Source organism: Gossypium arboreum, chromosome 3 (assembly GCF_025698485.1).
Source record: "Gossypium arboreum isolate Shixiya-1 chromosome 3, ASM2569848v2, whole genome shotgun sequence".
In the NCBI taxonomy this organism is placed as follows: domain Eukaryota; kingdom Viridiplantae; phylum Streptophyta; class Magnoliopsida; order Malvales; family Malvaceae; genus Gossypium; species Gossypium arboreum.
In genome coordinates, this window is record NC_069072.1 from 288359 (window position 1) to 343322 (window position 54964).

Sequence of the window (54964 nt, forward strand, 5' to 3'; positions counted from 1 at the left end):
AAAATTAAACTACGATTCTTTTTCGATATTATTATATTCAAATTACTATTTTTATATTAATAATGTTTTATTTTAATATTTAATATTTTAAATTTCTTTAAAAGTTATAACTACTTTTTATCAAAACTTACAACAATAGCTGACTTTCTCTCCAACCTTATTTTAAATATTTTAAAGATTCAAAGTATATAGGTTGAAACTGACGGGTTGCCTTATATCGAGTGCAAGATATAATGGAACCTCCCTAGGTGTAACAACGCCACGTATGATGAATCTTAAAAATTCAAAAGACTTGAAAAAGTTCTATCGAGCTCATTTACTATTGAATATTTATATAACCTTAATTTATTTCCAATTTACTTATAAAAATTAAACTACGATTCTTTTTGATATTATTATATTCAAATTACTATTTTTTATATTAATAATGTTTTATTTTAATATTTAATATTTTTAAATTTCTTTAAAAGTTATAACTACTTTTTATCAAAACTTACAACAATAGTGACTTTCTCTCCAACCTTATTTTAAATATTTTAAAGATTCAAAGTATATAGGTTGGAAACTCGACGGGTTGCCTTATATCGAAATGCAAGATATAATGGAACCTCCTAGGTGTAACAACGCCACGTATGATGAATCTTAAAAATTCAAAAGACTTGAAAAAGTTCTATCGAGCTCATTTACTATTGAATATTTATATAACCTTAATTTATTTCTAATTTACTTATAAAAATTAAACTACGATTCTTTTCTCGATATTATTATAGTCAAATTACTATTTTTATATTAATAATGTTTTATTTTAATATTTAATATTTTTAAATTTCTTTAAAAGTTATAACTACTTTTTATCAAAACTTACAACAATAGCTGACCTTCTCTCTAACTTTATTTTAAATATTTTAAAGATTCAAAGTATATAGGCTGGAAACCTGACGGGTTGCCTTATATCGAGCTGCAAGATATAATGGATCCTCCCTAGGTGTAACAACGCCACGTATGATGAATCTTAAAAAATTCAAATGTTTCAATTTAATATGTCCCATCTAATATACAAATATTTAATAAAATATTTTATATAGTTTTTAACTTAAATTTAAATTATTATTGAAATATTCTCGTCCGTTTTATCACAAATATTATTCTCCGTTTTATTACAAATATTATCGTCCGTTTTACCATTTAAGTTAAACTTTTTATTCAAACTAAATTATAGCTTTTAAGCTAAGTACGGATGTCCACACAATGCTTTAATATGTACTTAAGAAAAGATGACTTGTAAAACATAAATTAAATTAAGTGTGGACTATTTTAACTGCACATGTGATTTGTCAAATAAAAACGAACGACATGTATATTATTTAATTAAAATAATTTTTATAAATATTATTTAATTAAATATTATTTAATCCCGCTACTTACCTGTAGATACTTGATATTTGATATGTATTATCCATGTGATTTTCCACATCGTGAAATAAAAAACTTACATAATACATAAATATATTTGATATCATAATTTACATAACTTATATAACATATATAACTTACATAACTTATATAACATACATAACTTATATAACTTATATAACTTAGATAAATATATAACTTACATAACTTACATAATACTTAAATATATTTTATATCATAATTTACATAACTTACATAACTTATATAACTTAGATAAATATATAATTTACATAAATATATATCATATCATAAATTACATAACTTACATAATACTTAAATATATATCATATCATACATAACTAGTTTACAAAATTCACTTAACTTACATAATACATAAATCTATAGTCGAAAATTCTGCAACTTGCCTAAATTAGTTTATACCCATTAGAGACTTGATATGTAGTATAATGATATGATTTAAATCAATTGAGAACATTTAAGTAACTGTAATATGTTGTCAACTTTAGATTTCAAGAACTACAAAATGGATAGGAGTTGGATGAAATTGTCAAGGGTAAGCAATGCCTATCAAAATGGAGTACAAACTTTTCTAAATTTTGCATTTCAAAATGCAAGCCAAGAGAATATGATTCTTTGCCCGTGTAAGAAGTGTGGCAACATCTCGGCATTTTCGTGAAGTTGTCACGAACATCTAATTGTTGATGGCTTTATTCGGGGTATAAAAATGGATTTTCCATGGAGAGTGTACATCTAGTGGAACTTCTTCAACGATTAATCCGACTTATCCCGATCATCGATTACCATCAATATGTTAGACAAGATGACATGGAAGATATGTTGCGGGATGCATTTAATATGCGTAGTCATGGTGAGCAATCGTTTCCACCTGTCTTTATTATATCTGAGGATTGTAATATTGGTGGAAATGTTTTTTGTGAAACGGGAACAAGTGCACCTAATGAGGAGCCAAATGAAGAAGCGGCTAAGTTCTACAATTTACTTAATGAAATGAATGAAGAACTTTACGAGGATCAAAATATTCAAATTGTCCTTCGCATTCGTCTATTTCATTTAAAATGTTTGGGAGGGTGGACCGAAACTCTTTTACAATCTTGCTAGAGTTTCTAAGAGAGATGTTTCGTTTGCAAAAATTCCCATCTTGTCAAGACATGAAGAGACTAATAAAAGATTTGGGCCTTGGGTGCGATAAAATTCATAGTTGCCCAAATGATCGCATGTTGTCTTGGGGTGATCAAAAACCAACAATCTTGTCATGTTTGCGGTAAGTCTCGTTGGATGAATAGTAATACGAAGATGTGAATACGGATGAAGGTGGGGCACGATTAAGAAAGAAGCCGGTCAAGGTCTTGCGATATTTTCCCCGATACCAAGACTTCAAAGGCTTTTCATGTCCTCAAAGACACCGAATCTATGACGTGGCATAATGATCAACGGACCGATGATGGATTATTAAGACATCCTGGATTCTTTAGCTTGGAAATCATTTGACAAGAATTTCCAAGCTTTGCAAGCGATCCTCGAATGTGAGGCTTAGGCTAGCGGTGATGGCTTTAATCCATTTAAAATCATGAGTACTTCAGACAAGATTACTTGGCTCGTAGTGCTTGTTCCTTACAATTTGCCTCCATGGATTTGCATGAAGCAATCTTCATTTATTTTATCAATGATTATCCACGAGAGAAAGGTCTCGAAATGATATTGACATCTATTTGCAGCCACTTATTGAAGAGTTAAAACAATTATGGTCGGGTGTTGAGACATATGATGTATTGAGAAAGGAGAACTTTAATTTACGTGCAGCTTTATTGTGGACAATTAATGATTTCCCGGCTTATGCTAATTTATCGGGTTGGAATACTAAAGGACATTATGCCTGTCCTTGTTGTGCTGCGTAAACTTGTTCGAAGTGGTTGTATAATGGGAAAAAGTTCTCTTACATGGGCCATCGTCGGTGGTTAGATGAAAATCATAAATTTAGATTTCAGAGGACTCTATTTGACAGTACTGAAGAGTACAGAGGAGCTCCTGAGCAGACCGTTGGATCTAAAATCTTATTTATGTTAAAAGATATTAACTTTAGTTACGGGAAGATGAATCAACCACCTATCACGCAAACAAGGAGAAGATCGAGGGATGAATCTGATGATGAATCTGACGAAGAGGATGATCCTAATGAGGCGGAGTTGTGGAAGAAAATGAGTATTTTTTTTGAGTTGCCTTATTGGGAGCACAACATTTTACGCCACAATCTTGATGTCATGCATATTGAGAAGAATGTCTGCGAGAACATAATTGGAACAATTTTAAATGTCGATGGAAAATCAAAAGACAATCTTCAGAGCCGACTTGATTTAGTTGATATGAGAATCCGGCGTGATCTTCATCCTCAAGTACTTCCGAATGGGAAATATCGGTTGCCGCCTTCTATTTTTTCAATGTCAAAGAAAGAGAAAGAAGTTTTCTGCATGGTGTTGAAGGATATAAAGGTCCCAGATGCGTATGCGTCAAATATATCTCGATGTGTGAGTTTCAAAGATAGAAGATTATATTCATTAAAATCACATGATTACCACATCTTGATGCAAGATTTACTCCCAATTGCTTTACTTGGTTGTATGTCAAAAATGTAACGTCTGTATAATTGAACTATCCAATATAATGAAAGCTATCTGTGGCAAAGTTTTGAATGTCGAAGAACTTGAGAAAGTATAGGATCGGCGGCTTTGACTTTATGCAATTTAGAAGATCTTTCCACCTTCCTTCTTCACTATTATGGTGCACTTGGTAATCCATCTCCTCACGAAGCAATCCTTGGTGGACCGGTTTTTTATCGATGGATGTATCCTATAGAAAGGTGCTAATTTATTTCTCAAGTATTCATTCATTCACCTCTATACATTTAGTTACAGCTTTTGATAAATATTGTATATCGTGTTTAGGTTCCTAAGCAAATTGAAGTCATATTGTCGCAATAAGCGTTATCCAGAAGGATCAATTGCTGAAGGCTACTTGGCAGAAGAGTGCATGACCTTCTGTTCTAGATATTTAAAAGATGCTGAAACACGATTGAATAGACCAAGTAGAAATGATGGGCTCAATGATAATGACTTGGCTGAAACTTATTTATTTCAAAGTTATGGAGAACCAATCGGCAAAGTTGAAATTGTAGAATTAGATGATATATCGTGGATACAGGCACATCGATATGTACTTTTTAACCACGATTCAATTGAACCGTTGCGCAAGTAAGTTATAAAATTGTCTTACATATTCGTCGTTTTGATTTGTTTATCTTCTAACCAATTAAACTTGTTTTTAATATAGCGAATACAAACAAATTTTGAGATCTCGCACGCCTCAAGATTACAACATCGAGAGATTAATAAGTTATTCACAGAATCTTTTCATGAATGGTTAAGTCAAACGGTATGTAACTAAAGTTAATAAGTTACATATAATCACGAAATTTAGTTAATCAAATAAGAATGTTTTTACATAATACATTTTTAATTATTTAATTTACTTTCGATTCAATAGGTTTGAGTGGGAAGGACGTCAATGACGGTTAAATAGCTTTCCCAAGGTCCAACAGAGTAATAAAAGATATAGTGCCTTCCTCATCAATGGATACTGATTTCATACAAAGTATCGCGAGAGAATGAGGAGAAGTCAAAATTGTGGAGTTGTTGTTAATTCTTCAATTACAAGTTATGCTAGTGCTAGGGATAGTAATCCGGTTGAGGTAATGTGGAGTATTACGGACTTCTTACCGACATTATTGAGTTGGATTACTATGGCGGATGGAAAGTTATCTTATTTCGTGTGATTGGGCGATGTTAATACTACTCAAGAATTAAAAAGATCAATTTGGGTTTACAATCGTGAATTTCTCTCGCTTGATTCACACTGGACAACAATTGATGGACGAGCCATATGTATTTTCCTCTCAAGTGAAACAAGTTTTTTATTCGAAAGATCCAACTGATGAGGGTTGGTATGTTGTACTCCAGAACACCCCTAGAGACTTGTTTGACATGGGTAATGGAAGTAGAGATGACATCGTCGAAAGATCAGAAACATTACCTTTTCCAGAACAAAACTTAGATGAAAATATCCCTAGTACTAATACACAACATCAATGGGTTCGACATGATGTGGATGAAGATATTTACTGAATAATGATGTAGTAAGATTTTACAATTTTTAATTATATGTAATATTATAATTTTAATCTTTGTCATGTTATATAATTTAACTATTTTATATGTACTACTATTGTTGTAATTTGTTACTAAAACTTTAATTATTTTATGTGTATTGCAGGAAAAATGCGTAGAAGAAGAGTACGAGATTTAAGTATTGTCCAGAATACTCCAAATTCGGAAGAAAGAAATAGTGAACAACAGACAGTTGTTGGATCTTCGAATGTGCCGGAGACACTTGATGAGCCTGAAGAATTTCAAAGTAATATTATGTTCATTTTACATGTGTTCACTTTTATTATTGAATTATTTGTCAATTTTACTATAATAATAGTATATCATTTTTTAGCTGAAAGTGGTAGGACGCGCAGAGTTCGAGGATGTACGCTACTTAGAGATTTATACGACTTAGATCCTGTTGAGCGTGTTAAAGTAAGTAAAAATACTCATGGTCAGCCTGTTGGATCTGAAGCTCGACTTTTAGCAGGCTATTTGGGCATTTTAACACGAAATGCAAATATGTTGCCCATCAACTACGAATCATGGCATCACATGCCTGATAGCAACAAAAATCAGCTCTCGCTAATATTAAGGTAACAAAATGTGAATGCAATTTATAATACTTTGGTTTAAGTTTCATTTATATTTACATTCTAAACTTATGTTTTTTAGGAGAGATTTGCTTTAGAAGTCTCCGATGATTATATCAAGAAGGCATTAGGTAAAAGATGGAGAGACAATAAAAGCACTTTAAAGAAACAATATTTTAAGAAAGACATAAGCCTCGAGGAAAAATCGAGAAATGTTCCGCCAGAATCTTTGAGGTGTCAATGGGAAGATGCGGTTAGATTTTGGAATTCAAAGAAAGGAGAGGTATTGCGATTTCCAAACTCTTATATATAGTGTTTACTATATACGTAATAATAATTTTATTATGTAGGACCGTGAGCGAGTTGGAACAAGCGTGAGCAAAAATAAAATTCACGCATTACGCAGGGTCGAGAAGTTTTGCTTCAGAATGAGGCCGAGGTATTATGAATTTATTAATTCTTTCAAATATTAATAACTTTCTATTATTAAATAATATTCTTACCACTATATTGTAGGAAGTCAAATCCGGACAAAAGTTGGACGCCTTGACTTTTTGAGATTACGATAGGAAGAAAGATGGATCTCCTATGACATCCAAGTGGAGAAATTATGGTATATTCACTTAATAATATTTGATTTATTCTAAATATTTATAATCTTTAATTATAATTGTTTAATTCAATTCATCATTAGTAGTTTTAAAAATGTTAAGTTATGTTGCATTTCTTTTATTATATATTTCGTTTCTAACTCCTTAATTGATTTTTAGGAGAAACTAAAGGAGAAGAAGGCGGAATATGAAGCAATTGCTTCGAGTGATAGTTCATTAATCTTGAGAACATTGATAATGTAATTATCACTGAAGTTTTGGGTCTGAAAGGTACTGGTCGGGTTCGATTTCAAGGATCCGTGTTACCCCGACCCAATATTTTGGATCCGCTCCCAAAGAATACATGCCTTCCTAAGTCAAGCTCAAGTCAAGTTCAGACGTTAAGAGACCAGATAGTTCGGATGCAAGCGAACACGATTGAACAAATTGCCGAGGTTCAACGAAAATATGAAGAACTCCAAGAACAACTTAGAGCAGAGGCAGAGAGAGGGAGGCAATGGCTGCAGCGAGAGAGGCAGAGGCACGAGCGATGGTAGCGAACAGAGCAAAAGTACGATGACCTCCACTACTGACAAAGCAGATGATGCATATGTTTCAACAATCGCAAAGCCGCCATCTTAGACATTAGTTTTCATATTGTAAGAATGTTTTAAGTTTTGTCACGTTTAACATTATTGTAAAAATATTTTAAATTATACTTTATTATTAATTATATCATATATCTTTAGTTAAATTTGAAGTATCATTTAGAATTAATATTTGTGGTTGTATTTTTATGTTAAATTTTTGTTTTTGGTGCATTTTATATTATATTTGTTGTATTTGGTTGGATTTTAATACAGGAAGGGCTGGATATTGGTGAAAAAAATATTACAAATATGCCAAATTTAGCGGCGTTTGTAAAAAAAGCGCCGCTAAAAGCCTTGACCTTTAGCGGCGCTTTTACTATAAACGCCGCTAAAAGCCTTTACCTTTAGCGGCGCTTTTACTACAAACGCCGCTAAACGCCTTGACTTTTAGCGGCATTTTTTTTTCCAATAAATGCCATAAATTGTTGTGGCGTTACATATGGCAGCATTTTTTACGGCGTTTTAAAAAGCGCCGCTAAAAGTTTTAGTGGCGCCTAAAAGCGCCGCTAAAGGCTAAAAAAAGCGCCGCTAAAAGTCTGTTTTCCTGTAGTGCAGAAAATATGGGTTTCCCACATTGTGGGACCCACACCTAACAAATCTCCCCCTCCAACTATGTGGGGAATGCCTCCATGCCAGAGGTCAAACAACATGCTTCAAACTTTCCTCTTGGTAAGGCCTTCGTCAACATATCAGCACCATTATCATTAGGGTGTATCTTTTCAAACTCTAATAGCTTAGCTTCAAGAACATCTCGTATCCAATGGTACCTCACATCAATATGCTTAGATATAGCATGAAAAGTTGAGTTCTTACCAAGATGAATAACACTCTGGCTATCACAGTACAGGACATACTTCTCCTGAGTAAAACCAAGCTCATGCACAAACTTCTTCATCCAAATGCTGCAATGAACTCTAATTCGGTGGTGGACAATGCAACACACTTTTGCAGTCTCGATTGCCATGCCACAGCTCCCCCTACATAAGTGATTAAGTAACCTGAAGTAGATCTCCTCGAGTCAATGTCTCCGGCCATGTCTGAATCTGTATACCCAACAAGAACAGGTTTCTCATTGCTGAAACAAAGTTTCATGTTGGAAGTGCCACGAAGATATCTCATAATCCACTTCACTGCATTCCAATGCTCTCTGCCTAGATTAGAAAGAAACCGACTAACTGTACCAACGGCATAATCCAAGTTTGGTCTCGTGCAAACCATTGCGTACATCAAACTACCCACGGCTGAAGAGTAGGAATTTTCTGCATCTCTTCCTTCTCCTTTTCTGTGGAAGGACTATGCTTAACACTCAATCTAAAGTGCATAGCAAAGGGAGTATTCACCGCTTTAGCTTTGTCCATACTAATCCTTTGAAGTACTTTCTCAATGTACCTCTCTTGTGATAACCATAATTTCTTGGCCTTTCTATCACGTGTCAATCTTATGCCAATAATTTGCTTTGCTGGCCCCAAATCCTTCATTGCAAAGGATTTACTCAACTTTTGTTTCAACTTCTCAATTCTAGAAGCATTCTGACCAACAATAAGCATATCATCAACATAGAGCAAAAGAATAATAAAATCATCACCAGAGAATCTCTTAACAAACACACAATGATCAGAAGTAGTCTTCTTGTAGCCTTGCTCCCCCATAACAGACTCAAACTTTTTGTACCATTGCCTTGGAGCCTGCTTCAAACCATACAAGCTCTTCTTCAATCAGCATACATAGTCCTCTTTCCTTTGTGCAACAAAACCCTCTAGCTGCTCCATGTAAAGCTCTTCTTCCAAGTCACCATGAAGAAAAGCAGTTTTCACATCCATTTGTTCAACCTCTAAGTCATAACAAGCTGCCAAACTCAGTATAGTTCTGATAGAGGACATCTTCACAACCGGAGAAAATATTTCTTCAAAATCAACCCCCTTTTTCTGAGTATAACCCTTAACGACCAATCTAGCTTTGTATCGTGGAGATGAAGACTTCTCTTCTTGCTTCAACCTGTAAACCCACCGATTCTTCAAAGCTCTTTTGCCCTTAGGCAGTTTCACCAATTCAAAAGTATGGTTCTCATGCAAGGATTGAAGTTCGTCTTTCATCGCTTCAACCCACTGATCTTTGCATTCACTCTCCATAGCCTCTTCATAACATTTGATTCTCCCGCCGCTTAAAAGAACATATTCATCAGGAGAATACCTAACAGAAGATCGTCGATCTCTGGAAGACCTTCGAAGTGGAACTTCTGGTGGAGCTATAGGTGCTTGTTGTTGATCATTCACAACATCATCCATGGGAGTATCAAAGTCACTTATAGTCTGATGGTCACCACTAACATCACCATGCACATCATCCTAGATAGAATCTGGTGAAGAGTCTAGAGGAACCGGATTCACATCGATCAAGTCACCACTACCTTGTGAATCCACTTTCTCCGTCTTATCAATGTCATCAATGGTCTGATCCTCAATGAAGGCAACATCTCTGCTTCTCACGAGTTTCTTCTGAATTGGATCATAGAGTCTATAACCAAACTCACCATCTAGACCATAACCAATAAAAATGTATTGTCGAGCCTTGGCATCCAACTTGGATCTTTCATCCTTTGGAACATGAACAAATGCTTTACAACCGAACACACGTAGGTGATCATATGACACGTCTTTACCAAACCAAACTCTATCTGGCACATCACCTTTCAAAGGAACAATAGGAGACAGATTTATCACATGTGTCACTGTATTCAAAGCTTCAGCCCAAAACAATCTTGGCAACTTTGCATCTGACAACAAACATCTGACTCTCTCAATCAATGTTCGGTTCATTCTTTCAGCTAACCCATTTAACTATGGAGTCTTTGGTGGTGTTCTCTAATGTCTGATTCCCTGTCGTAGACAATACTCATGAAACGACCCTGTGTACTCGCCACCATTATCAGTACGAATACACTTCAACTTCTTCCCAGTTTCCCTTTCAACTGATGCTTGAAACTGTTTAAACACCTCAAAGACTTGATTTTTAGACTTCAAAGTGTAAACCCATAGCTTTCTTGAACAATCATCAATGAAAGTTACAAAATAAAGTGCACCACCATGTGATCTTACTTTTATCGGACCACAAATATCTGAATGGACCAACTCTAGCAATTCTGATTTTCTATGAGGAGGATGGCTTCTAAATGAAACTCTTCTCTGTTTTCCTGCTAGATAATGAGCACAATTCTTCAGTGTAGCATTCTTCAAACCCGAAAGTTGATTCTTCTTCGCTAAATAGTTAAGCCCCTTCTCACTCATGTGACTGAGTCGTTTATGCCACAACTCAATTGAGCTGTCATTCACTGTCAAATTCACCGTTTTTCGAGAAGTCAAAGCTTGCATCAAGTACAAATTTGAGCTCTTCTTTCCTCGAGCCACAACCAATGAGCCTTTAGTCAGCTTCCACTGCCCCTCACTGAAGGTGTTACAGAATCCCTCATCATCAAGCTTTCCTGCAGAAATCAAATTCAAACGGATATCCGGTGCATGTCTGACATCCTTGAGAGTTAACTTTGTTCCATTGTTACTTAACAAGCTAACATCTCCCATACCAATAACCGAAACCAAACTGTCATTACCCATCTTCAATACCCCAAAATCACCAGGAGTATAAGATGTGAAGAATTCCTTCCTCGACGTGACATGAAGTGATGCACCAGTATCAATCACCCAACTAGTCTCGTCGCATACTAGGTTGACCAAATTCTTATCACAAATGACTAACAGATCTTCACGAGCAACAGTAGCAACACGCTCGAATTTTTCATCGTCATTCCGATCGTGTTTATCACCACCACATTTGTTCTCTTTCTTTCACTTGAAGCAATATTTCTTGATATGACCTTTCTTACCACAATGATGACCCTCAAGATTCTTGTATCTCGATCTTGACTTGCTTCAGCTTTTATATCTACCCTTTCCATCTTTGTCTCTGCTTTCTCCCTGTTCTCGATAACCAACACCTCGGACCGTGATGTAGAACCACGAGATCTTCTTCTAACCTCTTCATTCAACACACCACTCTTAGCCAAATCCAAAGTAATAATACCCTGTGGGGCAGAATTAATGAGCGAGACCCGAAAGGTCTCCCAAGAGTCTGGTAGAATAGCAAGCAACCAAAGTCCTAAAATCCCGTCATCAAATTTGACACCCATACCAAACAACTGATTCATCACACTCTGAAATTCACTAACATGGTCAGCTATAGACATTCCTTCTTTATATTTCAGTAGCCATCATTTTCTTCAGCAAAAACAACTTGTTATTGCCCGACCTCGAAGCATACAAGCTTTCAAGCTTCTCCCACAATGTTCGAGCATGTGTCTCCTGATCAATGTGGTTGTAAACATTTTCTTCAACAAATTGCCGAATAGAGCCACACACTTGTTGATGCTCAAATTCCCATTCTTCATCACTTTTCGAATCGGGTTTTTGAGTAGTAAAGACCGGAAGATGCAAAGCCTTCACAAACAACAAATCCTTCATTTTATTCCGCCAAAGTTGATAATTTGTGCCATTCAACATAATCATCTTGCTCAGATTAATTTCCATAATTATCGACACAATAACCAAGCTCGTACCGGTTTGTTGGGAAGAAAACGAACAATCGAAACAAAGCGAAAGCACAACCGGTGTTCTTTCTCTCCCTATAACTCCTGTAAAAAATTATGGCAAGCACAATAGCACAAAATATGTTCTCTAGGAACCTTAATCAACCACAAATCAACTAATGCAACCACAACAAAAATAAATAGAAACACCGATATTTTTACGTGGAAAACCCCTCTAAATCAAGGGTAAAAACCACGAGACTTTAGAGCCCGATAAAGAGCTCCACTATCATCAAATGTTCGACTACAAGATCACAATATCAAGCCTACAACAAGCATTCAACTCCGACAAAGCTAACAATATGTAATCTTTAGCAAAAGAGAGAAAAATTGAGAGAACATCACCAAAAATGTAGCTGCTGAAAAACGGGTATTTCCGACGCTACAAGACTCGGATGAAAAATCCGACCGTACAAAGTCAAGAACACCTTATCGCCTAGCTGCTGTCTAAAAATCAGCTCAATCGATCCACGGATGGACCTTCGATCGAAGAGTTGATCACTGCTGCACCAAGCTTGAAAAATTGATTTTTCTATTCTCTCTTTTTCTCCAACGAGCTTCAATCTCACTTTCTGTTTTTCTCTTCTTTTAAATTGAAAATTTGACACTCAATAATAATAGAAAGGCTCTCACACTTTCTGCCCACATCACCCGTAAAAGCCAAAATATGTGGCAGAAAATATGGGTTTCCCACATAGTGGGACCCACACCTAACAGATAGCCATGCCCATCATTCCTCTCAATCGATACCGTGTCACCAACTTGAACACGATTGTGTCCATTGAAGTCCTGCCAACGGGGACCAGACAAGACCCTTCCTCTTTTAGTAACCCTGTAATCGAACGTCCAAGGGCGACGCCTTTCATCTATGACCGTCAGAATACGGGCATTAGGGAATGATTCGGTATCATATGCTTCTGTAACTGTGAGTTCCTGTAAATCACGTTGCTGTACTGTCTTCTGTAAAAGATCCATTATTGTGGCTTTGATTTGGTGCTGATACAAGGCTGTAGCTTGAGAGAGAATCTAAAATATTTCTTTTTTGAAAGCAAAATGAAGATGATGAAATAACAGCAAGTTCCCCAGCTATATATAGAGTCTCGGAGTCCATAAGCTTTGCTCTAAGTGAAAAAGAAATAAATTAAACATTTGTCTATTCCCGAGACAGACAATATCTGGTTAGTTCGCAAGATGTGGTGCTACCACTCTGCAGCTATCGCTTCTTGTAATAAAACATACACAGATGCGCGACTTATCCTTTGGAGATATAATACTATAGTTTATATATATATTGGACACTACAGCCTTTTATCATCATTTAGGTTAAAACACCGCGAGGTAAGTTGTTTTTCTATTAGGTTGGAAAATTATTAGTTGTGGTCTACAACTGCTGCTAAAGCAACTTCATTATATATATTATATTATATTATATTATGAATATTGAGCATCTAAGATTTATTTATTTTTGTTTAGGTAGACACTAATAAATTTATTATTCTAAAAATATATTTATACATTTTTATTTCTACATATTTTTGTTAAAAGAGGAAAATATTTTGATTAATAGAAAAGAAAACAACAAAAGCACACTTTTTAATTTTATTACAAGCAAAATTGAGTGCGCGAGGGGAAAAAGGATGTGACATTTGGCTTAGTCAACGTAATGTTTCGAGTGTCGTGTCATAGATTCTGTCGTAACCTAAATCGTACTAAAAGTAAAAATGACTATTTTTAATTTGTCCAAAACTAGAAAATTGCGGCTTTAAATAAATAAATTCTAATAAGTATATATTATCCATATTTAAGAAAAAAAATCTTTTATATTTATTAATCAAAATAAAATAATCATATATTTTTTAAATTTTATTATTTTGTTTTTTATTCTTTGATTAAAAAAAAATCATAACATAGCGTAATAAAATTCACTCTTATTGGACAAAAGAGGCATTGTTGTGGCGTTTAATTTGGTACTGATTTAAGGATGTAGTAGCTTGAGAGAGAACTTGAAGCAAAATGAAGATGACGAAACAAGAGCAAGTAAATATATATAGGGCTTAGTTCGCAAGGTATGGTGCTACCACTCTGCCATTATCGCTTCTTGTAATAAACCATGCACTGATGCTCGATGCTATATTTGGAAAATTAATTAATTAATTAATTAATTAATATATTGGACTGACATTCATTTCACATGATTTAGGTTAAAATTACGCGAGGTTTATAATATTGGAAAATGGTTGGTGCCTTAGTGGATATGCTAAAAGAAAATAAGTGAAGAAGATGATTATTTTTATATTTTATTGATGAACTGGACAAAAAACAAGAAAACACTTTCTATTGACTTTTATTACAAGGATCCGCAAAATTGGCGGCGTGAGGGAAAATATATTTAACGTGCGCATGTTGTTCGCGACACTTGGCTTAATCAACCGTGAGTGTCTTTTCATAGATTTTGTCGTAATCTAAATCCTACTAAAAGTGGAAACGACTTTAATTTTTCTTTTCAAAATTAGAAAATTGCGTGCGGTGTGTAAAAGAACCGATTATCCATATCCGACTTAATTTTTAATATTTATTAATTAAATTAATAATCATATACTTTATTTTTAATTTAGTTCGTTAATTTGTTTTTTATTTATTGATTACAAATATAAGGTCGTATAAAATCACATTTATTTGTAATTCGATAAATTTTATTGATTTAAAAAGAAAAACCATGAATAGGGATATAAAAATTACCAATATTAGAGAAGGTAACCTCAAAAATAAGAATTTGATTTCATCATTTTTAAAAAATAGAAATTAATTCAGCTGGTAAACATGTTAATTTAAATGTTGGTTTTGAAGTTTAAGAAATTTTCACAATACAATCTGATTGGAGCCAAATTCTTGATATTTATAAAATATAAATCTCATAAATTAAAGTAAAATAATTAAATAAAGAAAATTAATGTGCCCTTTATATATAAAGCCATAGAGGTTATAATTTTAGAACCCTTAAATTCAACTTTTCTATTTATATATAAACTTCAAATTTCTCGACATTAAAATAACTTACAAGACACAGGTTACAACATAATTTTTTTTATAAAAACTAATCTATTCACTCTTAAACAAAGCACAAACTAGAATATGACATATAGGAACCTTGTAATAACTTACCACAGATATCCTGACATAATACGCCTGCATTAATAAATGTAGATAGCATAATATATATATATATATATATATATATATATATTGCAATTCATCTATCATGCTCTGATCACTTCAAATGTCTCGCACTGATTGTTAGCAATGCCCTCAATGGAGATCGTATCACCGCCTCTAATTCTATATCTTTGTTGGTATTTCAACCAATCCGCACCAGAGAAGGTCATTCTGTTTCCTCTTTGGGCACACCTAAAAGCCAATGGCCCAAGACCGGCATCTCTGAACATCAGCTCACGAGCACGAAGGAATGGCTCAGTGAATGTAACTTTGAGTTCCCTTTCATTTGCTTCAACAACTAACAAACGAACCATTGTTGTGGCTTTGATATGGATACTAAGTTAGGTTGTAGCTTAAGAGAGAATTTGAAATTTTTTTCTTTTTTTTTAATGCAAAATGAAGATCCCTTGATAGCTATATATAGAGTCAGAATCGATAAACTTTGCCCTAAAAGAAAAATAATCAATAAAACAATTGTTTATTTCTCAGGCAGAAAATATGAGCTCAGTTCGCACGATGTCGTGCTACTACTCTGCTAACAAAATATTTATACATTCAATGTCTTGTTAAATGATAAAATAGTTTTTTAAGAACAAAAAAAACACACTTTATTGAATTTTATTACGAGGGTTGCGACACTTGGTGTGCGTCAGCCTGATATTTTAGAGCTTCACGCCATAGATTTTGTCCTACTAAAAATGTCGACAACTAGAAACAGATGATGCATGGCGGTACGTAAAAGAATGATAGGCAGGCGATCCCCCAGTCCCAGCATCTTTGGGACTTGATTGAATCTTTTCAAAATTGCTTTGCTCCTCTACATCAATTCAATAACTTATTTATATTTTTTAATTAGCATAGAATATTTCTTAATTTATATTAATTAATTAATTTGAAATTTTTATTCATTGATTACGAACATATCAACGTGACCTCTACATCAATTTTTAATTAAGTGACTGTTCGTTTGAACATATATAAAATTGATAAACTAAGTCAAATACATGTGACCTCATCTATTATCTTGAAGATTGCACTACTATTTTTAAGTTTTGTGAACTTGGATTCTGTTCTTGAAAAAAAAAAGGATGATAGGGGAATAACACACGAAATAAATGGGTGTTGGATTGTTGCCCCTCCAATAAATGATTCAAAGTTGAATGATGATAGTATTTCGATCTCTAATTGGATGGAACCGATTAAAATAATTTGCTGATAAATATTTATTTTTTTAAATTTCGATTATTTAAAATTTTATGATACTTTATCATACTAAGCAAAATATGTAATCAAACTATTACTTAGAAAATATATGTACAAAAATAGTGCCAAAACACCACGTCCAAAGCTGAAGGGTTCCGTAAACACTAAGGGTTCATTTCAGGTCACCCTAATGGTGTACTCGTCCTTGCCTTAATGGGGTTGTGACCATAGTATAGATAGAGCTTAGTTCGCAAGATATGGTGCTACCACTCTGCTGTTATCGCTTCTTGTAATAAACCATACACTGATGCGCGATGTTATTTTCGGAAATTTAATTAATTAATATATTAGACCGACCGCCATTTATCATCATTTAGGTTAAAATTGCGCCAGGTAAGTAGTTGTTTTTTTATAATGTTGGAAAATGGTTAGTGCCTTAGTGGATAAGCTAAAAGAAAATCGTTTCAAGTTATGTTAATGTATTGTTTTTTATTAATTTAGTAAGCTAAAAGGATTTCCTTGCAATAATGATACCATGATGTTACTTGTTCGCACTCTAACCTTCTACCTTTTGACCTCCAAATGGGCAGCCGACACCAACCCCAACATCTCATTCACTTTGACTCTTGAAACTAAACATTTCTTAGTATTTTGCTTTCTCTCACTTTCATGCCCTGGATTCTCGATTTTTGGTGCAATTAGTAGTAATTTAATTCATACGAGAATAATTTTACTAATAATAAAATATATTTATGGGTAAAATTACAACACACTAATATTTGAAACAGTAAACAACAAAACTAAAGATACATATCAAATAGTTTCAAATTTCAGCAGCACACCATAACCAGCATAACTACAGATTAACAAACTGAAATACACGAGGTTCATTTCACCTCAATTTCTAACCCTAATGGTGTAGACCTGCTCATCTTCTTCCCAATAAAGAGTGACCATAGCATTAACCTTAGACTTGGCAAAACTCCTCCACTCAGGACCACTGACGGAGAAGAAATTGCCTCCTTCACTCTTGCAGTTGAATTTCCATGATCTTCCATTTTCATCTCTCACAGGCAGATCATTCGAACCCCTAGGGAGTGCGCCGCCATTATGATGAAACCTCAACTTTTCTTTCTTTATTTTGTCAAGTACCACTTTGAATATCTCTGTCATTTCAGCTCTCTGATTGTTAGCCTTTAGGAGATCGTAATTTGGTTGCACTTTATCAAGCTCTCTGCTTGTGAAGTGAGTCCTTCCGGGGCTTAATAAGTTTATATAGAGTTAAGAAATTAGGTTTTCTTGCTCGATCAAACGAAGAAAAAAAAACAATAAATATGATATATGTGGAGAGAGAAGGATTAAATTATTGGAAGAGTCGAATGTTCTTACATAACACATCGCGCCTATATGTTTTCTTAAATCGTCTATCTTAGCTATAGCAACATAACTTGAAGTGCAATCTCAAAGACTTCACGTCATGCATGCATATGATAAAATATATGGTAGAAGATTGCGCTACTACTACTTTTATTTTGTAGTTAAAAAAACATGAGATTTTTTAAACTTGTTCCACAAGAATGAATTCATAATATTTGCACTGTGCTGTTTAGTACATATTATATAATATAAGAGCAACATGTCGTTTTCTTCCCAAAAATCAGTAAATCTAAGCAATTAATTGTGACTTCATGTTTGTACGCGAGATGCCCGTCGGTCCAACTAAAATTTACGAATATTTTGTGCTTAAGCGTTGCTTCTAGCTATACTGAGAGATTCGAATTAGAACTAAGACCACGGTTTAGAACGAAAATCGCCTCCCTGCCCCATCCTTCAAATTTTTACACATCAATTGTTTTTTTAGACATTAATTCGTTTATTATAAACTTAAATATACTCTTTTGTAGGGGCGAAGCCAGAAAATAATTTTTGGGGGGCGAAGGAAATTTAATTTTTTACAGTCTATATATTTATAATTTTTAAAGGATTAAATTAAATTTTTATAATTTTAGGGGGGCCAAAGTGTAATTTTACTTTTACTAATTTAAAATTTTAAAAAAATCTAAAGGACCTAAATGAAAATTTCCCATTTTAGGGGGGGCCGGGGCCCATGCCTGCCCCCCTGGTTTCGCCCCTGCTCTTTTGAAATTTAAAATTTAGTCCCTATATTTTAATTTCGAGACATCTGATCTATATACTTTTTTTATTTAAAAATCTTGATCATCCGTCTAATTTTTCCGTTAAAATTAACCGTGTCAAAAGCAAAATAATTTTTTATCCTTCAATATTTGTAGTGTTTTTTATCAATTTGATTCTTACCCTTTAAAGTACATAAACATTTTAAATTTTTATATTTTAAATAAAATAAAAAATTATAATTTTTTAAAAATAAAATATTAAAAACTCTTTAAAATTTAAAAATATTTAAAAAATATAAACCAAAATAGTTTAGAGAGCGAGACGTGAATTGATCACAGCTACCAACTTTTCTTGCTTCACTTTTTTGTAGGTTAAGCCAACTCATCAGTTATGACATGGATTATCTTATAGTGCATTCCGTTTACATGTAAAGTTTTGAATACCAATTAATGAAGTACAAAAATTAAAAAGATTAATTTATTAATTAATTTTATATATGTCTTAAATAAAGAAGATTAATGCTACGTATAATGGCTTAAAAGATTAAGATTTTAGAACTCTTAAATTGAACCCTCCTAAAAATGATTGCATATAAAGTTCAAATTTCTTGAAAATAATTTTGTAGTGCAATCAATTTTTGGTTAATTATAGCTTAATGCTCGATTCATTTAAAGCATTCGTTCATGCAGAATATAATATAATATAATCTCTCGTTAGTTCGCAAGATGTCGTGCTACCACTCTGCCGCTATGGTTTCTTGTAATAAAACATACACAGATGCGTGACTTATCCTTTGGAAATATAATAGTATATTTTATAAATATATTGGACACGACAGCCTTTTTATCATCATTTAGGTTAAAACACCCTCGAGGTAAGTTGCTTTTTTTATTAGGTTTGGAAAATTATGGTCATAAGAAAAAGAAAATAACACAAGGAAAATTGAGTGCGCGAGGGAGAAAAAGTTGTAACATTTGGCTTAGTCAACATAATGTTTTGAGTGTGGTGTGATAGAGTATGCGGTAACCTAAATCGTACTAAAAGTAAAAGTCACTATTTTTAATTTGTCCGGCTTTAAATAAATAAATATTTTAAATTATTAATCAAAATCAGATAATCATATGTGCTTTTTTTAAATTTGTTTTTATTCTTTGATTATTTTTATAAGTGAAGAAAGTTACGTTTAAGATGATTATTTTTATATTTTATTAATGAAGTGGACAAAAAACAAGAAAATACTTTTTATTGAATTTTATTACAAGGATTTGCAAAATTGGCGGCGTGAGGGAAAATATATCTAACGTGCGCATTTTGTTCGCGACACTTGGCTTAGTCAACATGATGTTTTTTGAGTGTCGTTTTATAGATTTTGTCGTAATCTATTTTTCTTTTCAAAAGTAGAAATTTGCATGCGGTATGTAAAATAACAGACTATCCATATCCAAGTCAATTTTATTTTATATTTAGTAATTAAATTAATAATCATATACTTTTTTAATTTAATTCGTTAATTTGTTTTTACTCATTTATTACAAATATATGATGTTTTTACTCATTTAGTAAAATCACATTTATTCTTAATTCGATAAATTTTATTGAACAAAAATATATTTTATTGATTTGAAAAAGAAAAACCATGAATAGGGATATAAAAAGATTGCCAATATATAAAGAAGTAACCTCAAAAATCAGAATTTGATTTCAATATTTTAGAAAAAAATGAGAAATTAATTCAGATGGTAAATATATTAATTTAAATGTTGATTTTCGAGTTTAAGATAAAATTTTAAGAATATAATTTGATTGAGTGAAATTCTCAATATTTATAAAATATAAATATTAAATTTTGATAAATTAAAGTAAAATAATTAAATAAAAATTAATCTACCCTTTATATATAAAGCCATAAAGGTTATATATAATTTTAGAACCCTTAAATTTAATATTTTTATTTTTATATAAACTTCAAATTTGTCAATATTAAAATGACTTACAAGACACAAATTACAACATAATTTTTTTATAAAGAAAAATCTATTCACTCTTAAACACAGCACAAACTAAAATATGACATATAGAAATCATGTAATAACTTACCACAGAATATGCGTGCATTAATAGATGTAGATAATATATATATATATATATATATATATATCTTGTAATTCATCTATCATGCTCTGATCACTTCAAATGTCTCGCACTGATTGTCAACGATGCCCTCAATGGAGATTGTGTCACCACTTCTAATTTCATATCTTTATTGGTATTTCAACCAATCTGCACCTGAGAAGGTCATTCTGTTTCCTCTCTGGGCACACCTAAAAGTCAATGGTCCAAGACCGGCATCTCTGAACATCAGCTCACAAGCATGAAGGAATGGCTCTGTGAATGTAACTTTGAGTTGCCTTTCATCTGCTTCATCAACTGACAAAAGAACCATTGTTGTTGCTTTGATTTGGATACTAAGTTAAGGTTGTAGCTTGAGAGAGAAATTGATTTTTTTTTTTTTGAGTGCAAAATGAAGATGATGAAACGAAATGAAGAACCCTTGCTATATATAATCAATAAATTGAATATCTTGTTAAATGATAAAATATTTTTATCAAGATATTTAATTTAACAAATATTTTATCATTTAACAAAATATAATCAATAAATTGAATATCTTGTTAAATCAAGATATTGATTAATATTTTATCATTTAACAAGATATTCAATTTATAAACGATGTGGTGCTACTATTGAATATCTTGATAAACGATATTTATCTTGTTAAATGATAAAATATCTTGATAAAAGATATTCAATTGATTAATATTTTGTTTAACCCTTGCTCACGAAATGATGAAACGATGTGGTGCTACTACTCTGCTAAACAAATATTTATAAATTGAATATCTTGTTAAATGATAAAATATTTTTTATGAACAAGAAAAACACACTTTATTGAATTTTATTACGAGGGTTGCGTGATATTTTAGAGCCTCACGTCATAGGTTTTGTCCTACTAAAAATGTCGACAACTAGAAACAGATGATGCATGGCGGTACGTAAAAGAATGATAGGCAGGCGATCCCCCAATCCCAGCATCTTTGGGACTTGATTGAATCTTTTCAAAATTGCTTTGCGCCTCTATATCAATTCTAATAATTATGTATCGCCCATATCCAACCCCAACTTAATTTATTTATAAATTTTAATTAAACCAGATTAGCATAGAATTCTTAATTTATATTAATTAATTAATTAATTTGACTTTTTTTATTCATTGATTACAAACATACCAACGTAGTCATAAAATATTGAAATGAAGCGCGAGCAGCCTACCATTCTGCTGCAACGTTGCTTATCATTTAAGAATTAAGACAGTAAGTGTTGAAAATTGAAAATTGTTATGAGAGTTGTGGTTAAAGACAACTGAAAATTGAAAATATAGATCCAAATACCTTTCTTCTTGTAATCTTGCTGTAAAATACCGTACATCGCGAGCAGAGTTTTGAATCTTTCCATAGTCTTTGTGACCATTGCATTAACCTTAATGGGGTTCATTTAAGTGTGACCATAGTATAGATAGAGCTTAGTTTGCAAGATATGGTGCTGCCACTCTGCTGTTATCGCTTATTGTAATAAATCATACACTGATGCATGATGTTATATTCGAAAATAAATATATTGGACCGACACAAGTTATGTTTAGAATGGATAAGTATCATACTTAATTATCTATTAATTCGGTCTCAATATCAATTTAATTCACAAACATTGAGGCCCGACACAAGTTTAGATCGCAAGATATCGTGCTACCACTTCCTTTCATATTGGTGACGTACCCTTCGAAAATTGTATTAATTGGAGCGACTGCCACTTATCATCATTTTGGTTTAACTTTAAATATGTGGGTGGTTAATTGCAGTATAGTGGTTAATTCCAAACATGCTTGGAATTATGAATGTATGTACGTGGGTTATGGCCGTTAACTAGTTTTTAATCAATTTGATTTATTATTTATTATTAATCTATTTGTTAAGTGACAAAAAAGCCACTTTATCGAATTTTATGAGAGGATCAGCAAAGGGGTATAAGGGAAAATGTCGGCATGATGTTAGCTGTCTCACGTAATAGGTTTTGTCGTGACCCAATGATTGGCTGACTTTATGTAAAACACTTTAAAAGTGCTTTTGCGTCTATGCATGTGAAATTAAGCGTGGATTTAAAATTAATATATTACAAAAGGGATGAATTTCAAAGTTATCTATCAACTTTAATTTAGTAAGTAAATTTTGACTTTTTTAATTTGACTTTGTTTTTTCATTGATTACAAACATATGAAGATAAGGTAATAACAGTAAGAAATTTTGAGTCATATAAATTATTGTGATGAAGCGTGAGCAGCTTGCTATTCTGTTGGGTTGAGTTGGTAAATCGGTTGTTAGGTTAGAAAATCAGAGCGTTCCTTTACTTCTGTAATCTTGCGATAAAGAAAAAAAACCTATAAAATATGATAAATCGCGAGCAGGGGCTTAAATCTTTACACAATCTTGAAAGGTGAATACATTTACATAAGTTTTCGGGCAAATATATTATCTTGATCGTCTTTGTTAGTTATCGCACGCAAGATGAATTGAAGTACAACCTCAAAGTTGTCATGCATGCATGATAATTGATAAACTAGGTCAAATGCTTGTGACGTCATCTGATATTATTCAAGATAGAACTACTATTACTAAGTTTTTTTAACATCAATTTTGTTGTTCAAAAAGAAAATGGTTGATAGGGCAAAGAACAACACCAGATATAAGTGGGTGTTGGATTCTAGTAAACATGTTTCAAATGTTGATATTCGAGTCCAAATTTTAACAATACAATATTGGAGTGAAATTCTCAATATCCTTTATATATAAAGTCATAAAAATTATGATTTTATAACTCTTAAATTCAACATTCCTAAAAAATTTCAAATTTCTCGTCTTTAATATGACTTACAAGACACAAATTACAATATAGCTCTTTTATATATATATAAAAAAATCTATTCATTCGTAAACAAAGCACAAATTTCAAACATGAAATTAGAATATGACATATAGGAACCACGTAATAACTTACTTGTAATTATAATTCACACATAGCCTGACATAATATGCATGCATTAACAGATGTAGATAGCTTGCAATTCATCTATCATGGTTTCCGCACTTCAACTATCTTGTACTCATCGTTAGTGATGCGCTCAATGGTGATTCTGTAACCGTCTCCCATGGCATTGGTTGAACGGAGTTTCCACCAATGCTCGCCTGATAAGATCATTTTGTTTCCGGTCTTGATACGCTTGAACTTCAATGGCACAGGACCCGCATCTCTGACCTTCAACTCCGCAGGGGCCTTAGATGATTCTGTGAATATAACTATGAGTTGCTTCTCATCTGCTTGATCAACTAACAAAAGAACCATTGTTGTGGCTTTGATTTGGATACTAACTTAAGGTTGTAGCTTGAGAGAGAATTTGATTTTTTTTTTTTGTGTGTAAAATGAAGATGATGAAACGAAATGAAGAAGAACCCTTGCTATATATAGAGTCTAAACCGATAAACTTTGCCCTAAATGAGAAATAATCAATAAAACACCTGTTTATATCTGAGGCAGACAATATCAGCTTAGTTCGCACGATGTCGTGCTACTACTCTGCTAAAAAAATATTTATACATTCAATGTCTTGTTAATGATCAAATATTTTTTTATGATAAAATTAAACACACTTTATTGAATTTTATTACGAGAGTTGCAGCACTTGCTGCGCGACAGCGTAATATTTTAGAGCCTTGCGTCATAGATTTTGTCCTACTAAAAATGTTGGCAAGTAGAAACAGATCATGCATGGCGGTACCTAAAAGTATGTTTAGCAGCCGATCCCCCAATCCCAGCATCTTTGGGACTTATTGAATCTTTTCAAAATTGCTTTGCAGCTCTATAATATCAACATACGGTAATAATATTTAGTCATAAAACATTGTAATGAAGCGCGAGCAGATTACTATTCTGCTGCAACGTTGCTTATCATATAACAATTAAGACAGTAAGTGTTGAATTCTTAGTTTAGTTGTTACGAGAGTCGTGATTAAAGACAACCCAAAATTGAAAATATACATCCAAATACCTTTATTCTTGTAATCTTGCTATAAAATATGGTATATCACGAGCAGAGTTTTAAACCTTTCGACCGACTTTGAAAGTTGAATGTTTTTATATATAACCTTTCGGCCACTATATATATCTGATATTTTCTAATTTCATGATTGTTGTTCCAACAATATCATCTTTAAAATTTAAATTTATGTAATCTTGATAATGCAACTTTAAATTAGCGCGAGGTTAATTGTTTTATAATGTTGTGAAACAGTCATTGAAGAGTTTCAAGTTATGTTTAAAGACTGGTTATAGGTGTTGAAGAGTTCGTGTTTTTTTTTTTTATATATCAAATATTTTTTTTATTTATTATTTTATTTGTTGAGTGGACTCTCGGACAATGTCGAGCGAGACATTTTTTTTAGTCAAATTCAAGAATATTATATTCTTGATGTAAAAAAGTATTTTTATTGAATTTTATTATTTATTAAGAGGAAGGGGCAGCAAAAATTGATTATAATATGAGAGAAAATTTATATAACGTGCGTATCTTGGGTGTTGTCAGCATGATGTTTCTGAATCGCACGTCATAGGTTTTTGTCTTGCTCTAAATTTTACTAAAAAATAGAAGACCTTATTACATTACATGTCAAAAAAAAAAAAGACAAAGAAAATAGAAGGATTTGGCAGAGTTGACTTGAAACATTTCAAAATAGTTTTGCGGCTTGATTGAGGCCTATATATGTTCTTAATCGGCTTCGTTATCTATCGCAAGATAACTTGAAGTCATCATGGCTCATGCATGCACGATAAACTAGGTCAAACATCAGTGACTTGTCCTAGAAGAATGATTATAATGTTTGCTCTGTAATAAATTGCATGTCTTTTTCTTCCAAAGAAAGAAACATATGCAGTAAAAAGATATGAACATTTAATTAACTAGCTAGTTGAATTCAATTGCAAAGGGATCATTATCTTCATGTTTGCACGCAATATATGCGTATGGACCGACACAAATTTGTTTCTGTCGTTCGTTCGACTGAAGCGGTTGCATTTTGCCTTTCACGTGGCTTTTCTTGGATTGAACAAGCCACCTCATCATTTATTAATTAAATTAACTTAATCAACCAATTAATTAGTCTTAAATAAACAAGCTTAATGTAGGTTTAAAGGTTAAGATTTTACAACTTTTAAAATCGATTTTACATAAACTTTAAATTTCTTCGCACTAATTTTCATGTCTGATCGATATATCATTTGAATATTTCAAATCAACAATATATGAAGAAATCTAAGGTAACAAACAGACTCAGAGATTTCTGTAGAGATAAAACGAATATTATTATTTCTCCTTGAAAATCCCTTTCGCAATACAACTGATATATTTATAAAGGTCAACCACTAACTATCTCTTCCTTAACAGCTTAACCACTAGACGTACCAGACTAACAACTTGTAACTAACTATTCTCACATGCATCCATCTTCTCAACTGGTAAAACTCGAAGAAACTGTCGAAACCGAGTAAAAAGAGTCAAAGAAAGCGGCTTGGTAAGAATGTCAGCAACCTCATCACAAGCAGGTACTTCGCCAACAACAAGAGTCCCGGCAGCAACCTTTTCACGAACAAAGAACAAGTCAAGCTCCACATGTTTGAACTTGGAGTGAAGAACAGGATTGGCAGCAACTGCAACTGCACTAGAACTATCACACCAGATGGTAGGAGTATCGACAGAAGACACCTGTAACTCCTGGAGCAAGGAGAGCAACCAAGTGACATCACTAGTAGCGGCGGCAAGACTCCGGTATTCCGCTTCAGCCGTAGAACGAGAGACAACTTGTTGCTTCTTGGAACACCAAGAGACAGGCGAATGACCAAAATACACACAGTAGCCAGAGGTGGATCGGCGATCATCAAAATCCAACCCCCAGTTAGCATCAGCATACCCCACAAGAGACAACCGGGTAGAAGGACGAAACACAATACCATAACCAAGAGTACCACATAAATATCTCAATATCCGTTTCAAAGCTATCAAATGAACCGTAGTAGGGCTGTGCATGAATTGACAAATACGATTAACAGCATAAGCAATATCAGGACGAGTAAGGACTACGTACTGCAAGGCACCCGCAAGACTCCGGTACTCAGTAGGATCACTCAACGGATCGCCATCACTCTTTGATAATCGTGAAGAACTGACCATGGGAGTAGGAACCGGTTTCGCATTGGAAAGTGAACTACGAGCAAGAAGGTCACGAATATATTTTGTTTGACATAGGTGCAGACTGCCAGACGAGGAGCGAGTAACCTCAACCCCAAGGAAATAATGCAAGTCACCCATATCTTTAAGAGCAAACTCAGCATTTAACTGGTTAACAAAATTTGCGATATCAGACGAGTCACTTCCAGTGATAATTATATCATCAACATACACCAGGACATAGAGCACAGACTCAGACGTAATCCGAATGAAAAGAGAGGCATCAGACTTAGAAACGACAAACCCAATTGACACCAGGAACCGCTTGAGTTTATCAAACCAGGCTCGAGGAGCCTGACGAAGCCCGTACAAAGCCTTCTTCAATCGACAGACAAACGGTTGCCCAGTAGAATCATACTGAACAAAACCGGGAGGCTGTTGCATGAACACCTTAGTATCCAGATCCCCGTTTAAGAAGGCATTATTCACATCGACTTGACGAAGAGACCATCGTCTCGAAACTGTAATAGACAAAATGACACGAATAGTAGTCAACTTAACAACAGGGCTAAATGTTTCCATAAAATCACAACCTGGTGCCTGTGAACATCCCTTGGCAACCAAACGAGCCTTTCGACGATTAACAGACCCATCAGGATTCTGCTTAATCTTGAATAACCATTTACACCCGATCACTTTTCGGCCAGGAGGAGAAGACACGAGATCCCAGGTCAAATTAGCCAAAAGAGCATCAAATTCATCTTGAACAGTAACCTTCCAGTCGGGATGAGCTAGAGCCTCACCAATAAAACAAGGCTCAAAATCAGCAGCTTCAGCTGTCAAAACCTTGGGTTTGAAAATTCCTGCCTTCGATCGGGTAACCATAGCATGTGTATTACCGGATGGATCACACGGTACCGGGGCCGTCATTAAAGGAAAAGAAGACAACGGACTCGCAGAAGGACTATCCCGTGAATCGCCCAAATCAGCAGCGCCAGACGGACCAGATATTGAGGGAGAATCAGAACCAGACTGCGTACCCACAGAATGATCACCCACAGAAGCAGATGCAGAGTCAGGCACATGATTTGATAAGGAAACATCAGGAGTAAGAGATGAATAGACATGAGAAGTCGGAGAGTGAGACGGGAATAGTCGAACAATTGGAATATATGTAGCAGTCTGCCCGGATTGATCCTCAGTGGTCGGTGACGAAGGCAAAGACAAAAATCGATGTTCATCAAAAATAACATGACGTGAAACGACAACTTTTCCATCAGGAGTGAGACAAAAATAACCCTTATATTGAGAACTGTAACCTAAAAACGTACAAGGTTGAGAACGAAAATCCAATTTATGCTGTAAGAACGGACGTAGATATGGAAAGCAACAACAACTAAAAATCGGGAGGTGATCGTATTGAGGAGCACACCCATACAACTTATGAAACGGGGACTGACCTTGAAGAACAGGAGTAGGCAGTCTATTAATAAGATGAACGGCACTGCTAAAGGCATAACCCCAGTGTTTCAGAGGAAGATTAGCTTGAACAAGTAACGTTAAGCCAGTTTCCACAATATGACGATGTTTACGTTCAGCAACCCCATTCTGCTCAGACGTGTGAGGGCACGAAAGGCGATGTAAAACCCCTTGATCAGCAAGAACGGAAGCAAATACACGAAATTCGCCGTCCCAATCACTTTGAAACTTCTTAATACGCTTCCCAAACTGAGTCGCTACCATTTGTTGAAACTGAAGAAAACAGTCTAGCGCTTGAGACTTACGTTTGAGTAAGTACACCCAGGTAAAATGACTACACATGTCCACAAAAGAAATATAATACAGATTCCCTTCACAGGCAACAGATGCTGGACCCCACAAGTCAGAAGCTACTAATTCAAACAATTCCATATACTCAGTACTAGAATTGGAAAATGGCAGTTTATGAGACTTGCCCTTTTGACATGCAACACAAATATTAGACAGAGTCTTTGTATTAGAATCAATTCCACATTTATTTAAAACATCATTAACAACCCGGGCCGACGGATGACCAAGTCGATTATGCCATAGAATAAAGGTGTCAGAAATCATCAGAGAGGCTGGACCAGCAACATTATGAACCGCTGCTACTGTGGAGGACGAGATAGGTGATGCGACCGAAAAATGATAGAACCCATCACGAACTTGGCCCCGCAACAAAATTTCCTGCGTCTTGATGTCCTTAATGACACAGTAAGTAGGGTGAAATTCAAAAACACACTGTTGTCCTTAGCAAACTGTGAAACAGACAACAAATTCTTGCGAATACTCGGAACACACAACACATTAGTCAATCGTAAAAGCTTGGAATTGGTAGAAATAACCGTATTTCCAACAGATAAAATTTTAGTAGGTACCCCATTGCCCATTAAAAGTTCCGATGTACCTAAATAGGGAGTAGAGGCATTCAAATCGGCAGCGTTTTGGCAAACATGATGAGACGCACCGGAGTCAGGGTACCAGGATGAAGACCCAACTTGAGTAGGCGCATATGGGGCAACACTCCCAAAACTCGAGTCGTATTGAGACGAGTCAGAAAAATCTGAAGCACGAAAATCGAGAACACGGGGCAAGCCTATGTTCTGAGAATCATCAATATCAAAGACCCGAGCACGTGGTTTCGTAGGCCACGGGACCTCCGGTGCATCAGTCGGACCACTCACAAAGTTCGCGACAGGAGATCCAGGAGACTGTTGAGACACAGGTTGCGGACCATGCATGAAACCAGGCTGCTGATCGGGTGGCCTAGTTATACGACCTGCTACAATTGGCCTAGGAGTAGGAGCACAAAATTGGGTCTCGTGACCCCCAACAGGCCTGCTATGGTGAGTATAAGGCCTAGGCGCATGGAATCGGGGCACATAAGAACCCCCATGCAGTCCAATTTGTAAATCGACCCAATTGGGCTTTGAATAACCAGCAGTAGAGGGCTGCCAGACCCACTGTCCTCCTGCAACATTGTGCATCGGAGAATATCCACGTGCACGAGCGGGACCACCACTGGCCAAAGCTCCGGCATCAGAACCCCCGTAATCTCTGTCAAACCTATAATAGCACCTCTGTGCAACATGCCCTAGACGATTACAGATCTGACACTGGACCCTCGATTGGAAGCTACGACCACCGCGAGATCCAGTTGACGATTGGCCCCCACGCACAAATCGCGAGTCACACTCCACAGTCGTAGGAGCTTCAACAATATTTGCCACCACTGGAAGATCACGCGCGGCCCTCGTTTGCCGACTTTCAAAAGCCATCAAGACATCGACTAATTTCTGAAACGTCAATGGCTCCGACGAGACTGAGACGAACATGAAAACAGAGTCAAACTCAGAAGGAAGACCACCAAGAAGGACCTCTACTTTCTCCGCCTCAGACACAGCTGAGCCTGACGCCTCAAGGAGTGCACAAAGAGTTCTGATCTTCGAAACATACTCTTTGACCGTGGATCCACCTTTCCGAACAGCATGAAGATCGTGCCGGATCTGAGACACTTTCTCAATGGAAGTCGCTGCAAACAAATGACTCGCAGCACTCCAAATATCACAGGCAGTTTTAGTTGAAATAAAATAAGAAAGGAGAGAGGAATTAACCGTGGAGAGGAGCCACGATGCAAGCAATTTATCCTGCTGTGTAAACAGAATTGCATCGGGATTCGGGGCAATGGTGCCATCAGGCAAGGTCACCACCTTCGGCGGAGCAGTCACAGAGCCATCCAAGAAGCCTTGGAGGTCATAACCCTCAACGATGAGGCGAACCTGAAACTGCCACTGAACAAAGTTTGTTTCATCCAATTTCACGGTGTCATGACGAGAAAAACTATGAACCAGTCGAGAATTGGAGAAGAAAGCAGAGGAAGCACCACCAGGCGGAGAGTCAACGGACGGATCCATGCGCACGGGGCAAAGAACAACCACCAGGAACTAGGCGACTGATACCATGAAGAAATCTAAGGTAACAAACAGACTCAGAGATTTCTGTAGAGATAAAACGAATATTATTATTTCTCCTTGAAAATCCCTTTCACAATACAACTGATATATTTATAAAGGTCAACCACTAACTATCTCTTCCTTAACAACTTAACCACTAGACGTACCAGACTAACAACTTATAACTAACTATTCTCACAATATAAAATAAGTAATGAATCTCAACATATATTATTCTTACAATTTGATTATACATATACACACGTGTGTGTGCATCATATATATTCTAATACATATAAAATGATTTACAAGACACAAATAACAATAACTTCCTTAAGATCCTACAATTCGTTTTAAGATAAAATATGAATTTCAACCATGACAATAAAATATGACGTACTGACGTACAGACACGACTTGATAACGGAGATATAATGCATGCATGAATTAGGAGACGTAGATGGCATAATACATATATATCTTGCAATGCAGCAATCAGGTCCTACTCACTTCAATCTTGTATTCTGTCTGAGAGAGCCTCTCAATGGTGACCTTATGACCAGCTTTAACCTTATTGGTTGTAATGAATTTCCCCCAATCCTTACCAGATAACACCCTTCTGTTTCTGCTCTTGACCCTGTATTCAAAGTCCCATGGTACACGACGGTCATCTATGACCTTTAGATGACCACAATTGGCCGCATCAGGGAATGGCTCAGAACTACATGTAATCGTGAGTTCCCTTAAATCAGCCAGCTCAACTATCTTGGAAAAAGGAGCCATTGTTGTGCCTTTGATGTGGTTCCTATTTTAAGGTTGTAGGCTTGTAGCTTGAGAGAGAATTTGTAATATTTCTTTCTTTCTATTTTTTTGAGTGTAGAATGAAGATGATGAAACAACGAGTACCCCAACTATATATATATATGGATAGTGTCGGAATCCATAACCATTTGTTTATTTGTCAGATAGACAAGTTCAACTTAGTTCGCAAGATATCGTGCTATCACTCTACTATTATCGCTTCTTCTAATATGCGATACGTACCCTTTGGAAATTTTATTATTCCTATAGTTTATTAATATATTGGACCGACCACCATTTATTAACAGATTTTGCTCATATCGAACCCTACAGTTTTCGAACCCTACAGTTTTTGTATTGCTGTACATTGTACTAAAATCGAGAACTAAAAAAACCATAAAAAGTCAATTTTTTTATTCATTGATTGCAAACAAATAATGCACGAGCAGCTTGGTATCAAGTCTTTGAATTGCGATTTCGCTTAGCGCTTAAGGCACCGCTTGAGAGCCTTCACATTGGTATTAAATCTCTCGACCGACTTTGAAAGTTGAATGCTTTTATATATGAATAGTATGAATAGTGAGTATTCTGTTATGGATTTGATTAACTTGTGTTTGTATAGACACTAGCAAACACTGATATAATTAGGGAAAATATATCTAACGTGCATATTTTGTTCGCCGACCTGGCTTAGTTAACGTCATGTTGAACCAGGGGCGAAACCAGGGGGGGCAGGCATGGCCCCGGCCCCCCCTAAAATGGGAAATTTTCATTTAGGCCTTTTAGATTTTTTTTAAAATTTTAAATTAGTAAAGGTAAAATTACACTTTGGCCCCCCCTAAAATTATAAAAATTTAATTTAATCCTTTAAAAATTATAAATATATAAATTATAAAAAATTAAAATTTCTTTCGGCCCCCAAAAATTTTTTTCTCTCTTCACCCCTGTGTTGAACTCGTGAGGGAAAATATTTTATTAGTTCATGCATGCATGCTAAACTAGGTCAAATTCCAGTGACGTCATCTAAAATGAGAGTTTTCTGAAACTTGTTCCCAAAGAATGATTATAATATAATAATGAATAAAGTAGGGTTTTATGAAGCCAACTTTAGTTTTTCGATGGTGATGTCTATCTTTGTTAACAACCTTCCTGAATCTATTGATCGTCAATGGTTGTTCGATATTTGCAGCAGGTTTGGGGAGGTTGTTGATACCATCCATCCCGGGTAAGAGGTCGTCAATGTTTTTTTTTTTTTTTTTTCTCTCGCTGCGTTGCATTTGCTAACACTCTTTATTTCTAATAAGTAATTGTTGCGGAGCAAAAAAAAGAAATATGTCGGTTTCTTCCAAAACGAAGCTTGCACTAAATCTAAACTTTTAATTAATTAATTAGGTGACTGAATAAAATCTTTTAGCACGTGAGATAGAGACAATTTTCTTTCTAAACCCCGTCGTTCGATTGACTGAAGCGATTGCATATGCCTTGAACATGCATCGCCATATATACACACACCACTGCTTGCTGTGAGAGAGAAATTAAGAGTTTGAGATTGAAGAACTAAAAACATGTTGTACAATTAAGACCCTAATCTGTTGCTTTATTTTGTGGGCCTGTTATACGATGATAATAATTTATATTTATCTTTTATATTTTATTATATAATAATCCAACTCGAAATCTAACTCGATATAATAAAAAGGTACAGACTTCAGACCATTGGAGAGATCTTCCTCATCTCTCGGCTTCAGACCATTTGATACGTATCAACAAAAACGGTAATTGTTTAGTTGATGATTCAGTGAGTTGCAATCAAATAAGTGAAATAATATAAATCGATACATTCCTTTATCATTATAATCTTGCAATAAAGAACAGCTCTTATAACAAGCTTAAAAAAGTATCACGAACAATAAAATAAAACAAAAAAGTAAACAAGAAATAAAAATAAAAGAAACAAAGAAACAAGTAAAAATTTTGATTATTTCGATTAACCCTCTAAATGAACCGAAATTATTTTAATTTGTTAATAAAATTTGGTTCGAATATTAAAAGTTGAAATTTTAATTAATTTAATTAATGATAAAGACCATTTCAACATCCTTATAGTGGATCAAACAAGACCATGCTTATGAGTTTGGACTCTAAGATGAAAGTTCCCCGGCCCAGGAAGCTTTTTGTTGTTTGGGCATGTTGGTATCCTAAAATGTGTATTTTGAATGATATACAGATTGGGCTGATATATAATTTGTAATTCTAGTCAAACCCATAAATTTGGCCCTCAAATTTCTTATGGCCACCATTTAAAGCTAACACTAACCTCATCCAATCAGATTCCCAGCCATTCATCCCTTTACTTCCCCTTATCCATCATCATCTATTCCCCCATACAAAAGTAAACCCCCATTTTTGTTCTCTTCAATTTTATTGCATACCAAAAAAACTTACAACAATGGCAACAGCTTCAGTTACCTACACTCAACCCATGTTGGCTGCTGCCACCACTAACCCCAAGAAAAAGACCAACACCAATGTGAATTACATAACAGGCTTGAATTCTTTTGGTGGGTTGAAAGCTCATAACAAAGTGGTCTCACTTGGCCAACGTGTATGCACCGAGCAATCATTTGCAAACATTGTTAGCTCACTCAAAGCTCCGACAAAGGGCAAGACAGGTAAAAGCGGTGGCGGTGCATTGTCTTCAACCTGTAATGCTATTGGTGAGATATTCAGGATTGCAGCAATCATGAATGGCCTTGTTCTTGTTGGTGTTGCTGTCGGATTTGTGCTGCTTCGAATCGAAGCTTCTTTGGAAGAGGCTGAGTAAGAGAATTTTAAGACATAACTTGTTTTCATTGCCCCAAAATTTGTACTTTTACTTTATGTGGAACTTTGGTTGTTTTATATGTGTTGTAAGTTCATTGGCTTGTAAGAAAATTTAGCATTGATATCTAATAACATCCAAAATGGAAAGCTACTGTGAGGGAAATCAATATTTATAGAATATGCATAACATTATTCAGCAATGTTTAATATTAGCCATTCTTGTCCAATTTCTTTGTTATTGATTACAAGACCTAGGGATCATCAGCTCTTGAAGGTATCAATAGTTATAGGGACATCACTGGTTCTAATTTCGAGTTGCTCGTATTCGGTTGATTGTGCCCTTGGGGTACATTTTCCAGCAAATTTGAGGCTGGTGAACCCTGTGAATATAAAGATAGCAGAGAGTATCCAACTGAATTGCATGTTAGCCAATGCTCTAGCCCTAAAATCGTCTTCGTGCGAGTAACATGTCACCGCTCCATGCATGCTGTCACTCCTCATTTCGGCCTGCATTATACATCCTCGAGGAATGAACTTTGGACACCATAGCATGAACCCCATATTCATGAACCAACAACCTTGGAATACAACGGAAACTGAAAGAACAAGAGCTGCGGACAAGCTACTCGGTAGGAACATTACTGTTAAAGATGCTAGAAGGGAGATTAGCACTATAAGCTGCAATAGCCAGTGGTAATGGCCTTCGAGTCCAACATGATCAGCTGAGTGAAAATGGAGTAAGAACACCTCTTGACCAAAAACAGAAGCCACAAGGATTCCCGAAACAACCGATAGAATCTCGGAAGACCGAGTTAATTCAGCAGAAAGTGTGAAACCTGCAAATATAGCAAGATGGAGAAATATGCTAGCATGCTCGAAACCGTCGAGTTCGAAAGGGAATCGAAGGAAAGGCAAGTCTAAAACTTGCATGAAAATTGCTAACAGGGAAAAAGATAAGATAAAAATCAGCTCCAGGTGTTTGAATCTAGAAAAAGGGCCATTGAATGGGTACCAAAACCTTACTGTAAATTTGGTAGACCCTTTGAGACAATAGGCTTTGATATTGTTGATGGTGTGCCATAGGCCAAGAAGGGTCAGTGCCAGACCTGGCACCAAATGTCCTACAAATGTACCCATGGTAGCTTCTGTTTTTCAGGCATGGAGGTTTTTTGACCAAACCGAGAAGTTAAATAACAGAAGTGATTGTCGATACATCGTGTCAACAATCCATACGGAATTGCCTGGTGCTCAATGCATGTATTTCCACAAAACCAAAAATGATATGAAAAGACAGCCATTTAGTTGAAACATTACAAAAGATGATACATCAGATAAGATATGGTTTTAACTCTATAAAGTATATACTAAAGTAGATATGAGTGAAGAAGACACTAACTGCTGCTTCACTTCAAGATGTCTGAATTTGATAAACCGTGGAATCCGATGATCAGACGGCCACAAATTCACCTTTGTTGTACCTGTAAAAACCACCAAAGAAACCAATTCTTCTTTTCATCCAAAGGTAGAAAAAGCATGGCCTTTCAAGTTGATGAGGGCCATAACTTTTCTCCCAATCACTTACTAGTGGAAAATTATAATAACCCATTACTGCAAAAAAGAAGTTCCACTCAGCCCAAACAAATGCATTTCTTAACGGAACATCACTAACCAACAAGTAAGGACAAGAAAAAAGCTGATTAAGATTCCAAGTATATTCCATGACATTGTAGCGACATGCAAGAGATGAGTTTCTATTGGTCCAGCAGCTCCATTAAAAGGTTACAAGCAATCATATGACCTGCAATAATGAAACCTTACTACCATCGTGAACTTTTATCATGCATGTTCCTTGTAGAACTCATGCAGATTCATGTCAAATAATATGATTTTCTCTCACGTCTCCATTGCATATTAGGCAATAATGCAATATGCAAAAGAAGCAAATCAGCCAATGACATAACAAAGTCATTTACCAAATTGTGCATGAGAAACTGACTTGTACCCAATTCTCCGAGGGCTTTAAGAGCCAAATAGCCAATATAATCATGACACCATGCGCAAGGGACCTAGGGAAGGAATCCAACCAACTAGTTATGACCTAGAATAATAATAAACTCATGCGCTTGATCTTATTTCACCGTCAAGAAACAAATGAAGGTTTCTATCACCGAGTTTAATTCAAAAGTAAATAGTTGAGCAAGTTTTCAAAATATGGAAAAAGAAGTTCCAACATTTTACAATGAATGTATTTAGTTGAGCATTTTTTGTTGCCTGCTTCCATCAGTGCCAATACATGCTACTTTTCTTGTAATAGAAACATAAAATCTCAAGTTTCAAACAATAGATTACAGATTTAGCTTTGTCAACGTCACTAAGCATGGTCAGATCTAAGCCTAAAAGATAGACATATCCGGTGGCGGTCCATAAACGGTCTGCCATGAGAAAGGAATGACCCAACCACCACTTCCATTACCTGAAATGGAAAACAAAACTTGTAAGTACTTGAAATTCTCAATGAAATTGCTAACAGACCAAAAAAGGATGGCAAGTAATAATACAGTCATAGTTAAAAGCTCTTTTAACACATAGATAAATTTGTCTTTCTAATGAAACAAGTTTGGAGATTAGTTATGAAGCAAACACCACAAAAATAATAAAAATTTGAAGAAAATTGATACAGTATTAGCAATAGAATAACATATTCTTCCACCATTAAACTCATCCCAAACTACCGAGGAAACGATGTTGGGATATGTGTTCATTAGCATCTGCAAAACTTCAATAATGCATAAAATTATATTTATTTCTAAAGTTCAAATCTTCAAGGCAACCATATTAAAACCGTAAAACTAATTAAGTGCAATATTCAAGATATATACGTCATTGGTATAAAAAGACATCACAGAGTAGCTGTAGGAAGCAATATTGATATCTTAAATATAAAGGAGCCTTACCAGGAAAAGTACTAGGATTTAGGCCCAAAAGTCTGCATGCTGCCTCAGCCAAATGAAAAGCATCCTGTATATTATCCCCTTCCGAACAGTAGCATAGTAAACACGTAACCTTCAAGCCTTTGGCCTATATAGAAATTACAAAGTAATCCACAGAAATACAAGGTTCATCAAATAGCTCTGGAAAAATGCAAAGCTAAAAAATACGGGTACCTTCAAACAAGAAAAAAGTGCTGCAAATGGCAAACTAGGGCAATAATCTTCATCTTCCAGCTCATCTTCAAAAGGTAAATTGCTTTCCAGCATAGTATTTCCTTCAGCTAAGGTGCTAAGATACTTCCAACATCTTTGAGCAGGATTGTATTCTTGCAGCCTTTTCCATCCAAGTTGTTCACAGTTGTCATCTCTTCCATCGGGATTTATGCTGGATAGGTAATAAATCTGCGGACCACTGAAAAAAAACCCACAAGATCAGCATTTCTCGTGAACAACAGGCATTTCCAGTTACCAAGACGATCTCCAAGAAAAGTAACACAATGTTATATATTTCCAAAGATACACAAGTAAACTGATCGGTTGCACCAAAATAGGAAGTCGAAGAACCTCGTAGTATATTAATATACTAAATGTAGACAATTTCAGATTGAAATACCTTGACATGTCAATTTTCTGCCACTTTCCAAAATCCAAGCTGGAAAGCAGAACAACATGCTTCTTTCCACTTGCAGCAGCAAAATTTGCCAAGTTTTTGGCAAATTCAACCATTCGTCCCTATTTGGATGGCCATTTCAAATATCAAATAATTCTATCTGTATTCAAGTATCGCTATAGCATTGAAAATGGTGAAAAATAGGAAAAAGATGATTGGGGAAACAAACTCACATCGAAACAAGGTAAAAAGATACAGTTAGTTCATTAGTGAATTTCAAATGGCATGGTAATCCCTCACTCATGATAATCAGAAATGACATAGGACTCCATGTAAAAGTAGTCATTCAATGTTTCCTGAAGGCAATTAAAAGTAGTAAAAACCTCTAGCATTCAAAATAGGACAGCAATTCAGGCACTTAACTATCTACATTCTGAAATATTTATTATTCGGGTTCCATGTGTTGGAGTGACTAATTATTTAGTTATATACATCTGCTTTCTAACATGGTCATATAACAAAAAGAACAAAGAGCAGTGTACAAGTACAAAGCTATAACTGGCAAGAAAGACGAATGTTGTCAGAAAACACTAGATTAAGTCAGTCATGTTCTGAGTAAATCCTATTACATGCAACACGTTCTCAAAATGGGAGAAACCCGAGGTTTGAATTCAATGCCTCTAATCCATCTAGGTCAGTTTACGCAGTAAAACTGACTCGGAAAATCATCATTCACCGAGATCCGGAATTAGTGGGTCAGAATAGCAAGCACCTTAGTTCCAAAGCATCAAATTATACTTTAAACACAAAAAAGTTTATTGAATCAATATAGCTATAATTGAAGCAATACCTTAACGACGGGAGACCGCTGTTGGAGGAGAGCAACTCGACTAAAAGCTGACTCGTAAGCTGCAAGATCAAGAAACAATGTATTCAAGCTCCAATATATTTAGTCCGAGTTTCATAAAAACAGAATATGAAAAAAAAAAAAAAGGAAAAATGAAAGTAAATAGAGCACCTTCAAGAGGAAGAGCAAGGTCACCACATGGAATAGGGCCATAAGCATCATTTCCAACACAAGGAAGCACAAAGGGATCATCTAAGTACCCAATTCTCTCTGCTTTCATTGATGATACTAATAAATCCACCGCTAGTTGCCCCACATTCCCAATCGACAAAGCAGGCTAAAAGCAAAAACAAAAACAAAAACAAAATTAAAAAGAACCCTAAGGGACGGAATTGAAAGGGGAAAAAGGAATAGAAGTGAACGAACCAGAAGCAAAGTAGAGCATTCTTGGTGTGGTTGTTTGCCTTGTTCAATAACGAATTCCATTTTTTTGAGAAAATTGAGGATTTTTGAATTGATTTATGAAGTTCCGCTCCTTCAAAAAAGCTCTCTTTTTCTTTTTGATGCAAAGATTTGATCTTTGCCTGTGCTACTACACTTCCCGCTGGTTGTAGTTGCTGCTTTTTGAGCTTGAAGAACAAGATAGCTTTTTGGGCCTGAAGGGGCCAATAGATGGGCGGCGGAGGTTCTTTTGGGCCACTGAATTTGGGATATTCCCAGGTTTGCAAAGTTGGGCTTTCATTTGGGGATTAAATGGGCCAAATGTTAGCCCAGATGCAAATAACCAGTGGCTATGGGCGGCTAATCCCTATCCTGTCTTGCTGAGAGCAATCCTTACATGTTACATAGTACATCAAATTTTGCCTTATAGTAAGATGTATACTTTTAATTTATTCATTCCTAGTTTATATACTTTTCAAATCGGTCAACTTTGGTTTTTGCTATCTTCGAATCAATTGTAATTTCTGTAATTTTAAAATTTTAAAATTTTAACTTTTTACCTCAAACGATACAATTAAATTTGTTTAGTTAAATTTTATTATTAGTCTCGTGTCATGAATAAAGTTATATATTTAGCTCATGTGCTCCAATTTGATCACTCTTAGTTTTTATACTTTTTTAATTTTTAAATTTTAATATTGATACAAATGACAGTCATTAGATCCATCAACTGATTTTTGTAATAATATTTGAAAACAATAAATTAACGTGGCATTACACATGTAATACATGAACTATAAAGTGGATATTAAAATACAAAAACTAAATTCACATAGTAAAAATTAAACATATAATTAACACTTATTTTTAGGATTTATCTTAATAGTTATTCGTTTGATCTTTAAAAAGAAATCAAAGGAACCAGTCTCCCTTTCTTTACTTTTCCTCTTAATCTCATTAAAATATAGGATAAAATTGGCAAAGTTTTGTAGGGATTAGGGTTCTAGATACATCATGGTGTATGACCTAATCATTAAGGCGACATTCTAAAGATTAGATAACCAACTCAAGAAAAAACCCAACACACTAACATTTCATTCAGACTGAACAATATTTCCACTTAAACCCTAAAAGCTTAGCTCACTATAAAAATATATCTGCTAGATTGCAACTTGGGCCACGCTCTTTAATTCATGTTTCATGAAGATAACAATATTATTGATGATTTGGTCAATGTATAACCTTCCTTGTTATCTTGTTCAACCTGCTTAATCCAATGGGTGTTAACTGGTTGTTGACACGTAAACAGATACAATGCATAATCCCTTTGATTAAAGTCAAATCCCCTTATCACTTCCCAAGCATTAACCACCATACAAGAAAAGAAAACACTACACTTGCTCATAATTATCCAAAGCTAGCAGACCAGATAATGCATGGATAACAGCACCTTCATTTTTGTTAAACATTTTAAGAGAGAATGTTATCGATTTGATACTGATAATGTTAGCTTGGGATAACTTGTCTGTCTCATCATGTTATCTGCAGAGAGACTACCAAGCCATGTGTACAGCACTAACTGTGGCTGGTGGAAACTGTTCATCTTTGATATTATGAACATGGTCCAATTAGCATGCAGAAGATAGCCATGTGTACAGCACTAATAGATACTTGGATTATTCCATTTTGTCCTTTTTTTTTTTGGGTTATAGGTTCTAGAAATTCTAGAGCTGATCTCATCAACCTCTGATATAATGGAAGAAAGACAGTGATCAGTGATCGAGGATGGGTGTTGGGCCCCTTGTTTTCATTTGCTAAATAAAAATATCAATGGAGGTATGTTTGATAATGGGGTTTTGACAAAAAATATTTTGAAACAATAATAAGGGTTCAACAACACTGAGACATTATTGGGGATGGGACCTTTTTTCTGTCACTTCAGTTGAGTTTCAAAGAGTGGAAAAAGATTATAGGGCTAGCTTTGTGTTGTTTGATGTTGATTTGTCTCTTTCATGTAACCATTATTATTACAAAGATGTCCATTTGCAAAATGTATTTTATTACCTAGCTTTCTTTATATAGTAGTATTTGTTTCTTTATTTCCATACAAATGCAATGTATTAGAATAAGTTGAAAATTTTGTATTTAAAATTGAAATATCTCCTTTCAAAGGAAAAAGAATGAAATATTTTTGTTCTAAAACAAATATAATGAATGAAAATTGAACTAGATTATTTCTTAAAAAAACATAATTAAGAGTTTTCATACCCATAAAAATTTACAAGTAATTGAAAATCAAGATATATTTAGTAGAAATACAAAAGAGACTAGAAATAGGAGATAGGTACTTGAACTAAATCTTGCTATATACTTATAATAAAAATAACCCGACTCAAAATCTAATTTGATGTCTGACCCTATATAATAAATGATGATAAACATCTTAAAAAAAAAAAAGACCTTCTTCTCTTTATCTTTACATCTATTAATTTAATATATTAATAATTTTTTATAATCAAAATAAGTGGGAGTAAGGGAAGACTCGCGAGCAAGTCATCAGGACAAAAGGAAATAATTGTGATGGGTTGACCTCCAAACAAATTTGCACCATTTTTCATTGTTACGAAAATTGGAAAAATCAGTGAGTAGTCATAGTCATACTATGCAAGACACCTTGTATTTAAAAAAAAGGTTAAATTCAAACCCTAAAAGCAATATTGCAACTTTTAAAATATTACTTTTATTTTAAAAATGAAATGGAAAATGAGTGACAATGGGCGAAAAGTTTAGTGGGTAATGATGGGTTGGGGTGGTACTAGAGTGTTCAAAGAAAGCATAATGTTACAATAATTGAAGTACACACATCTTCCTAGATTTTAAGCTATCAATCCCGAAACAACATGATTGCCAACATGTGGCTTGCATTCGCCCATAGCCATAAACCCATTGTGGAATGTTTCATTTTAAGGTTTGGAAAATATTTTATCCAAGCTAGCGCATGCATTTCCTACTTGATTACGCATCATCACTATTTCAACCACAAATAAACAATGGCTTGAGGAAGGTCAGTTTAGTAGTTGAGTTAAGTTTTTTGGATTTGTCAGCTCAGTTTGAAAGAATTCCAGGGTTGTCATTATTCGTATGAGATTAATTTTGTTCAAGTAAGATTCACTTCTTTTAAGTTTCAAGTACTTGTAAAATTTTAAGGTTTTAATACAGGAGTATTCTTTATTTGGATGTACAGTTAGTTTTTCCATAGAATCTTTTCACTTGTAAATCTTGATAATTAGTTATGTCTTGAGTGTATTTAAGATCACCCGTTTCTATTATACGGCTATTTTGATTTGTTATTTTCTTTTATAATAATTTTTATTAGCTTCAGGCATGCATTATTTTAATAAGTTGTCCTATTGGGACTTCAACATATCAGTTGGTATATAAGATTTGATTATTCTTATTAAGTTAGTAAATGCATATGACAATTAAGTTGTAATAAAGTGAATTTATCTTCTTGAATTTCTAGTTCAAATTATTTTCTTCGAGGATCTAGATAATGATAATTCGTTCAAAGTAATTTATTTATTCAGCTATTATTTCTCTCCCCCTAATTTTAGGAAAATTATCAAATCGAAATACAAATCATGTCATAATTGAATCTCCAATTCATACGAAACATCTAATAATACCAAGAGATTCATAATTGATATATATTTCCACCATTTTTTTTTCAATACCCATTTTGTGTATTGTGGCGGAGCAACTTAAACATATGTTGTACATTAAAAAAATTCTAAGATGGATTGTTTTTAGCTCCTGACCAAAAAGCCAATAGTAATTTGGGAGTACTTATCCAAACTTATTAATAGTAGTAGGTTTTGCGATAGTTATTCGTACTAACAATCTAGCATACAATAATTATTTAAAGCCTAAGAAATAAACTCACCAACATTAGCAAAAATTGTCCCAATTGCATAATCAAATTTAGGTGATAAACGAGGTTATGAAAACCTTTATGAAAAATTGATATTTATTAATATGACCATCTCTTTTATGATTATTATATAGTCACTTACTATAACCACATAAAAAATTACGTCTTTATATATTGCTACATTTGTCTTGGGGGAATGGAGAAAATCTAATACAACGGGCTTTATAGTTTTTCATTTAATAGTTCATTGTTTAATAGCATGTTTGAAGCATGGAACGTTAAAAAAGTTCTTTAACAAGTTCTCATTAGTAATATTATTCCAATATAATTTTATCTGAGTATTCATCTTAAATACTGTAAAGTTATCCTCGATCAAAATTTTAAAATATTGCAACTTCCGTTGCATCCAATCATAACAAGATTTAGATAGAATTATCATAATCTAATGGTCATATCCTCCTACAGTTTAAGTAGATCTTTCATATTCGAATATTCTGCTTTCAACTTTTCATGGGGATGAAGATGAAGGAAGACGATAGAGATACTCACAATTAATTTAAGAGATACTGATGTCTTTAAGCATAAGTATCATGCATTCAATAACCAAATATTCGTTATCCTTTTCAAAATCAAAACAAGTAGATATTCATTGTAAGAGTAATTCATACTAAATATAATCAATCTTTTTCTCATTCACAATTTCAGTATGAGATCCATTATAGTAAATATATTTTAAAACTTAATAATTTATTTGATACTTCAAATATTATTATATTAGCTCTTCAGGACTTTCAACTAATTTTGTACTACCGGATAAACAAATAAGATAAATATTTACTACTGTAAGGATAATATTTATTGTTATGTTGTCGGCAAGACATGTATTTTTTTTCAAAAAATATTAATACAGTAATATTTGGGCATACGGCATATATGTGACGAATGATCTTTCATATTATATTGATAACACAAGTCATCTATACCCTTTGAAAAGTTATCTTGAGAACTCTCATTATTCTCTTATTTATTACTATATTTCCGCTTCTAGTGGTTATTATTATGCCAATTATCATGTGCATGATTGTATCCTTTGAAATAATTTTTTTATGTATGCATTCACTTTGGAGAATGCAAGTAGATCTAGCAGGATGGGTTTCTAAACGTCCCAATATATTCCTTATTTAAAGGGAACCAATATCACAAATATATGTAAATTTTTTAAGTGCTTCATTGATAAACACCTACTTCAAACTATTTCAATTGATTGACATCTCTATCATTCAATAACTTCACAAAATTAGTTGAAGGTAGAAAACTAATTTAGAGACGGAATACTGTCTTACAATTCATTCATATAAATATCGTCATGATAATATAAATTCTTTAACATCAGAAAAATAAATCAATAAGATCAGCAAAAGAGGATCATAATTGTTTTATTCATTAATAAAGCATACAAAAATCACTTAATAATTTCAATATATACCACAATTAAAAAGAAATTATCGAAATATAAAAATTTCTTACCAAATTTAAATTTTACCCATGTTTATACAACAATAAATCAAACATCAAAGAATCATTTAATATCCTTAACAATATAGAAATAAAATCAAGTAATCAACTCAGTCATGAATTAAAATAAAAATAAATAGAAATAAAATAAAAATAAAAACTTCCTACAAATGTCCACGTCTTATGTTGAAAGCTTCAGAGAATCTGAAAATATTCAAAAGTCTTCGACTATTTGAATGGTTAAAGCTAGTTATGACACCTTGGGCACAGATTCGAATCCATCCTTAATAAGAAACTATTAGAAAAATAGGGATGGAACAAAATAACAATAAAAAAAAATTATATTATAAAAATCCTAAAATACATCAAATTTATTTCGATATTCATAATAAATATCCGATTTTAAAATAAGAAAATTCGGCTCTATCAAATCAGGTGGGATCCAACTCCATCTGATCTGAACTTTTTTGCCATCAACATGCATGCATCTTTAATTAATTTTGCACATAAATAATATAGTTAGACAAATCCTCAAGTATCAACTTCCACGTGCCACCATTTTTCTTATTACCATTCAACACCATAATTTGACACATTACACTGCATACTAAATAATTTTCTCTACGTATCTTGCTTATGCAATAAAATCCCCTCCAACATAACTTCTAGACCTAATTTGTTCATCATACGGGAACATCAACTCCATATAAATAAATAAAAAAAATCCAAAAGTGATATTCTATATATAGTATATAGAATTCATGAATGACACATGCCTACATCTTACATTTTCTTAATTGATAAATGCTGATTTTTATTTTGGTCCGACGAATACTTCATGCTTATGTGATCTTATCATATATTAAAAATTATTTAAATTACGTGTTTGATGATTAACAGACAGGTTTAAAGAATTAATTTGATATTACTTTTTTTAAGGTTCATCGACACTTGTCTTAATCTTGTTTACTTTTCTCTTACTCAAAGTAAACTTAAGCACTCTCATGTTTTAATTAAATTAATTAATGTTTGTTTGATTAGTGCACAAGGCCAGAAAGCACTAAAAAAAATTAACAAGAATAATAATTTAATTTCTTACATTTTATAATCTAAAGTAAAATAAAAGCAGCTTTTATAGTGACACTTGTCATGTTTAGATACATTTTCAGAATTTCACTTTCCATTTTCGTATGGAAACAAAAAAATCTAACACAAAAAATTATTTATGCTTAATATTTAATATTATTAATTTTTATTAAAGAAAGGGTTTATATTTTATAGTTCTTGCAACAGGAGACAAGTGTTCAACATGACTCAAGTTATGTACAAATTTCACTTGAAGAATAAAACATTATATAGTCCCCACAGTGGGGTTAGGACACATTTAAAATTTGATTAATATAAACCTTTTAATGGACACGTATTGAATCAATATGCATCATCTCTTCTCGGATTTTCTTCATATTAAATTATTAAATTATTAATCAAGTTTCATATATATATATATATATATATATATATATATTATAATTCAAATTTTATATTTATAATTTCACTAAATCAAAATTCATATATTAAATTACATATTGATACAAAATGCATATATAAATTTACTATTTATTTAAAAATAAGATTAATGAATATAACTATTTGTCATAATAGCTGTTACGCTTTTTCTTGCATGGCTCATACGTGGATCTCACCGTGATGCCCAGATAAAAAGTTATTGTGTTTCCTAAGTGATAAACCATAATGAAACATACATTGCACAAGTGTCTCTTCCCTAACCTTTACAACTCTCTACACACCACCATGTGAACCGTTACTCAACCAACACTTTTAAATTAATAATGTATGATAGGTTATGCGGACCAGCTACATTACAATTTTTTTTTATGAAATACCTTTTTAATATAATCATTATTAAAATAATTTAAAGGAATTATGAAAATTTTAAAAATTATAAAAAAATAAATATTTTAGAGCTTGGTTGATTTCATTAAGAAAACGTTGGTCCAAATTAATAGATGAAGTGTAGAAACTGTAGACCCAATATGGCAACCTTGTATGCTGTATTTGTTTTGAGGGGGGATAACGTGGCGAGAAGAAACATACCCAATCCAACATGTTCCTGTTTCGTGGCGGCTAGCGCCGGTCATGAAGGTCGTAATTTTTATCTACCAAACATGCAAGTGGCAGCAATTCAAAAACCGTTGACAAATATTTTAGCTGCTCCAAAACGATTTTGTATGTGAAATTCCAATAGGGGTTTCGGTTTTTTGGGGCAATGGACTTTAATTTCGACACCCAAAACCTTGTCTTTTCGGTTCACCAAACTCAACTGCCACGACGTTTTTCTTCATTTTATTATTTTTTATGTGAAATTAATATCTTCTTAATAATATTTTTTTCTTAAAAATATAGTGTTATTAGATCACAATTTCTATATTTAATGTACAGAATATATGTAATACGATCCATACATTAATAGTGAATCACAAAATAATACTTATTAAAAAATATAATAATATATTATAAAATATTTATTATATAATAACTCAATCCGAGATCTAACCCGATAAAAATAATCCCTTTTTACCAAAAAAAAAAAAAACCCATTGAGGGGAAGGTACAAAAGGACCTAGGAGGGAATCATTCCGATCACTATGCTTCTTCACCCTCTTCCCACCTTTCCATTTTCCCTTCCCATCTCTTTATTTCTGTTGATAAATTGTATCAACACTTTTAAAATTATTTGTTATTTTATTAATGATATATTTTAAGGAAAAATATTTAAAATATTGTCAATGGAGTTTTTAGACTCTAAAAATAAGGTCGGGGTTGATAAGTATCTTATTGGAGTATAGTTAAATATTTAAAAAAACACACACATGTTAACTTTTTTAAAGTTTGCTTGTGGAATAAAAAAAATGCACTACTAATGTACTAAATACTAACCCATTTTTAATACGATTCATTGATTACATATGAATCTATATATTTTCAACACATCCAACACAAACTCTTATTATATATATGTACATAATGCTTGAGGTAAAATTCTTATTAGAAGTCGGATTGTATCTTGCGCCTTCTACTAAAAAAAGAGCAAATTATTTCCTGTATGTTAGACTAAAGAATAAATTGGCCTTTCTGTTAAAAATTCCCTCCAATTTTACTATTAAAAACTGGTCATTGTACATCAGCATAAGGTACACGTGGCACGTCTTATGTAATTGTTTGATTATTTCATTAGCCACGTCGGTTTTAACAACATAAATGGTTAAAACTTTTAACAAAAAGGACTAATTTACTATTTAATCTAACATATAACATATAAGAAACGGTAAAAATATTTAGGTGCTTAGCGTTATCATTAATTATGAAATTGAAATTCTAGACCCCATTCCACCAAAATTAGAGTATAAAATTTAGGGTTGATTCCATGTAGCCATCTAGATATCTATAAATAAGGGTTAATTGTTGAACCAATGAATGAATGTTACTTAAATTATAATACAGTCCAAAAAACATTTATAACAGGAATACAACTATTCTTCTTTCTCTCATTTCTTGTAATGCTAGCTTAAGCTTTAATACAAGATTTTAATAGGATAAAAGATTGCTCAAGAATAAAGTTAGCCATGTGACACTAAGAATAACCAAACTTAAAAAGGTGGCCGAAAGAAAATATTAGGGATAACAATGCTTTGCCTAACATTAATTATTTTCTTTATATATTCAACTAATATAATGAATATTCCTAATTTGCTTCATTTTGAAGTACTTCCCAATGCTTTTATTCAAATTTCGTGATTTAGCAATGTTGAGGCTTTGAGATTTTGAAATCTAAATTAAATTCAAGTAAAAATTTCTGGGTTTTCTTTCAATTTTATTATCATTCTAAAAAATTTACGTTTTAAAATTTGGGTTCGTTTCTAAATAAAAACAAGATTACCAACTTTGTCATGTATTCTTTTTTCAAATTATTAATATATTTTAATGTTTTTCATGTAAAGTCTTCGTTGAAATGTAAAACCTTTACAAATAAATTATTATAAAAATAAAAGGGTAAATTACACCTAAGGTCACTAAATTATATCTTGGTCACTTAATTTCAAAAGATTAGTCATTAAACTATCTATTTATAAGTTTTTATTTAAGTCACTAAACTATTAAATTTTATTTTATATTTTTATGTTCGCTAACAAACTTCAAATAACCATTTTATAATTTTTAAATTAAATAGTTAAAATGTAAATTTATTAATAATTTAACCATTTTATATATAGTTTACTTAAGATAAAATAAAAGTGAAGTTTCAATATTTTCCTTGAAAATATAATAATTTCACACTTGCACGTTTGTCGAAAATATTAATTGAAGTAGATAGCAAGAAAAGTTCAAAGACAAAACGAGAATCGTTCTCGTTTTAGAACACTTCTTTCTTTTTACGGTAACGAAGGTTCACAAATCACAACCCTATTATATAGAGAGAGAGCATGTTGTTGCATTGGTCAATATCTTCCTAATTATGGAATATACGGTCAAAATTTTTGTCTCATACCATCGTTTTTATCTTATCTATGTTCACAATTAACATCTACATAAAATGTTTACTATGAATCCATCTTCCATTTATCTATTCCAAAAATAATCACAATAAAAATCATTATTATCAATAATAAATATCTTAATTTCCATAAAAAATATTTAATATATCATTTGAGATTGAATTAAATTAATCTATTTATTAATAAATGAATTATTTTAATGTTTGTATTACAAAAATATTTCAACATATGAGAAATTTTCATAATCAAACTTTATTATAAGTTTCCTAGTTACCGGTACCCATTCGTAATGATTACGTCTCATCAAAACACGTGTCAAAAACCCAGAGCCTCACATCACCTACCACTATTCATCCCTTCCTCCATATATACCCCTTATATCCAACACCCTCGTTTAGTCTTTTCCTCGCAAACAAAAAATCAGATAGTAACGCTCCAAAAATTTCCATCTCAAATTACCTCTTCATTTTCTCAAAAAGCCATCCACATTTTTTTCTCTCTTCACATTAGTACAGAAAAGTCTATATCTTTGTACAGTTCTGATTCTCATTGTTAATGGGAAACGATAAGGGTGGTACGATGGTTATGGAGCAAAGCAATAACCTCCATAGCCGACCAAAACTAGGAACTCTCTTCAAATCTGAACCTTCTTTGTTTCCTATCGGTGCCGAAGACGACGAAGTCCCCAATCGTAAAAGCAGTGCATCAATGGCGAGCCCGAGGTGTTCCAACAGTACGACGACGAGCGGTGAGGGTTCGCCGTATATCATGTCACCGTGGATACAAGCTTCTCCTTATATCAAATCACCATGGGTTATTAACCCATCTATGCTCGAAGCTGATTATGGCCAAGATGGGCTTATTGCTTCCATTGTAAGAGAAGAAGGTCATATTTACTCATTGGCTGCAGCTGGGGATTTGGTTTATACGGGTTCCGATAGCAAGAACATCCGTGTGTGGAAAGATTTGAAGGAATTTTCAGGTTTTAAAACTAAAAGTGGATTGGTTAAAGCCATTATTGTATTGGGTGATAAGGTATTCACCGGTCACCAAGACGGTAAAATCCGTGTGTGGAAAGTCTCATCGACGACGAGTCCTAGCGTTCACAAAAGATTAGGCAGTTTGCCGACGTTCAAAGATATAATAAAAAGCTCTGTTAAACCGAAGAACTATGTTGAAGTTCGGAGGAACCGAAATGTTCTTCGGATCAAACACTTCGATGCCGTTTCTTGCATGAGTGTGAACGAAGAGGTCGGGTTGTTATATTCAGGGTCTTGGGATAAAACCCTGAAAGTTTGGCGATTAGCCGATTCGAAATGCTTGGAATCCATCGACGCTCATGACGATGCCATTAATTCCGTGGTGGCCGGATTTGATAGCTTGGTGTTTACGGGATCAGCTGACGGTACGGTCAAGGTATGGAAAAGGGAACTACAAGGGAAAGGAACTAAGCATTTCCTGGTCCAAGTGTTGTTAAAACAAGAAAACGCGGTTACATCATTGGCCGTGAGCCGAGAATCGGCGGTGTTGTACTGTGGGTCGTCGGACGGGCTCGTTAACTTCTGGGAACGCGACAAGCATCTTTCCCATGGTGGGATTTTACGGGGACATAAAATGGCGGTCCTCTGCTTAGCCACGGCGGGGAATTTGGTTTTCAGCGGGTCAGCCGATGGGAGCATATGTGTATGGAGACGAGAAAAAGGTGGTATCCATAAGTGTCTCTCGGTCCTAACCGGTCATACCGGTCCAGTCAAATGCTTAGCCGTCGAGGAAGATGATCGGACGTCAAGGAAAACCGACCGGAAATGGATCGTTTACAGTGGTAGCCTCGATAAATCCGTCAAGGTGTGGCGCTTGTCTGAAAACGCGCCAGATATGAAAGAGATTAAGCAAGTGGGTTGATTCCCCTACATTCTTTTTTCCATTGTCAAAGTCAAAAAGGTCAGAGAAAAAGCGAAGGAAGATTAGCACGCGCAGACACGGAAGCTCGGTAGGCGCGTCGTTGTTTGGTGGTCCGATCCCTTAACGATGAAGGCAACTATTTGGTAGGTTTGGTCGGTGCCACGTGTAAAAATGGAGTTTTTTAACCACATGTCAGAGTGCCAGGTCAGTGAAAAGTTAAAATTTCGAAGTTTGTTCCATTGTTTAATTTTTGTAATTTAATGTCGTATTAAAAAAGGCGCATGGTTAGCCTCCATGAAATGTCTTTTTTGAAACATGAAATGTAACTTGTAACTCAAGGTTGACAAAATTTATTGAGCAAGTTGACTTTTTTCTGCTCCTTTTTTTGGGAATTTTAATGTAACCGGGACCAAGGGGGTTCCATTGGTGTGAACATATTTACTGTTTCATTTCTGTAATTTTTTAATTTAATTAAAGCCATTTTTACTTTGTAAAATACTAAGGTGAAGACATATGTTTGTTGTCTTAGTTCCAACTCCATCACAAGTATACGATTGCATGATCTCATGTTTAATATACCATCTATAATCACGTGACATTAATTCACTTAATGGTGATTCTTCGTTCTAAGATACGTTATAGACTTAGTTTTTCTATTGACAAACATGCACCTTGTTTAACAGATTTTTGTAATCTTTTCACATCAAGCAAAATCTAATAGTTAAACATCTTGTCCGATTCGAGAAGCCTTTATATATATTATAACGTCATTCTACTTAAACCAATTAAAACAATCTACTTATTTATTAATGTCTTAATCACAAAACAACACGCTACAATTCGAGATAAAAGAAGACCTCGCATATATAAATTGAAACTTCGATGATAAAATTACATTTTAGCTCTCATAAAAATATATAACTTAATTTCGCCACAAAAAATTTCTTGACCAATCCTTTTATCATGTGTAACTGTTAATCTTTAATTCTATTAATATTATGATGTGTCCTACCTAAAAATATAATTTTCCAAACTTTAAATCCACATCAAACCATAGCTAATAACATATGCATATGTATCACACCATAGGCAGATTATTTTCCGAGCTTTTAATCCACATTAAAACCATGGATTGACCTCGACTGGCTACTCAACCATATGATTAATTACCAGTACGCAATGCATCATTCTATTTTCAAATGAAAAACTGGAATTGGGCTGCTCACCATCAGATTCAAACTATGAACCAACCATTTACCAGCTCGACAAATGATACCCTATAGTTCGGCTGGGTTAACGTATTTTTAGATAGTATCAGAATATTTTTAGATTGAGTTATTTGTTTATGGATCGACGATCTTCCTTTTAGTTTCACAATGCATTTTAAAACATGTTAATTAGAGTTTGAGGAGTCAAGTTTTAATTGCTTGAGTCAAAGATTGTTTTTTTTTAGTGATTCAACTCTCGTTTTTTTCAAGTTTGTTTCTTTTCTTCTGAACTTATAGAGTTTTCAAACTTCAAGTCCAATTATTGATGTTTTTAAGAATTCTTCTTCTGAGAGTTTCGTAAATGTTTAAGCCCGATTATTGGTCTTTTTAACCACAAGTTGGTTAAGGGTTTCATAGGACAAATTATCTATTTCTTTTTTCAATCACAAAGTTATCCAAAAATCTTGGAATTTTTGCATCCGGTTGAGTCAAATTTGGGTTCAACTTATTTCAACTTTGGGTGAATTCAAGTTTAAAATTGTGTTGGGCTTAGGTCATTGAAGAATTCAAGTGGTAATCACTTTAAGTTCAAACAATTTCAGGTTACTTATTTCAGCTTAATTTTAGGTTCAAATCTTTTTTGAATTCACGTTTAGATACATATTAATTGGAGTTTGAGATAAACAATTTGTTGACTTTTATGATAAATTAAGTTAGATTTAATTTGAATTTAGATTAATCAAATCAAATTTTGAGTAATGGCCCAAGTACTTCAACCAACCCAATAATAATAACAAGTCTTAAAAAATATCTTTTAAAGAACGAACAAATCATATTCAAAGCAACTATGAAGTGTGATATGGTAATTACTCAAATCAACTCTTGATTATATGGTCAGATATTCAATTTTTCCCTCACGGAACATTCGTGACAAAAGGAGTAATAATTGATACTAAATATGTAACGTCCCCCCCTACCCGAGACCGTTGCCGGAGTCAAGCAGGAGACATTACAAAACTTATCTTAGCACTTAAACAGTTTTCGTAGTAAACTATCCATCTGCGTCACAGTCGCTAAAAAAATCATATCTCGAGTTACGAAACTCGAAATCCAATTCCGTAAATTTTCCCTGAAACTAGACTCATATATCTACTTACTAATTTTTTTCTAGAATTTTTGGTCAGGCCAATTAGTACAGTTTATTATAAGAAGTCTCCCCTGTTTCAGGGTTCAGCTACTCTGACCCTTGTGCACTACGAATCAAATTTCTTCCTGTACAGAAATCCAATGACTATTCCATTTGTTTCAATTAAAAATAGACTCAATAATGAATCCATACATATAAAGTTTGAGTCCTAATTCTTAATACACAATTTATGGTGAATTTCTAAAGTCAGACCAGGGAATCCATAAATTGTTCTAACCCTGTTTCGCCAAAACGTAAATATCTCATAAAATACAACTCTTTTACCAATTTTGTTTCTTCCATATAAAAATAGATTCATTAAGCTTCAATTACATATTTTATTCATCATCTAATTCACTTTATACTATTTTTGGTATATTTTCAAAGTTGGACTACTGTTACTGTCCAAATCTGTTTTAGTATAAAATGTTGATAACTAAGTTTATAACATCTTCATTTCTTCTTTCTACAACATTTACCAACAATTCCTCTTATTACTCTTCACTAACATATCAAAACATACCATTCTTAAGGTTTTGGTAACATTTACAAAACATACCAAAATATCATTTAACAACTTAGATACTTTCAATATAACCAAAAGACATCCTAGGTACAATGCCATTTTCCAAAAAGATAGAAACTTCACCAATTTGAGTTTGGGGATCGGCTTGTATCTTTGAGTCCTTATACTTTCGTACCTAACTGCGCACGAAACAAACCGTCTGTTGAGAATACTCTCGATGGTATTTCCATAAACAATAGCTTAATCAACTTTAAAACATGGTAATTCAAACACATTATTGCTATTATTCAATATCAATCAGTACTTTAATAACCTTTACTTTATTTACCCTTATTAACATAACTCGGACACTAACGGATACACGGATCCAACCCACACTCGGGATAAGCACATAGTGCTTCATCGAACAAATCCGAACTTTAACATTATAGTACACAAAGTATTTCATCGGAACAAATCCGGAACTTTAACATTATAGTACACAAAGTACTTCATCGGAACAAATCCGGAACTTTAACAGTAGTCGACACATAGTGTCTCATCGACTCAATGTCGGAATATCCCAATACTTCCAATTCCTATGACATGTCAACTATATCCGACTAGCGACGAACTTTGTTAATAGGGTATTC

The 54964-nt window shown here is 33.7% G+C and overlaps 4 protein-coding genes across 4 annotated transcripts; 2 read left to right on the forward strand and 2 right to left on the reverse strand.

Moving 5' to 3' along the window:
* Positions 1-34093: 34093 nt before the first annotated feature.
* Positions 34094-34765, forward strand: LOC108476316 (uncharacterized). The gene has a single exon (XM_017778497.2). The coding sequence runs from the start codon at positions 34229-34231 to the stop codon at positions 34601-34603; it is 375 nt and encodes a 124-aa protein (XP_017633986.1). The 5' UTR covers positions 34094-34228; the 3' UTR covers positions 34604-34765.
* LOC108476314 (uncharacterized) lies at positions 34585-36266 on the reverse strand. The gene has a single exon (XM_017778495.2). It carries the CDS (start codon positions 35737-35739, stop codon positions 34864-34866), a length of 876 nt encoding a protein of 291 aa, XP_017633984.1. The 5' UTR covers positions 35740-36266; the 3' UTR covers positions 34585-34863.
* A 508-nt stretch (positions 36267-36774) lies between these two features.
* On the reverse strand, positions 36775-39675 carry LOC108476315 (uncharacterized). The gene is made up of 7 exons (XM_017778496.2): positions 39476-39675; positions 39221-39386; positions 39053-39111; positions 38206-38324; positions 37767-38004; positions 37557-37680; positions 36775-37075 (listed from the first exon to the last, which is right to left on the reverse strand). The coding sequence occupies exons 1-7, from the start codon at positions 39533-39535 to the stop codon at positions 36996-36998; spliced, it is 846 nt and encodes a 281-aa protein (XP_017633985.1). The 5' UTR covers positions 39536-39675; the 3' UTR covers positions 36775-36995.
* A 10229-nt stretch (positions 39676-49904) lies between these two features.
* On the forward strand, positions 49905-51908 carry LOC108474461 (protein JINGUBANG-like). Its single transcript, XM_017776391.2, has one exon. It carries the CDS (start codon positions 50066-50068, stop codon positions 51410-51412), a length of 1347 nt encoding a protein of 448 aa, XP_017631880.1. The 5' UTR covers positions 49905-50065; the 3' UTR covers positions 51413-51908.
* Positions 51909-54964: the final 3056 nt, after the last annotated feature.

Coding starts and splice junctions, on each gene's coding strand:
- LOC108476316 (XM_017778497.2), top strand. CDS start 34,229: ATGGCAACAGCTTCAGTTACCTACACTCAACCCATGTTGGCTGCTGCC.
- LOC108476314 (XM_017778495.2), bottom strand. CDS start 35,739: ATGGGTACATTTGTAGGACATTTGGTGCCAGGTCTGGCACTGACCCTT.
- LOC108476315 (XM_017778496.2), bottom strand. CDS start 39,535: ATGGAATTCGTTATTGAACAAGGCAAACAACCACACCAAGAATGCTCT. Junction 39,387..39,475: donor AATGCTCTACTTTGCTTCTG/GTTCGTTCACTT, acceptor TTTTGCTTTTAG/CCTGCTTTGTCGATTGGGAA. Junction 39,112..39,220: donor CCTTGCTCTTCCTCTTGAAG/GTGCTCTATTTA, acceptor TTGATCTTGCAG/CTTACGAGTCAGCTTTTAGT.
- LOC108474461 (XM_017776391.2), top strand. CDS start 50,066: ATGGGAAACGATAAGGGTGGTACGATGGTTATGGAGCAAAGCAATAAC.